The 72,089-nt window shown below is 37.8% G+C and overlaps 1 protein-coding gene across 1 annotated transcript; it reads right to left on the bottom strand.

The window, feature by feature from the left end:
* Positions 1 to 17,987: 17,987 nt before the first annotated feature.
* Positions 17,988 to 70,131, bottom strand: LOC132549958 (uncharacterized). The gene is made up of 25 exons (XM_060213943.1): positions 69,975 to 70,131; positions 61,035 to 61,108; positions 51,034 to 51,119; positions 50,273 to 50,412; positions 49,826 to 49,942; positions 49,250 to 49,372; positions 48,926 to 49,017; positions 47,518 to 47,590; positions 43,684 to 44,162; positions 43,504 to 43,562; positions 40,788 to 41,065; positions 38,842 to 39,452; positions 38,213 to 38,265; positions 37,573 to 37,835; positions 36,421 to 36,549; positions 35,715 to 35,915; positions 29,703 to 29,906; positions 29,321 to 29,490; positions 28,828 to 28,886; positions 25,693 to 25,958; positions 25,179 to 25,333; positions 24,462 to 24,520; positions 23,715 to 23,875; positions 22,225 to 22,388; positions 17,988 to 18,329 (listed from the first exon to the last, which is right to left on the bottom strand). The coding sequence occupies exons 1-25, from the start codon at positions 70,129 to 70,131 to the stop codon at positions 17,988 to 17,990; spliced, it is 4,515 nt and encodes a 1,504-aa protein (XP_060069926.1).
* Positions 70,132 to 72,089: the final 1,958 nt, after the last annotated feature.

Genomic DNA, 72,089 nt, shown 5'->3' with positions numbered 1-72,089 from the left:
CAGTGATACAGACATATGATCAGTGATACAGACATATGATCAGTGATACAGACATATGATCAGTGATACAGACATATGATCAGTGATACAGACATATGATCAGTGATACAGACATATGAAGCCCCTACTAATTCAGGGTATCTGACAAATCAAAGGATTTCATCAAAACACAATATGCATACAACACTTCATAATCTCGTTGACATTTTTTTTGAGATAAAAATGTTTGTGGAAAATGTGTGTAAACCTGTTAATATGCTAGCTGCAAAATACTGCTTGGAGAGAGAGAACTTCTCTTTAGGTTGATCGGTTGAGTGTCAGACAAGTAAGCCAGGAGTACTGGGTTCCATTCCTAGGCGAGGCATTGAAATTAGTAATGACCTCTGTTACATGTGGTTATGTGAAAATTCATCGTTAATTAACTTTGCCTCACAGGGTATAATGTTATAAGATAACCTTCAGCAGTAAAAAAGGTAGAAAATGTTGAATTTGCTTTATAGTTTTATAACAAAGCCTATGTGACATTGACATTATGACCTTGACGTTATGACCTTGACATATAGGCAGGGAACTTCTTATATGATTTTGATTAATTTGGGTGATTCATGTCATATCAATATATATAAAGTTACGCTTTCAACCACTATTTACTTTAACCATACCATGAACAATAACTTTCATAAGGCTATGAAAACTAATACATTTATGTGACATTAATCACAATATTTGTGTGTGTAATGATCTGGACTACCTTTTTAGGGCAATCACCAAAACCTCACCTGTATTTCGCATTGGTAAGAAATAACATAGAAATAAATAACACACAACAAATTGATATAAATGTTTAGAAAATGAAACAAATACAAATTACAGAGAATTAAAGAAACAATTTGTGTGTGTTTATTGCTTAAGAAATATCATCACTTCTGTCGTCCGTTGAATCACAACAAACTCCAAGCAGATAAGCCCTTTGCCAATTAACAAATACAGCACTTTCAGCAGCCGTCTCCTGTGTACGATGGTCAAGAATGGATTCAGTGAGTGAGGAGCAAATAAGATCAGATGATAAAATACTGTTTGACAATTTACACAAACTCTAGACTTATCACAAATAACATGTTTCATGAATGAAGCTCACATACGGAACAGTTCCAGTCAGCTGGACGTATCACATCACTGCTCGGCAAACATGACATTGAGAATGATATTGATGATCGGGATTTACCTGAGACATTTTTATCATGTATGTATCAATCTTCAATTGTTTCCAATGAGAAAGTATAAAATATTCAATAGAAACAATTCAAAAAGGCAAATAATTAAATTTCCTACATTGCACTATATTTCTTATTGTTGTGTGTTGTGTTGACAATCACAAATTGACAGCGAGCTTAGTCCTGCTAAAAGCTGTTCTTTTTATACTGAATTTCACCATGATGAGAATTGTGTCCTTGTGAACAATTCATCCTATTTTACTATAAAACAAAACATAAGTACAAATATCAATACATATAGATCGACTGAAAGTCAGTTTTTTAAATTTCATGCTTCTATGAAAGTTTAGAGGTTACATTGATTTGGCAGGAATTTCACAGCTTTCTCATATCTTACTACCACATCAGCTGACAGAACTTCCATGTATCTTACTACCACATCAGCTGACAGAACTTCCATGTATCTCGCTACCACATCAGCTAATAGAACTTCCATGTATCTCGCTACCACATCAGCTGACATAACTTCCATGTATCTCGCTACCACATCAGCTGACAGAACTTCCATGTATCTCGCTACCACATACCACACTACCACATCAGCTGACAGAACTTCCATGTATCTCGCTACCACATCAGCTGACAGAACTTCCATGTATCTCGCTACCACATCAGCTGACATAACTTCCATGTATCTCACTGCCACATCAGCTGACATAACTTCCATGTATCTCGCTGCCACATCAGCTGACAGAACTTCCATGTATCTCACTGCCACATCAGCTGACATAACTTCCATGTATCTCACTGCCACATCAGCTGACAGAACTTCCATGTATCTCACTACCACATCAGCTGACAGAACTTCCATGTATCTCGCTACCACATCAGCTGACATAACTTCCATGTATCTCAATACCACATCAGCTGACAGAACTTCCATGTATCTCACTACCACATCAGCTAATAGAACTTCAATGTATCTCACTACCACATCAGCTGACAGAACTTCCATGTATCTCGCTACCACATCAGCTGACATAACTTCCATGTATCTCGCTACCACATCAGCTGACAGAACTTCCATGTATCTCACTACCACATCAGCTGACAGAACTTCCATGTATCTCACTACCACATCAGCTGACAGAACTTCCATGTATCTCACTACCACATCAGCTGACTTAACTACCATGTATCTCACTACCACATCAGCTGACAGAACTTCCATGTATCTCAATACCACATCAGCTGACTTAACTACCATGTATCTCACTACCACATCAGCTGACAGACTTTAACTTCCATATATCTCCCTACCACATCAACTGACAGACATTAACTTCCATGTATCTCACTACCACATCAGCTGACTTAACTACCATGTATCTCACTACCACATCAGCTGACAGAACTTCCATGTATCTCAATACCACATCAGCTGACTTAACTACCATGTATCTCACTACCACATCAGCTGACAGACTTTAACTTCCATGTATCTCCCTACCACATCAACTGACAGACATTAACTTCCATGTATCTCACTACCACATCAGCTGACAGAACTTCCATGTACCCCACTACCACATCAGCTGACAGAACTTCCATGTACCCCACTACCATTGCTACTGATATTTTGGAGTATCTCACAACTCTTTGTATATAACATTAGTTACAATGGTCATTACAGACAATATGATGGGAACGTTTGAGATGACAATGAAATATACAAAGTCAGCCAGTGAAAGAGGAAGTTATATAACAGAGGACGATGATCACACCTGTACATTCAGCACCATAACAGCATTGTACAATCCCTCATAGGGGGCTTAATATTACTTACCTTGTAAGAAATCAATGTCAGCAGTTCAACAATGACCTTCTCCCTGTATTCTGTGTAAACTCTCTCCCTAATAACAGCAGTATGTAAATCACTAGACTTCACAAAACACTGTTGTCTATCATTGCTTCATTTACCTACATATTTACTGGAGCAGACGATAACAGTGCTCACCTAAGCATGAACATCAGGTAAAATCTGTGATCCTTCATTCAGATTCAACAGTGCTGATATATCATTTCAGAGGTTGAATGTATTGTATTATATATAAACCTGACTACAGATACCATGTACTTATAAATACTGAACCTTTTATAAACCTGACTACAGACACCATGTACTTATAAATACTGAACCCTTTATAAACCTGACTACAGACACCATGTACTTATAAATACTGAACCCTTTATAAAACTGACTACAGATACCATGTACTTATAAATACTGGACCCTTTATAAAACTGACTACAGACACCATGTACTTATAAATACTGGGCCCTTTATAAACCTGACTACAGACACCATGTACTTATAAATACTGAACCCTTTATAAACCTGACTACAGACACCATGTACTTATAAATACTGAACCTTTTATAAACCTGACTACAGACACCATGTACTTATAAATACTGAACCTTTTATAAACCTGACTACAGACACCATGTACTTATAAATACTGAACCTTTTATAAACCTGACTACAGACACCATGTACTTATAAATACTGAACCTTTTATAAACCTGACTACAGACACCATGTACTTATAAATACTGGGCCTTTTATAAACCTGACTACAGACACCATGTACTTATAAATACTGAACCTTTTATAAACCTGACTACAGACACCATGTACTTATAAATACTGGGCCTTTTATAAACCTGACTACAGACACCATGTACTTATAAATACTGAACCCTTTTATACCATTGCAAAAATCAAAATCAGTTGTTTTATTGTCTACAAATGGAGGTGTTTACCTATGTACAGTATCAGGTGTTTAACTGTCACTATTGTTGGTTGATTTTAATTGCCTACAGTAACAGGTGTTTAATTCTGTACCGTAGCAGGTATTTAATTATCTAAAGGATTTAACTGGTGTTTAACTATCTACAATATCAAGTGTTTAGTTGTCTACAGAATGTTTTGAAAATTTGAAAAAAAATATATTATATTTTTAAATAAATAATTAAATATCATATTTATTTCAACTATTGCTATATCATGTCTATTGGAAAAAATGAAATATACTTTTGAGTGTGCCATCATGAGGTACAATACTGATTTTATACACTATTCAATTTCCTTGTTCAAAGAATGATCAGAATCTCTTAACGGTGGCAGAACACTTCATGAATAATATTATTTATTTTCTTTATCATAATAGACTGGGAGATAAGCATTATCCAGGCAAGAGGAAGGTTTTTTTTACTTTTCTTTCCCTTTATCCTGGGGGTGTGTGTGGGAGATAAGCATTATCCAGGCAAGAGGAAGGTTTTTTACTTTTGTTTCCCTTTATCCTGGGAGGTGTTTTTTTATCTTTTGGAAGGTTTCCCCTTTATCCTGGGGGTGTGGGTGGGAGAGAAGCATTATCCAGTCTAGAGGATTTTTTTTTTTACTTTTGTTTCCCTTTATCCTGGGGGTGTGTGTGGGAGGTAAGCATTATCCAGGCAAGAGGAAGGTTTTTTTTTTTACTTTTGTTTCCCTTTATCCTGGGGGTGTGTTTGGGAGATAAGCATTATCCAGGCAAGAGGAAGGTTTTTTTTTTGTTTCCCTTTACTTTTGTTTCCCTTTATCCTGGGGTGTGTGTGTTTTTTTTTTACTTTTGGGAGGTAAGCATTATCCAGGCAAGAGGAAGGTTTTTTTTACTTTTGTTTCCCTTTATCCTGGGGGTGTGTGTGGGAGATAAGCATTATCCAGGCAAGAGGAAGGTTTTTTTTACTTTTGTTTCCCTTTATCCTGGGGGTGTGTTTGGGAGGTAAGCATTATCCAGGCAAGAGGAAGGTTTTTTTTACTTTTGTTTCCCTTTATCCTGGGGGTGTGTTTGGGAGGTAAGCATTATCCAGGCAAGAGGAAGGTTTTTTTTACTTTTGTTTCCCTTTATCCTGGGGGTGTGTGTGGGAGATAAGCATTATCCAGGCAAGAGGAAGGTTTTTTTTACTTTTGTTTCCCTTTATCCTGGGGGTGTGTGTGGGAGATAAGCATTATCCAGGCAAGAGGAAGGTTTTTTTTACTTTTGTTTCCCTTTATCCTGGGGGTGTGTGTGGGAGATAAGCATTATCCAGGCAAGAGGAAGGTTTTTTTTACTTTTGTTTCCCTTTATCCTGGGGGTGTGTGTGGGAGGTAAGCATTATCCAGGCAAGAGGAAGGTTTTTTTTACTTTTGTTTCCCTTTATCCTGGGTGTGTGTGTGGGAGATAAGCATTATCCAGGCAAGAGGAAGGTTTTTTTTACTTTTGTTTCCCTTTATCCTGGGGGTGTGTGTGGGAGATAAGCATTATCCAGGCAAGAGGAAGGTTTTTTTTACTTTTGTTTCCCTTTATCCTGGGGGTGTGTGTGGGAGATAAGCATTATCCAGGCAAGAGGAAGGTTTTTTTTACTTTTGTTTCCCTTTATCCTGGGGGTGTGTTTGGGAGGTAAGCATTATCCAGGCAAGAGGAAGGTTTTTTTTACTTTTGTTTCCCTTTATCCTGGGGGTGTGTTTGGGAGATAAGCATTATCCAGGCAAGAGGAAGGTTTTTTTTACTTTTGTTTCCCTTTATCCTGGGGGTGTGTGTGGGAGATAAGCATTATCCAGGCAAGAGGAAGGTTTTTTTTACTTTTGTTTCCCTTTATCCTGGGGGTGTGTGTGGGAGATAAGCATTATCCAGGCAAGAGGAAGGTTTTTTTTACTTTTGTTTCCCTTTATCCTGGGGGTGTGTGTGGGAGATAAGCATTATCCAGGCAAGAGGAAGGTTTTTTTTACTTTTGTTTCCCTTTATCCTGGGGGTGTGTGTGGGAGATAAGCATTATCCAGGCAAGAGGAAGGTTTTTTTTACTTTTGTTTCCCTTTATCCTGGGGGTGTGTGTGGGAGATAAGCATTATCCAGGCAAGAGGAAGGTTTTTTTTACTTTTGTTTCCCTTTATCCTGGGGGTGTGTGTGGGAGATAAGCATTATCCAGGCAAGAGGAAGGTTTTTTTTACTTTTGTTTCCCTTTATCCTGGGGGTGTGTGTGGGAGATAAGCATTATCCAGGCAAGAGGAAGGTTTTTTTTACTTTTGTTTCCCTTTATCCTGGGGGTGTGTGTGGGAGATAAGCATTATCCAGGCAAGAGGAAGGTTTTTTTTACTTTTGTTTCCCTTTATCCTGGGGGTGTGTGTGGGAGATAAGCATTATCCAGGCAAGAGGAAGGTTTTTTTTACTTTTGTTTCCCTTTATCCTGGGGGTGTGTGTGGGAGATAAGCATTATCCAGGCAAGAGGAAGGTTTTTTTTACTTTTGTTTCCCTTTATCCTGGGGGTGTGTGTGGGAGATAAGCATTATCCAGGCAAGAGGAAGGTTTTTTTTACTTTTGTTTCCCTTTATCCTGGGGGTGTGTGTGGGAGATAAGCATTATCCAGGCAAGAGGAAGGTTTTTTTTACTTTTGTTTCCCTTTATCCTGGGGGTGTGTGTGGGAGATAAGCATTATCCAGGCAAGAGGAAGGTTTTTTTTTACTTTTGTTTCCCTTTATCCTGGGGGTGTGTGTGGGAGATAAGCATTATCCAGGCAAGAGGAAGGTTTTTTTTACTTTTGTTTCCCTTTATCCTGGGGGTGTGTGTGGGAGATAAGCATTATCCAGGCAAGAGGAAGGTTTTTTTTACTTTTGTTTCCCTTTATCCTGGGGGTGTGTGTGGGAGATAAGCATTATCCAGGCAAGAGGAAGGTTTTTTTTACTTTTGTTTCCCTTTATCCTGGGGGTGTGTGTGGGAGATAAGCATTATCCAGGCAAGAGGAAGGTTTTTTTTACTTTTGTTTCCCTTTATCCTGGGTGTGTGTGGGAGATAAGCATTATCCAGGCAAGAGGAAGGTTTTTTTTACTTTTGTTTCCCTTTATCCTGGGGGTGTGTGTGGGAGATAAGCATTATCCAGGCAAGAGGAAGGTTTTTTTTACTTTTGTTTCCCTTTATCCTGGGGGTGGGGGTGGGAGATAAGCATTATCCAGGCAAGAGGAAGGTTTTTTTTACTTTTGTTTCCCTTTATCCTGGGGGTGGGGGTGGGAGATAAGCATTATCCAGGCAAGAGGAAGGTTTTTTTTACTTTTGTTTCCCTTTATCCTGGGGGTGTGTTTGGGAGGTAAGCATTATCCAGGCAAGAGGAAGGTTTTTTTTACTTTTGTTTCCCTTTATCCTGGGGGTGTGTGGGAGATAAGCATTATCCAGGCAAGAGGAAGGTTTTTTTTACTTTTGTTTCCCTTTATCCTGGGGGTGTGTTTGGGAGGTAAGCATTATCCAGGCAAGAGGAAGGTTTTTTTTACTTTTGTTTCCCTTTATCCTGTGTGTGGGAGATAAGCATTATCCAGGCAAGAGGAAGGTTTTTTTTACTTTTGTTTCCCTTTATCCTGGGGGTGTGTGTGGGAGATAAGCATTATCCAGGCAAGAGGAAGGTTTTTTTTACTTTTGTTTCCCTTTATCCTGGGTGTGTGTGGGAGATAAGCATTATCCAGGCAAGAGGAAGGTTTTTTTTACTTTTGTTTCCCTTTATCCTGGGTGTGTGTGGGAGATAAGCATTATCCAGGCAAGAGGAAGGTTTTTTTTACTTTTGTTTCCCTTTATCCTGGGGGTGTGTGTGGGAGATAAGCATTATCCAGGCAAGAGGAAGGTTTTTTTTACTTTTGTTTCCCTTTATCCTGGGGGTGTGTGTGGGAGATAAGCATTATCCAGGCAAGAGGAAGGTTTTTTTTACTTTTGTTTCCCTTTATCCTGGGTGTGTGTGGGAGATAAGCATTATCCAGGCAAGAGGAAGGTTTTTTTTTTTTTTACTTTTGTTTCCCTTTATCCTGGGGGTGTGTGTGGGAGATAAGCATTATCCAGGCAAGAGGAAGGTTTTTTTTACTTTTGTTTCCCTTTATCCTGGGGGTGTGTGTGGGAGATAAGCATTATCCAGGCAAGAGGAAGGTTTTTTTTACTTTTGTTTCCCTTTATCCTGGGGTGTGTGTGGGAGATAAGCATTATCCAGGCAAGAGGAAGGTTTTTTTTACTTTTGTTTCCCTTTATCCTGGGGGTGTGTGTGGGAGATAAGCATTATCCAGGCAAGAGGAAGGTTTTTTAGTTTTGTTTCACTTTATCCTGGGGGTGTGTGTGGGAGGTAAGCATTATCCAGGCAAGAGGAAGGTTTTGGGGGTGTGTTAAGCATTATCCAGGCAAGAGGAAGGTTTTGTTTCCCTTTATCCTGGGGGTGTGTGTGGGAGATAAGCATTATCCAGGTAAGAGGAAGGTTTTTTTTACTTTTGTTTCCCTTTATCCTGGAAAGAGGTGAGAGTAACTATGTCTTGTTTTTTTTCTCAAACATCACTTCCCCTTGTTCCTTTGGAGGGGAATGGGAGGGCAATTAATATCTTTTCTTGTCTTTTTTAGGTTACTTTAATCAAACATCACTTCCCCTTGTTCCTTTGGAGGGGAATGGAAGGGCAATTAATATCTTTTCTTGTCTTTTTTAGGTTACTTTAATCAAACATCACTTCCCCTTGTTCCTTTGGAGGGGAATGGAAGGGCAATTAATATCTTTTCTTGTCTTTTTTAGGTTACTTTAATCAAACATCACTTCCCCTTGTTCCTTTGGAGGGGAATGAGAGACAAGTATAATATCATTTCTTGTCTTTTTTAGGTTACTTTAATCAAACATCACTTCCCCTTTACCATTTGTTTTTTTATTTCCCCGAGCAATGTTACTTGTCTATCCTGGAAGGAGGAGCGGGATACTATTTCTTGTTTTATTTTGTGTTTATTTCTCTCATTTGATACATTAGATCAGTGTTATGTTACTTGTCTATCCTGGAAGGAGGGGGGATTTCTTGTTTTATTTTGTGTTTATTTCTCTCATTTGATACATTAGATCAGTGTTATGTTTACAACATGACAGCTTTAATTTCGAGACTTTTTTTCTATTGACCTAATTGTATCAGAATAATTTTCTGTTTCCAAAGAAAAAATAGTTTGTAAAGATAGATCTTATTGTAACTGACAGTGTTTTTTCTCTAATTTTTCATGTACATCAATACATATTATAAATTGCATAACCTCTGCCGTATTTGAAAAAAAATATCAGACTGCATTCCCTCTAAAAACCTAGTATCTATCTTTTTCTTTATTAATTTTTCTAAATATGTCAAAGAAAAGATTTTAACTTCGAAAAATTGCGAACCCATTTCCTCTAATTTCAAAACCAAACTTAAATGACGTGTTGTAATCTAGTATGAGAGGTGAGTTTGATAGACTTTGAACTCGATTTAGAAGTGACATTAAATCATACTATATACCTTTCTCCCAGAATCTCGTCTCTTACGCGTCTACAAGGATCTAACTATGCTACTTGTACCTCTCGTCCTGTACACAAAGGTGATGTAAAGATTTCTGTTGCGAAAATAGACTGATACGTGCCTCGTTTTAAACGAATTGTATGTACTTTTCCATCTCATGCCTCCAGTAAGCGTTCTCGAGATCAAGAGGCGTTATTTCCACGTGACTTATTAACGCAAATCATTACATTTGATGATGTTAGCTATTGAACATGTGTTTTACCAATGTCTGATTACAGGAATTTTAGATGTGAAATGTTGAATGAGTTGATACCGTGTCATCCGGAGACCATGGTATGTATACCAAGTCTCGATACGCGTTAAAGAAGAAGTCCGGACATATCACCAGCCTTGTAAAAAGATCACTAAATATACACCAGTCTTCACCTCCATGTTGAAACAGATATTATGACTTTCAATAAGTTGATGCATCATGGTTTGATGAAAATCCAGATTTTCTTTAAAAGCAGAAATGTGAGTTTTCAAATAAAATTATTTCAGAGTGTATTTGACCATTACCAGTTCAGAGACCTCTCCCGAATCTGAAGGGATTCATTCCCACTCGGTCAACATCTAAACAAATACTTATATGATTTTTCTGTACTTGGTTCATGATAGGTTACGATTTTCAGTAAGACTACGCGAACCATTGCTGATTGCTCGTGTCCACTGACCACATTGAATGACATTGCTGTGACATTCATGACCAATCATAATCGCCTTGGAGATACCACCTGCAGCTGCTGCTTTCGCCTTCCTTAATGTCAAGAAGCGACACAATGAAGATGATGAGCAACTTTGCTATATATGTAACAGAGACTTATGATGATGATGATAATTACAACCTTCAACAACGGCAAATTATCCTTATATAGAAGCCAGTGTGTTTGTCTGTCAAGTACATGTATGTACTACCATCCATTGATAATGCCAACTAATATGAACACACCTGCATATGTAAATAGCCCCCCCCCCCATCATACACACGCCCCTCCCTTACCCCCATACACACGCCCCTCCCTTACCCCCAAACACACGCAAAACCCCAATACACACGCAACCCCCTACATACGCACCCCCCATACACACGCAACCCCCCTACACACGCACCCTTCCCCTACACGTTCACCCCACCCAACCCCCACCTTACTCCTCCCCCTGCTATTTGAGAGGGTGGTTTTATTCGATTTAGTTCGCCCAAAAACGATAGAGTGCAGCCATTATCGATAGTATGCAAGTCTAAGGGAGATAACTCATATACAATCATACGAACCAAAGACTTCTTAAAAAATCGTGATTTGGGGTAAATAACACGTAAAACATGTTTTTATTAAATTAATCAATTTGACATATCTCCTTTTCCTGTTAACTCTGCCGACTATTTAAGATGTTTCATGTTTCAACATTGTTTCGAAATTCAAGAATTGGATTATCTATAGTGGTTACAACTAGAGTCTACTTTTTTTTATATCTTCCTGATTTATATAACTTCATTCGGTCACGTGATGTTTTAAGTGTCATGTGATATTGTTATCGTCTGTCTTCCAAAAAACCAGAAAGAATGGTTTGCAAGAGAGATATAAATATCTGTCTCTGTCAATGAAGATGTGCCATTTTATCAAGCCATTAAGAAACAAATCTTTTACTTGAATTGCAGAATTCAAATTATTGTCATCCTTGGTTTTCAGAGATGATGTTGCCTGCATTGAGAACGTTATGACAATATATATTAATGAGCAGGCCCTCGGTTAACTTTGTTTCATGTTACTAGATTTCTGATAGGGATTATATAAGTTAAAATTTACCTTCTTCTACCAATATTTTATTAACTGTATAACTACAATATTTTGTATCAAAATCTATATTTTACATTGAAATGTCAAAGGAACAAAAATCGAAGTAAACTTCATGAATTCTTTCTTATAATTTTGATTGATTGGACAACATGTTTCCAAATCATTTTGAAAATCGAAAACCGATTTTTTTTTCATGGAAAAAAGATTATATAGGGCCGCCATCACTGATTGCCGAGTTATCTGGTAAGCAAAACTGACAGGAAAAGGATTTGACGATTTATTTATTGACAACAATACTGAGATAACTACTGTATATATCAATACAGAGTATCCGAGTCAATATCATGCAGAATCGGGACGAAGTATTTGGAAACGTGATAACAACTTGACAGAAAATTAACAATCGGTAAAGACGGTGGTCTGTATTCTGTGGTGTACACGTCCACATCAGCATGAGCACACTAACCATTCTCCAAATACATCTTAATGCTTGACACTAGCGATCCCAGGTTTTCCAAAATGACGAGAGAAAAGATAATAATAGATAATTCAATTATTGTATAATAACGTAGAAAAACAAGTCTCTGTGCTGTATACATACATGTAATACTGACATTGATCCCTGACACGTCTCTCTCTATCCATAAAGAATATCTTAAAACAATACTGATTACTAGAACAATATTCACGTAGAGAGATTGTAAAAACACGGATGCTGTGTCGGCTGTGTGTCTGATTTTAGGATATTTACATAGAGGGATTGTGAAGAGACGGGTGCTGTGTCGGCTGTGTGTCTGATTTTAGGATATTTACATAGAGGGATTGTAAAGACACGGATGCTGTGTCGGCTGTGTGTCTGATATTAGGATATTTACATACAGAGATTGTAAAGACACGGATGCTGTGTCGGCTGTCTGTCTGATTTTAGGATATTTACATAGAGGGATTGTGAAGAGACGGATGCTGTGTCGGCTGTGTGTCTGATATTAGGATATTTACATACAGAGATTGTGAAGAGACGGGTGCTGTGTCGGCTGTGTGTCTGATATTAGGATATTTACATACAGAGATTGTAAAGACACGGATGCTGTGTCGGCTGTCTGTCTGATTTTAGGATATTTACATAGAGGGATTGTGAAGAGACGGATGCTGTGTCGGCTGTGTGTCTGATATTAGGATATTTACATACAGAGATTGTGAAGAGACGGGTGCTGTGTCGGCTGTGTGTCTGATATTAGGATATTTACATACAGAGATTGTGAAGAGACGGGTGCTGTGTCGGCTGTGTGTCTGATATTAGGATATTTACATAGAGGGATTGTAAAGACACGGATGCTGTGTCGGCTGTGTGTCTGATATTAGGATATTTACATACAGAGATTGTAAAGACACGGATGCTGTGTCGGCTGTCTGTCTGATATTAGGATATTTACATAGAGGGATTGTGAAGAGACGGGTGCTGTGTCGGCTGTGTGTCTGATATTAGGATATTTACATAGAGGGATTGTAAAGACACGGATGCTGTGTCGGCTGTCTGTCTGATATTAGGATATTTACATAGAGGGATTGTGAAGAGACGGGTGCTGTGTCGGCTGTGTGTCTGATATTAGGATATTTACATAGAGGGATTGTAAAAACACGGATGCTGTGTCGGCTGTGTGTCTGATATTAGGATATTTACATAGAGGGATTGTGAAGAGACGGGTGCTGTGTCGGCTGTCTGTCTGATATTAGGATATTTATACAGAGGGATTGTGAAGAGACGGATGCTGTGTCGGCTGTGTGTCTGATATTAGGATATTTATACAGAGGGATTGTGAAGAGACGGATGCTGTGTCGGCTGTCTGTCTGATATTAGGATATTTACATAGAGGGATTGTAAAGACACGGATGCTGTGTCGGCTGTCTGTCTGATATTAGGATATTTATACAGAGGAATTGTAAAGACACGGATGCTGTGTCGACTGTGTGTCCGATATTAGGATATTTATACAGAGGGATTGTAAAGAGACGGATGCTGTGTCGGCTGTGTGTCCGATGTTAGGATATCGATACAGAGGGATTGTGAAGAGACGGATGCTGTGTCGGCTGTCTGTCTGATATTAGGATATTTACATACAGAGATTGTAAAGAGACGGGTGCTGTGTCGGCTGTGTGTCTGATATTAGGATATTTATACAGAGGGATTGTAAAGAGACGGATGCTGTGTCGACTGTGTGCCTGATATTAGGATATCGATACAGAGAGATTGTAAAGACACGGATGCTGTGTCGGCTGTGTGTCTGATATTAGGATATTTATACAGAGGAATTGTAAAGACACGGATGCTGTGTCGGCTGTCTGTCTGATATTAGGATATTTACATACTGAGATTGTGAAGAGACGGGTGCTGTGTCGGCTGTGTGTCTGATATTAGGATATTTATACAGAGGGATTGTAAAGAGACGGGTGCTGTGTCGGCTGTGTGTCTGATATTTATACAGAGGGATTGTGAAGAGACGGATGCTGTGTCGGCTGTGTGGTAACTATTAGCCAAGAGACTCTAAATAGGCAGATTCATTACCATTGAAGGAATATCTGGCTTGCAATCCGACAGAAAGATTCTGTTAAAATTGTCTGATAAAGATTTCTATCCGGAGGTATTGCAGTTAAGAAGTTATTTAAAAAGCTTGATTGTCCCAGAAATCGTTAAATGTTATTGTGCTGTTATTTTAGGCCTGTTTCTCTGATTTAAAAATCTTTTCCAATATGTTCATTGGAATAAGAAAATAATTGAAAATAACAACGATTTATATAGTTTGGTATGAGTTATAAGCCTTTCAAACATTTGTGAATGGAGTGTTGTTTCAATACGTATAGTACAGAATTAAGAAAATACGTGTACATGTAAAGCAATTTTATTCTACTAACAAACAAAATCTGAATATACATTCATCACTAACATTGTAGTTCATTAAATTGATAATTAGTCTGCTCAGTTTTGCTGTTTGTAGTGATACATTTAATTCACCACTAATGATATTCTACATTGTTAATGTTGCTGAAAGTAAAGGATGTACTCCAGGATTGGTTACTTATATCTTACCTTACAGTTAATTTTGTTCATGTACATTACGATTTGTACAAAAGACATAGACGTGATGATTGATAATATACATGTATCTCGATACAAAGATACAGTAGAGTCAAATAATGAATTACAGACATGGTCAGTTCATCCTTCTACAAGTTGTTAGTCTTACGCTACACCATGTAAACATATGTAGGAATCAAAAAGTAAGGAATAACGTGATATTTAGTAATGATAATAGTAAAAAATAAAAACGAACACCTTTTTCTAATGTTGACGCTATCACAATGATAATTAGATTATAAAAATATAAGGTGTATAAGGCACAAGGATCTGTTCTTAAGATTTTTATCCGAGAAACAAATGTTCTACATTGAAACGGGAAAGTAACGTGAACCTGATGCACTATATACTGAAATATATCTCTATAGATATATTTCACAGCTTATCACTACAGTGACCACTGTACCACAAGGCAAGCAATTTATTGAAAAAAATGGATGGTAAGGTACCTTTTGAAGATTCTATTCTCATTACTCGCAAACTATGCTATTTGGATTTAAGGAGAACGTTTAAGTAATTTTCCTAGAATTCCAAATGAGCTGCATGATGATGTTTAAAATGTCAATAACGTATCTATTCGGAATTACTCAAACATGATAAACAAATACAGGACAAACATAGTAAAATTATTATAGCGTTCATTACCTGCATGAACTTTAATACAAAACAGGCTTCCAGCACAGCATTATAGAAATACCGCTGATCAATGGTGTGTATAAGTGGTTTATGAGAGAAGTACTAACTCAAGTCAAGAAATATTATTTACAAATCAGGAATATCATCATAGGTACCATCGGAAATATCATAGATACCATCGGAAATATCATAGGTACCATCGGAAATATCATAGGTATCATAGGAAATATCATAGATACCATCGGAAATATCATAGGTACCATCGGAAATATCATAGGTTCACCATCGGAAATATCATAGGTTCACCATCGGAAATATCATAGGTACCATCGGAAATATCATAGGTACCATCGGAAATATCATAGGTACCATAGGAAATATCATAGGTACCATCGGAAATATCATAGGTACCATCGGAAATATCATAGGCTTACCATCGGAAATATCATAGGTACCATCGGAAATATCATAGGCTTACCATCGGAAATATCATAGGTTCACCATCGGAAATATCATAGGTACCATCGGAAATATCATAGGTTCACCATCGGAAATATTATAGGTACCATCGGAAATATCATAGGTACCATCGGAAATATCATAGGTACCATCGGAAATATCATAGGCTTACCATCGGAAATATCATAGGTACCATCGGAAATATCATAGGTTCACCATCGGAAATATCATAGGTTCACCATCGGAAATATCATAGGTACCCCCGGAAATATCATAGGCTTACCATCGGAAATATCATAGGTACCATCGGAAATATCATAGGTACCATCGGAAATATCATAGGTACCCCCGGAAATATCATAGGCTTACCATCGGAAATATCATAGGTACCATCGGAAATATCATAGGTACCATCGGAAATATCATAGGTACCATCGGAAATATCATAGGTACCATAGGAAATATCATAGGTACCCCCGGAAATATCATAGGTACCATCGGAAATATCATAGGTACCATCGGAAATATCATAGGCTTACCATCGGAAATATCATAGGTACCATCGGAAATATCATATAATCTTAGCCTGACTAAAAATTAAACTAGAACAAAACAAAATCTTCTAAATCTCAAATAAAGTTTGTTGTCATGGCTTTACTGTGTATGTTTCATATATCCATTAGATTCCAATGTCAGATGTGCTCCTACGGGTTTATATACATTAACAATAACTCATTGTATGTAACAAAATTGAAAAATAAACATTTGATTTCGTGGCTATACAAACACGTAAGTAAATCACGTATCTAAAATATGATTTTATTTCTGTATTTGTCTGTGTGACAACCACACAACGTTACACACAATCTACAAATAAATATCACGGCCATGGAAAAATGTCTCATCTCTTGTATTTAATCGGACATCCAAATATTTATCACTTTGTAGATAAGTCATTTCTGAATATTATGCAAGATTAAATAATATGAAAATAACTGTACACATTTCTATATTAATTAAAGCAAGAAGACTTTGACAAACCTTGGATAATTTTACACATAACCTCATTATACAGGACAGAATTAAAAAATAAAACAAGTTTATTGGTTAATCCGTTATTTATCCCGACGAAGACAGCTGTACAGAATGTCTAGACACACATTTCTAACAAAACGTTATTTATCCCGAAGAAGACAGCTGTACAAGGTGTACAGACACATATTACTCACAAACCGTTATTGATCTCGACAAAGACAGCTGTACAAGGTGTACAGACACTCATTACTCACAAACCGTTATTTATCCCGAAGACATCCTCAAAAGATTAAATCTTTTACACCAACAACTTTAGTCTTTTATTCACGCTTGGAGAAGGAAGTCCTACTTATTTCTGCCATAGAGTTTCTTTTTGTTAACGTAAAGTATATAAGTGGTACACTGAACATAAAGGGAGACAACTCCCCAAGTTTCTGACACGTTACATGTTTGTACATGAACACAATGTTTTCGGAGATCAAGAGAAAAGTTGTACACTAAGAAGAAAACAATACATTTAACAATTACATAACACAGGATTCTAGTAATTACATAACACAGGATTCTAGTAATTACATAACACAGGATTCTAGTAATTACATAACACAGGATTCTAGTAATTACATAACACAGGATTAATTACATAACACAGTAATTACATAACACAGGATTACATAACACAGTAATTATATTTCATAACACAGGAAAACATATCTTATCTGAGGCTTTAAACATTGAATAAAACAATTTTCATATCTTATAACATAGCACATAAAAAATAAAAATCCGATTGATACGTGTTAAGTATATATGACTGAACAAGTAAGCCGGTATAGTGGCTGTAATGACAACACAAAAACATCTAACACCCACAATAATGTTCATCCCATAAAGTAGGTAGTTTTCAAGCACCATCCTTCATGTACGTGAGGACCAGTTTGTCCTTTGTGTTTGTTTCTAATTAAAATGAAATCTTACACCTAGAAAAGGATTAAAACATCGGTAAAATGTTTAGACCCTGAATTAGATAACAAAATAAGTGTTTCTCATTGTGAAACATTTCACGAAAGCTGGGCTACTATTGACCTCAATGAAGCTAGAATTTGATACCACATGATTCTTCAACTAGACAAGATGTTTGAAAATAGGAAACATAATCCTTGATGTTTTCGAAAGATATACTAAAATATAAAATGTCTGCTTTCCATGGTTATGTAGCAATTTTCATAACAATGTTTTACTTTCTATTTTGTACGGTTTACAGGAACACATATGACGATATCCGAACAAAGGTCGGTTGAACCCGCAGTTTGGAGAAGCCTGAATGTAGAAACCTAATCAGTGACGTATGTTTCGATACGAAACTCCGGCTCCTTTCTGGGGCCAACATTGGTGCGCTGATGGTGCTGCTGTTTATACTGCGGCGGTTGGGTAGGATTGCTGGCTGGCACCCGCTGGGGAACCACGGCGGTATTTGGAGTAACAGACTGCTGGTAATAAGTCTGTTGAGGAGCATATGCTGGTTGCAACTGCATGTTGTCATAGGTTCGGCTGTCGTATGCAGGATTCACGTTGGGTTTACCTGTACTTTTCACCCATTTATGATAGCGTTGTTCACCATTGGTCCCAATGCTTCCACCGTCGCCGTTCAGATGTTTCGGTAAGTACTTAAGATCCTGTGAAGTTAGAACGAAAGTGTTTAAACAAGTTTACTTATTTTGAAATCTAAAAACAACTTGCTTATTTTCATCCGAATAAGTTCTGGCGATATCTATCCAACATTATGTGTCTTTTACTTCCTTCTCCTGCAACGAAGTTGGGATTATACTGGTATCATATTGTCTGTCTGACTGTTTGTAGGTAGAAAATATAAATTCAGTATGCAGATCTTTGCACAGAATGTAGTATATCTTATATCTTAATTAAGCAGTTATAAAACTGGATTACTGTGACCTACATTTTGACCAGCGGCTGATTTTTTCAGTTGGTTTATTTTCTAAACTTTTGGAAATTGCAGAAGGAATAAGAAATATAGGGGAAAATGAAAAAATATCATATGGCTTTGTCACCTCTATATCTCGAAATTACAACATCAGACATACAACAATGACAAAGTTAGGACGACATCTGACGTACAACAATGACCAAGTTATGACGACATCAGACATACAACAATGACAAAGTTATGACGACATCTGACGTACAACAATGACTTCGTTATGACAATATCTGACAAACAACAATGACCAAGTTATCACGATATCTGACATACAACAATGACCAAGTTATGACGATATCTGACCTACAACAATGACCAAGTTATCACGATATCTGACCTACAACAATGACCAAGTTATCACGATATCTGACATACAACAATGACCAAGTTATGACGATATCTGACATACAACAATGACCAAGTTATGACGATATCTGACATACAACAATGACCAAGTTATGACGATATCTGACCTACAACAATGACCAAGTTATGACGATATCTGACCTACAACAATGACCAAGTTATCACGACATCTGACATACAACAATGACCAAGTTATGACGATATCTGACATACAACAATGACCAAGTTATCACGATATCTGACATACAACAATGACCAAGTTATGACGATATCTGACATACAACAATGACCAAGTTATGACGATATCTGACCTACAACAATGACCAAGTTATGACGATATCTGACATACAACAATAACCAAGTTATCACGATATCTGACCTACAACAATGACCAAGTTATGACGATATCTGACATACAACAATGATCAAGTTATCACGATATCTGACCTACAACAATGACCAAGTTATGACGATATCTGACCTACAACAATGACCAAGTTATGACGATATCTGACCTACAACAATGACCAAGTTATCACGATATCTGACCTACAACAATGACCAAGTTATGACGATATCTGACCTACAACAATGACCAAGTTATCACGATATCTGACATACAACAATGACCAAGTTATCACGATATCTGACCTACAACAATGACCAAGTTATGACGATATCTGACATACAACAATGACCAAGTTATGACGATATCTGACATACAACAATGACCAAGTTATGACGATATCTGACATACAACAATGACCAAGTTATGACGATATCTGACATACAACAATAACCAAGTTATCACGATATCTGACCTACAACAATGACCAAGTTATGACGATATCTGACATACAACAATGATCAAGTTATCACGATATCTGACCTACAACAATGACCAAGTTATCACGATATCTGACATACAACAATAACCAAGTTATCACGATATCTGACCTACAACAATGACCAAGTTATGACGATATCTGACCTACAACAATGACCAAGTTATCACGATATCTGACCTACAACAATGACCAAGTTATGACGATATCTGACATACAACAATGACCAAGTTATGACGATATCTGACATACAACAATGACCAAGTGATGACGATATCTGACCTACAACAATGACCAAGTTATGACGATATCTGACCTACAACAATGACCAAGTTATGACGATATCTGACATACAACAATAACCAAGTTATCACGATATCTGACCTACAACAATGACCAAGTTATGACGATATCTGACCTACAACAATGACCAAGTTATGACGATATCTGACATACAACAATGACCAAGTTATGACGATATCTGACCTACAACAATGACCAAGTTATCACGATATCTGACCTACAACAATGACCAAGTTATGACGATATCTGACCTACAACAATGACCAAGTTATGACGATATCTGACCTACAACAATGACCAAGTTATGACAATGACCAAGTTATGACGATATCTGACCTACAACAATGACCAAGTTATGACGATATCTGACCTACAACAATGACCAAGTTATGACGATATCTGACCTACAACAATGACCAAGTTATCACGATATCTGACCTACAACAATGACCAAGTTATGACGATATCTGACATACAACAATGACCAAGTTATGACGATATCTGACCTACAACAATGACCAAGTTATGACGATATCTGACATTATAATACAACATTAGTTAATGTTTGCTCTCTTTTCTTAATTGTTTGTATTGTAGACGCATCAATTAAAGCTATATTTTTAATGATTCACATATGGTAATGTTACTAGGAATGATTTTGTATTTTTCCTTTTAGTACATGTTAGTTATCCCTGGATGATGGCAATGTATATTTATGTACCTTGTAGTTAATTAGTGTTAATAGGATACAGGACCAACCCAAAATTAAGAAAATAGTAAAATAAATAGGCCAGCTACAAAAACCTTCCTTTACATTAAGGTTTTTGTTGAGTTTAGATATAATATGGAAACTGTGCACCAAAGCAATCTTTATAATAATCAAACAAGCATGAAACATTGGTAGTTCTACAATAAAGGACGAATAACAGTGAAATATCATGTTGTGAATGGAAAAGGATTGCCGTTTCCACATGCTCTAAGAAACAGTTCAAATTTAATACACCAAATAAGACATTTCAAACCCACTTTCCGCATGTTGTTTGGATAACAGTTAAAATTGATGTTTTCTGTGAGAACGATACTTTTAGAAGGTTTATGTGAGAACAAATTGAATAAATTCTTAGAGGATGAAATGTCATTTGGGGAAATATGCATATTTTGCAGGTCAAATGATATATTGAACTATACGCTTACTTAGGCCATAACTCAATGGGGTATAAACTTGTTCAAACTTAAAGGGCCGTAACTCTGGTCAAGATTTACTACGGGACATAACTCTGTTTAGATTGAACAAAAGGGTTAGGCTTTACTGTTAAAACTGAACGAAATGGACATAATATTAATCATGAAAACTCATTTTCATTAAATGACGTCTAGCTGTCCTTGTTAGTAATTAAGAAATTACACGTATAAAAATATCATCAGAAGGTACCATTGAAATGATACTTGCAGAAGGGATATAACAAAAGGTGCAATAAGATAATAAAACTGGACAGTGCGTTTGTTACAGCATTGATTCTGTCGATCAACCAGTCATTCAGACTCACCAGTACGTTTTATAATATAAGCGGTTTGAACCCAAAAGAAAAAGAATAAATAAGTACATTGTATGGCGACAGATATTACTGTTAACGCTATATGAGGAATGACTCTAAAATATGTTAAATAGATGTCCTCTAAATGGTTGATAAATAAGCTGAGATTGATTATAAATCAGTTTATTTCTATAACTATAACAACAATCTTGAAAAATGGTTACTATGGTTCTACACACAGATCTCTTTTCTCGTTTTCTAGAATTTTTATGAACCATCTACATACATCGTATACTTTTGTCAGGTGACTGTAAAATTACACCAGCCCAAGAGACTTTACATCTTGTTAAAGTATACAAATGTAACATTAAAAGTAAAAACTTGTTTGACTATAAAAAAGCTGGTTTCAAATTACTCCACATAAAAGCCAAGCGATTACCAGGTTAGAAGACGAAAGCAGAAGACACCATCTACACTACTATAGGTGTGAAATAATCGCCATTCCAGCAGTGCCGTTCACTACCTCCTTGGTTTGGTGTTTCTTGTTGTGGTTACGGACACAGTTGCACATTCCCAGTAGTAGGACAAGCAAGACAGAGGCACCGACGAATGCCAGAATGATGATGAGGGGAAGAGGAATATCGTCCAAAGTCTCCACTTCAGCGGGTTTCATGGTTGTCGCAACCACTGAAATAAATCAACAGTGGTTTTACTTAATGTTAGCAGCTGTAAACACACTGCAAGTGTGTATTAAAGTGTATCAAAGGAATCGTATCTCATGATGGTATCCTTTCCTTAACACGTTTCGATAACCTTGAATTTAACACGAATTCTACATTGGGAATGTTCATAGTACATAGACTTAATATTCCAAACAGGAAGAAATATGACTACCTGATTTATTTAAGAAAACCAGATATAGTTTAAACACCAGGAGTGTTCCGTGTTATACCACACAACGAAACAATTAACATAAGAAATGCTCAATATGTGGATATACCTGGTCATATGTACTGGATGTTCTTTTGAAATCTCCCGACATTTGGAAAATAAAATTCATCACTTTTTTTTTTTACTTATATGCCTCCCTATCAAGAGTTTGAAATTTCTTTTGACAATTCTGATTTTCCTCCGTCGCGTCAAAGGTTTCATTACCTAAAGCACTACAGCATCACTTTTTTTATAATACAATTCTGATTTTCCTCCGTCGCGTCAAAGGTTTCATTACCTAAAGCACTACAGCATCACTGACCTTAGGGACGAAACGTTTCTATAATACAATTCTGATTTTCCTCCGTCGCGTCAAAGGTTTCATTACCTAAAGCACTACAGCATCACTGACCTTAGGGACGAAACGTTTCTATAATACAATTCTGATTTTCCTCCGTCGCGTCAAAGGTTTCATTACCTAAGGCACTACAGCATCACTGACCTTAGGGACGAAACGTTTCTATAATACAATTCTATTTTCTTATTTGGATATACCTATCTAGTTCTAAATGTGTACTGGTAGGCGCACAACTCTAAAGATGTCATTTCGACAGTTTAGAGGGACTTTCGTATTCTTAATGTGCAGGAAGGATATCTTCCTTTTTATCAGATCGTCCACGTTAAAAACATTCAATTTGAAATGGTACTACTTGGTTTCCCTCCTCATTATGCATACTGTTCTCTCACAATGTACCAGAGAATTTCATGTAACGAAAAAAAGATATAAAACGGAATAAACAGTGGAAAAATATATTGAAAATTACCGAGGTAAAGCACTTTCGTGAAAATAGATTTAAAGTGTATATTTTACCAAAAATAAAAATAATACTGTGAAAGTAGACTTAAAGCAAGTATGTAAATGAAAATACAAGTTCCATGATAAAAGACTCAATGTAAACATTTTAAAAAAAATAGCAAAACTTTGACGAAACTTTTTGAAAAATATACATGTATCAAGCTGAGCTTTATGGACATGAAAACATATGACATCACACTGAAGTACCAAAGTCAAGTAACTCTCACCTGCTTCAGACTCGCTAATCATCAAAGACGTCCTGTCAACAGTATATTCTCCTAAAGTGCCAGAGCTCAAGGCTTGTTGCATTGTTGTATTGACAGCAGAGTTGACCTCTTGGGCCGATCCGACCACCTCCACCTCCGAGGCCACAATTACACTTCCTCGTCTGTACAACAGCAAAACTTAATATCAATAGCCAATATTTGCTTCCATTGCCTGGGTCAGCAATGCGAACAAAAATGTAGAAACTTTACGATGAAATAAAACATTCAGGCAGAAATGAATTAACAGTTTTCTATATCATGGCTAAATGTAGCTGTTACTCATGGAGTCAATGCACCTCCCCATCTAAATAATGACTTTTCTTTCGATCAATTTTCGTTAACATCCTCCACCTCTTAGGCTTCAAAATAACGGACCGTTACATCACGGACAAGTATTAGATGGACAAAACAGCTGTATGATGCAGCAGTATCGATAGTTTTGGCTTTACTGTATATTTGTTTAAAAGGTGCAATTCACTTGTTTGTCTTTTGTACGAGCATGAACTCTTAATGGAAGACATCGGCAAGTGACTAGTTTTAAGAGATTGTAGTCAGCCAATTTGCCTGAATATTAAATTTAGGAACTCAGGAAGGACTGAAGACATTCCATTTCGTTAGAGAACATTTGGAAAGATGTTAATAAGAGTTTTGTTTCTTTATGAATGAAAGCAAGTAGAAGAAAAGAAAAGAAATGAAAAGTGTACTTACGTAAATTTGGTGACTGAGTAAATCACGTATCCTGACATCCTTGAAAGAATAGGTATCAACTGAAACACATATAAATACCATAGTAAGGGATTAACGGTGAGAAAAATCATTGAAACGGAATATTGAAAAAAAAAGACAAAAAACCTGTAAAGATATAGGCAAACATGTGAAGTTTGTTTAAGGACTGATGTTTGCGTGTTTATAACAGCTCTAAAAAACTTGAAGGGAAACAACTGGATAAATAAAAAAATAAGAAATAACATTGTCCAAGATAGTAGATTTCACTGATATGAACAAAAACAACAGGATTTCCATGTAATAAGATATGTATAGGAAAAGGAAATGTCTTGTAAAAATCATGTATTTTCCAATCAAGTGCAACAACTAACAAAAACGGATTAAGTATAAGGAGAAAATAAATATATATATTACAAGTGTGTGTGGGAAGGGGGTATTTCATCAAACATTGTCTCTGTTGTCAAAATAATCACTTTCACAGAAAATATTTTACATAATATTTGTTAAGTAAATACCTCAGTAACGCAGGTGCTTGTCACCTTCATAAAACTGTTATCCTTTCAATTACACAAACATGTAACACAAACAATACAAAATAGACATTGTGCTGATATTTACCTACATGCAATGCATATGTCTCTTATTTGGGTAAATCGGCCCAACTATGAAGGAGTGATTAGAAAGATTTAATAGGCTTACACTAGCTTCAACTCGAGACTTGAGTGACCTGAAAGCATTAGAGCTGGTGTCGGCTAATTCTTCCTGCCAAACGATATCCTGAAGTCGGAACTGCATGGTCACTTTGCGTGTTGGTCCAATGGGAACAGTTGGAGGGGATGGAGAAGTAGTGGGGGCTGTAATTACACAAAACACAATATTTACTCTCCGCCATCTCCTCTTGGTTGTTCGTAAAACATCAAGGTCCATTGGCCTAATGTTTGATTTCACTCGGGTTATTGAATTATTGGTATTTAATTTAGAACTAAGAAAAGGTGGTTTGATACTTTAATTTGGCACCATTTTCCCATTATTTCTCAAATTCTGCACAACGAGACAGAGTTTAGTATTTTAATTTTGCTCCATACCAAAGTACTTTTAGTAATATAATTTGGCATCATGAAAAAAAATGTTTGTGGTATTTTAATTTAGTTCAGGATAAACTTATTTATAGTTTCATATTTGTATGTTGGAGGTTTCAATGTAGGAAACTGACCACTGCCTCCACACTGCACACAATACTGCTCAGCAATAGGAGTGCTGTCATGGTAAGCAATGGTTCTGGTCACAGGATCAAACGTTCCTCCCAGGCCGAAGAAAAAGTAAAGGCAGGAATCTGGTGTCAATTGCATGTCTAATGTGGAATCTGAGGTTGTCAGTGGGCGTGTAAAGTTAAGGACGGTAATTCCATTTGCTCGAGATCCAGATACATCAATCAAGGAATTCGTATCTTCAGCTGGCATAAATCTACCTGCAGCCCACCTGTACAAATTAGGGAAAATTACAAGACAAAATAACAAAACATAATACCGATGTCATATCATATTTGTACCCCATCATACAAGATACCAATGTATCCTAGTATACAGGTTCAACATTTAGATACCAAGGTATCCTAGTATAAAGGTTCAACATTTAGATACCAATGTATCCTAGTATACAGGTTCAACAGTTAGATACCAAGGTATCCTAGTATACAGGTTCAACATTTAGATACCAAGGTATCCTAGTATACATGCTCACAGTTAGATACCAAGGTATCCTAGTATAAAGGTTCAACATTTAGATACCAATGTATCCTAGTATACAGGTTCAACAGTTAGATACCAAGGTATCCTAGTATACAGGTTCAACATTTAGATACTAAGGTATCCTAGTATACAGGTTCAACATTTAGATACCAAGGTATCCTAGTATAAAGGTTCAACAGTTAGATACCAAGGTATCCTAGTATAAAGGTTCAACATTTAGATACCAATGTATCCTAGTATACAGGTTCAATATTTAGATACCAATGTATCCTAGTATACAGGTTCAATATTTAGATACCAAGGTATCCTAGTATAAAGGTTCCACATTTAGATATCAAGGTATCCTTAGTATACAGGTTCAACATTTAGATACCAAGGTATCCTAGTATACATGCTCACAGTTAGATACCAAGGTATCCTAGTATACAGGTTCAACATTTAAATACCAAGGTATCCTAGTATACAGGTTCAACATTGAGATACCAAGGTATCCTAATATAAAGGTTCAACATTTAGATACCAAGGTATCCTAGTATACAGGTTCAACATTTAGATACCAAGGTATCCTAGTATAAAGGTTCAACATTTAGATACCAAGGTATCCTAGTATACAGGTTCAACATTTAGATACCAAGGTATCCTTAGTATACAGGTTCAACAGTTAGATACCAATGTATCCTAGTATAAAGGTTCAACATTTAGATACCAAGGTATCCTAGTATACAGGTTCAACAGTTAGATACCAAGGTGTCCTAGTATAAAGGTTCAACATTTAGACACCAAGGTATCCTAGTATACAGGTTCAACATTTAGATACCAAGGTATCCTAGTATACAGGTTCACTGTTAGATACCAAGGTATCCTAGTATAAAGGTTCAACATTTAGATACCAATGTATCCTAGTATACAGGTTCACTGTTAGATACCAAGGTACCCTAGTATACAGGTTCAACATTTAGATACCAAGGTATCCTAGTATACAGGTTCAACAGTTAGATACCAAGGTATCTTAGTATAAAGGTTCAACATTTAGATACCAAGGTATCCCAGTATACAGGTTCAACAGTTAGATACCAAGGTATCCTAGTATAAAGGTTCAACATTTAGATACCAAGGTATCCTAGTATACAGGTTCAACAGTTAGATACCAAGGTATCCTAGTATAAAGGTTCAACATTTAGATACCAAGGTATCCTAGTATACAGGTTCAACATTTAGATACCAAGGTATCCTAGTATAAAGGTTCACTGTTAGATACCAAGGTATCCTAGTATAAAGGTTCAACATTTAGATACCAATGTATCCTAGTATACAGGTTCACTGTTAGATACAAGGTACCCTAGTATTAGGTTCAACAGTTAGATACCAAGGTATCCTAGTATACAGGTTCAACAGTTAGATACCAAGGTATCCTAGTATAAAGGTTCAACATTTAGATACCAAGGTATCCTAGTATACAGGTTCAACATTTAGATACCATGGTATCCTTAGTATACAGGTTCAACATTTAGATACCATGGTATCCTAGTATACAGGTTCAACAGTTAGATACCAAGGTGTCCTAGTATAAAGGTTCAACATTTAGACACCAAGGTATCCTAGTATACAGGTTCAACATTTAGATACCAAGGTATCCTAGTATACAGGTTCACTGTTAGATACCAAGGTATCCTAGTATAAAGGTTCAACATTTAGATACCAATGTATCCTAGTATACAGGTTCACTGTTAGATACCAAGGTACCCTAGTATACAAGTTCAACATTTAGATACCAAGGTATCCTAATACAGGTTCAACAGTTAGATACCAAGGTATCTTAGTATAAAGGTTCAACATTTAGATACCAAGGTATCCCAGTATACAGGTTCAACAGTTAGATACCAAGGTATCCTAGTATAAAGGTTCAACATTTAGATACCAAGGTATCCTAGTATACAGGTTCAACAGTTAGATACCAAGGTATCCTAATATAAAGGTTCAACATTTAGATACCAAGGTATCCTAGTATACAGGTTCAACATTTAGATACCAAGGTATCCTAGTATAAAGGTTCACTGTTAGATACCAAGGTATCCTAGTATAAAGGTTCAACATTTAGATACCAATGTATCCTAGTATACAGGTTCACTGTTAGATACCAAGGTACCCTAGTATACAGGTTCAACATTTAGATACCAAGGTATCCTAGTATACAGGTTCAACAGTTAGATACCAAGGTATCCTAGTATAAAGGTTCAACATTTAGATACCAAGGTATCCTAGTATACAGGTTCAACATTTAGATACCATGGTATCCTTAGTATACAGGTTCAACATTTAGATACCATGGTATCCTAGTATAAAGGTTCAACATTTAGATACCAATGTATCCTAGTATACAGGTTCAACAGTTAGATACCAAGGTATCCTAGTATACAGGTTCAACAGTTTGATATCCAGGTGTAGTAGTCAAATTGCCTTAAAAGATACACTGTTATCGTTGTTTGACGGTCCAACATTTAGAAACACAAATGTCCTAGTAAAGTTCTGCCATACTTTTATAAACATTATAAATTATGTGTAATTAATGGCAAGAGTTTAAATTAAATGTATTTAATCACCTGTCTGTCATGACTGCGACCCCGTCAAAAACCCAGCCTGCGAGGACATCCGTGTTGGCCTAAAATAGGATAAAAATTCTTGAGAAATTGAGAAAAAACAATTATGCACATTACGTATACATCATCAACAAAAAAATGACCAGATGGAACATAGTTATATTCAAAACTCAAATTCAATCAGACTTTGGTAAAATATGAACAAAAATAAATTTACACGGAGACTCCTGAAAAGGACATGGACAATCAGACAAGGTATTTTGGAAGAGTATTTTTTTTCTACTTCATCCTCAATGTAATTCTTGGTCAATGCAGGTAAGCAATGTCGCCTTCTCAAATGAGAAGAAAGTATTCAGAAACGTAACCAACACGCAAACTATAACACACAATTAACACATATTTGCAGATTTACACATATTATAGAATAGAACTTCACGTGATTAGTAAACCAATCTATTGAAGGACGAGTAGCAGTTCATCAGTTTTCCTCACTTACCATTTGGTTGTTAGAGGACAAACCCAGAGCAATATACTGGTTATCGGCAACACGAGCCGTCATGCTGAATCTAATGGCGGACTCATCTGGCATATACACCCAGGTGACCATGTGATCACCGTTTGCCCACATACAGGTATCTGATTGGCTGGCGTTTGTTACAGGTTTTTCTGTAAGCAAATATCATTCCATTTATATGGTATCTAACAAGAATCCATTGAGTGATTTTCCATACAGCCTTGACGTTTATTATCAAGTTTTTTTTTTAAATATTCTGACCCTTTCGATAATATTATCTTTAACACATGTAGGTTGTCTCTTTCTTCTGTTTCACTTGAATTTATAGGTTATGCTTATCCACCTATTACTCTATATAACTTACTCAGAAAGTTGACTCGGCTTGTTCCCCGTTTGATGTTTCCATGGTATTTCAGCTCATCCTCTTTGTAGAAGAGTTTATCAGAGACTGTGGTCACAGCTTCCAGACCAGAATTTGGGCTGTGATTGTAACCCGAATTTTCCTGTCCATGTGCCCAAATTACATGCATAAAATCATTGGTGATCTCATAATCCGTCCTTTCAGTGACTGTAAGAGAAAAATTTAGTCCGATTTTTAAAAAACTGAAACAAATCCTAGAAATCCGTAAAGGCAAATCTGAATAAAGTAAAACTACCAACCAAATATAAATACAGAGAAAATATCAAACGAATCTAAATACATCTGAAGTCAACTGACTGAAACATAATCAGCCTTCAGGAACAACAATATCTGACCGTTACTGACTGAAACATACTCAGCCTTCAGGAACAACAATATCTGACCGTTACTGACTGAAACATACTCAGCCTTCAGGAACAACAATATCTGACCGTTACTGACTGAAACATACTCAGCCTTCAGGAACAACAATATCTGACCGTTACTGACTGAAACATACTCAGCCTTCAGGAACAACAATATCTGACCGTTACTGACTGAAACATACTCAGCCTTCAGGAACAACAATATCTGACCGTTACTGACTGAAACATACTCAGCCTTCAGAGACAACAATATCTGACCGTTACTGACTGAAACATACTCAGCCTTCAGGAACAACAATATCTGACCGTTACTGACTGAAACATACTCAGCCTTCAGGAACAACAATATCTGACCGTTACTGACTGAAACATACTCAGCCTTCAGGAACAACAATATCTGACCGTTACTGACTGAAACATACTCAGCCTTCAGGAACAACAATATCTGACCGTTACTGACTGAAACATACTCAGCCTTCAGGAACAACAATATCTGACCGTTACTGACTGAAACATACTCAGCCTTCAGGAACAACAATATCTGATCGTTACTGACTGAAACATACTCAGCCTTCAGGAACAACAATATCTGACCGTTACTGACTGAAACATACTCAGCCTTCAGGAACAACAATATCTGACCGTTACTGACTGAAACATACTCAGCCTTCAGAGACAACAATATCTGAACTTTACTGACTGAAACATACTCAGCCTTCAGAGACAACAATATCTGACCGTTACTGACTGAAACATACTCAGCCTTCAGAGACAACAATATCTGACCGTTACTGACTGAAACATACTCAGCCTTCAGGAACAACAATATCTGACCGTTACTGACTGAAACATACTCGGCCTTTAGAGACAACAATATCTGAACTTTACTGACTGAAACATACTCAGCCTTCAGAGACAACAATATCTGACCGTTACTGACTGAAACATACTCAGCCTTCAGAGACAACAATATCTGACCGTTACTGACTGAAACATACTCAGCCTTCAGAGACAACAATATCTGACCGTTACTGACTGAAACATACTCAGCCTTCAGAGACAACAATATCTGAACTTTACTGACGGAAACATACTCAGCCTTCAGAGACAACAATATCTGACCGTTACTGACTGAAACATACTCAGCCTTCAGAGACAACAATATCTGACCGTTACTGACTGAAACATACTCAGCCTTCAGAGACAACAATATCTGATCGTTACTGACTGAAACATACTCAGCCTTCAGAGACAACAATATCTGACCGTTACTGACTGAAACATACTCAGCCTTCAGAGACAACAATATCTGACCGTTACTGACTGAAACATACTCAGCCTTCAGAGACAACAATATCTGAACTTTACTGACGGAAACATACCCAGCCTTCAGAGACAACAATATATCTGACTGAAACATACTCAGCCTTCAGAGACAACAATATCTGACTGAAACATACTCAGCCTTCAGAGACAACAATATCTGACCGTTACTGACTGAAACATACTCAGCCTTCAGAGACAACAATATCTGACCGTTACTGACTGAAACATACTCAGCCTTCAGAGACAACAATATCTGAACTTTACTGACGGAAACATACTCAGCCTTCAGAGACAACAATATCTGACCGTTACTGACTGAAACATACTCAGCCTTCAGAGACAACAATATCTGAACTTTACTGACGGAAACATACTCAGCCTTCAGAGACAACAATATCTGAACGTTACTGACTGAAACATACTCAGCCTTCAGAGACAACAATATCTGAACTTTACTGACGGAAACATACTCAGCCTTCAGAGACAACAATATCCTAACTTTACTGACTGAAACATACTCAGCCTTCAGGGACAACGATATCTGAACTTTACTGACGGAAACATACTCAGCCTTCAGAGACAACAATATCTGATCGTTACTGACTGAAACATACTCAGCCTTCAGAGACAACAATATCTCTAACTTTACACCTGACGAAACTGTTTACAGCCTTCAGAGACAACAATATCTGAACTTTACACCTGACATACTGTTTATTAGAGACAGAAGATCTTGAACTTTACACCTGACGACTGTTTCTAAGGGTAGAAGATCTCGAACTTTACACCTGACAACTGTTTCTAAGGGTAGAAGATCTCGAACTTTACACCTGACAACTGTTTATTAGAGTAGGAGATTATCTAACGTTACACCTGATCTCTCGAACTTTACACCTGACGACTGTTTCTAAGGGTAGAAGATCTCGAACTTTACATCTGACAACTTTACACCTGACGACTGGTTCTAAGAGTAGAAGATCTCGAACTTTACACCTGACAACTGTTTATTAGAGTAGAAGATCTTGAACTTTACACCTGACAACTGTTTCTAAGGGTAGAAGATCTCGAACTTTACACCTGACAACTGTTTATTAGAGTAGAAGATCTCGAACTTTACACCTGACGACTGTTTATTAGAGTAGAAGATCTCGAACTTTACACCTGACGACTGTTTATTAGAGTAGAAGATAACTTTACACCTGACAACTGTTTATTATCTCGAACTTTACACCTGACAACTGTTTATTAGAGTAGAAGATCTCGAACTTTACACCTGACGACTGTTTATTAGAGTAGAAGATCTTGAACTTTACACCTGACGACTGTTTCTAAGGGTAGAAGATCTCGAACTTTACACCTGACAACTGTTTCTAAGGGTAGAAGATCTCGAACTTTACACCTGACGACTGTTTCTAAGGGTAGAAGATCTCGAACTTTACACCTGACAACTGTTTATTAGAGTAGGAGATCTGTTTATTAGAGTAGGAGATTATCTAACTTTACACCTGACAACTGTTTCTAAGGGTAGAAGATCTCGAACTTTACACCTGACGACTGTTTATTAGAGTAGAAGATCTCGAACTTTACACCTGACGACTGTTTATTAGAGTAGGTTTATTAGAGTAGGAGATTATCTAACGTTACACCTGACGACTGTTTATTAGAGTAGAAGATCTCGAACTTTACACCTGACAACTGTTTATTAGAGTAGAAGATCTCGAACTTTACACCTGACGACTGTTTAGAGTAGGAGATTATCTAACGTTACACCTGACGACTGTTTATTAGTTTATTAGAGTAGAAGATCTCGAACTTTACACCTGACGACTGTTTATTAGAGTAGAAGATCTCGAACTTTACACCTGACGACTGTTTATTGTTTATTAGAGTAGAAGATCTCTAACTTTACACCTGACGACTGTTTACGAACTTTACACCTGACTGTTTATTAGAGTAGAAGATTATCTAACTTTACACCTGACGACTGTTTATTAGAGTAGGAGATCTCGAACTTTACACCTGACGACTGTTTATTAGAGTAGAAGATCTCGAACTTTACACCTGACGACTGTTTATTAGAGTAGGAGATTATCTAACGTTACACCTGACGACTGTTTATTAGAGTAGGAGATTATCTAACGTTACACCAGACGACTGTTTATTAGAGTTTCTCTCGAACTTTACACCTGACGACTGTTTATTAGAGTAGGAGATTATCTAACGTTACACCTGACAACTGTTTATTAGAGTAGGAGATGTTTATTAGAGTATCGAACTTTACACCTGACGACTGTTTATTAGAGTAGAAGATCTCGAACTTTACACCTGACGACTGTTTATTAGAGTAGAAGATCTCGAACTTTACACCTGACGACTGTTTATTAGAGTAGAAGATCTCGAACTTTACACCTGACGACTGTTTCCTAGAGTAGAAGATCTCGAACTTTACACCTGACGACTGTTTCTTAGAGTAGGAGATTATCTAACGTTACACCTGACGACTGTTTATTAGAGTAGAAGATCTCGAACTTTACACCTGACGACTGTTTATTAGAGTAGAAGATCTCGAACTTTACACCTGACGACTGTTTATTAGAGTAGGAGATTATCTAACGTTACACCTGACAACTGTTTATTAGAGTAGGAGATTATCTAACGTTACACCTGACAACTGTTTATTAGAGTAGGAGATTATCTAACGTTACACCTGACAACTGTTTATTAGAGTAGGAGATTATCTAACGTTACACCTGACGACTGTTTATTAGAGTAGAAGATCTCGAACTTTACACCTGACGACTGTTTATTAGAGTAGGAGATTATCTAACGTTACACCTGACAACTGTTTCTAAGGGTAGAAGATCTCGAACTTTACACCTGACGACTGTTTCTAAGGGTAGGAGATCTCGAACTTTACACCTGACAACTGTTTATTAGAGTAGGAGATTATCTAACGTTACACCTGACAACTGTTTATTAGAGTAGGAGATTATCTAACGTTACACCTGACAACTGTTTATTAGAGTAGGAGATTATCTAACGTTACACCTGACAACTGTTTCTAAGGGTAGAAGATCTCGAACTTTACACCTGACGACTGTTTCTAAGGGTAGGAGATCTCGAACTTTACACCTGACAACTGTTTATTAGAGTAGGAGATTATCTTATGTTACACCTGACGATTGTTTATTAGAGTAGAAGATTATCTAACGTTACACCTGACGACTGTTTATTAGAGTAGGAGATTATCTAACGTTACACCTGACAACTGTTTATTAGAGTAGAAGATCTCGAACTTTACACCTGACGACTGTTTATTAGAGTAGGAGATTATCTAACGTTACACCTGACAACTGTTTATTAGAGTAGAAGAGATTTACACCTCTGTTTATTAACGTTACAACACCTGACAACTGTTTATTAGAGTAGGAGATTATCTAACGTTACACCTGACGACTGTTTATTAGAGTAGAAGATCTCGAACTTTACACCTGACGACTGTTTATTAGAGTAGGAGATTATCTAACGTTACACCTGACAACTGTTTATTAGAGTAGAAGATCTCGAACTTTACACCTGACGACTGTTTATTAGAGTAGGAGATCTCGAACTTTACACCTGACGACTGTTTATTAGAGTAGAAGATCTCGAACTTTACACCTGACGACTGGTTCTAAGAGTAGAAGATTATCTAACGTTACTAACGTTACACCTGACGACTGTTTATTAGAGTAGAAGATCTCGAACTTTACACCTGACAACTGTTTCTAAGAGTAGAAGATCTCGAACTTTACACCTGACGACTGTTTATTAGAGTAGGAGATCTCGAACTTTACACCTGACGACTGTTTATTAGAGTAGGAGATTATCTAACGTTACACCTGACAACTGTTTATTAGAGTAGGAGATTATCTAATGTTACACCTGACGATTGTTTATTAGAGTAGAAGATTATCTAACGTTACACCTGACGATTGTTTCCTAGAGTAGGACATTCTTTAACTTTACTCCTGTTTCATAGAGGTTGCTATGGTAGCTTCATGTATTGCATGGCATATGAAATATCAATACAAATAGAGTTTAATAGTATTCCTTCACACTGAATAATGTTTATCTTAGTTTCAGTTTTATTCTGTTTTTTTTTTTTTTTTTTTTTTTGAAAATTAGTCTGTTTTTGCTATCTGCGTATTTCCCTTTGTTGCCATTTTTAATATGACTGAAATCACTTGCTTTCCATAATTCAAACTTTTTTTTATATATTAACCTTTGATTTTTCTCCTGTACAAGATTTTAGTGACACCGCCCTCTTCATTGCCAACAGCAGCCGTCAGACTTTCTGACCCTCCGTAAAACACGTCCCTGTGGGGAGTAGAGCGATCCCTGGAGTAATAATCACCAATGCGGCTCCGGAATCCTCTAGCGGAGCCGATGACCATGTCCGTACAGTCCATAGGATGGACAGTACCTAAACATAACATTACAAGAATGTCACATTATATCCAGCACACAATGCAACTAAAACTAAACATAATCAGCAGGTTTTACGTTACTATAAGCAATGAAGAAATAATTTTCTCCAGTATGTGCCATTTTCAAAAATACGTCTGTTTGCATGTGCGCAAGATACAAAAATATAATCAAAATCAGGATTGTTTAACCACAAAATCAAATTGTATGTAGTCTATGAATATTATCTATATTTTACATTGATAAATTCTTTACAAAGTTTTATACTTCTTTTAACTGTAAACTTACTCATTATATTGGCTGTTTATATATATTAACTATTTAACAAGTTCATATTAACAATTAACCATGTTCACCATATAAATCAGTTAGTGTTTATTACTGTTGAACTGTTACAGTTTTCTGTGTGAAATTAACAGTAACATGTTTATTATTTTTCATGAAAGTAATTATAGTAATAAGTATAAACAAGTAACTTTAAGTAACTATACTAGTTATCGTACTTCCGGTTGTGTCAGAAGTGCCACTTGGTCCAGGCGACCCATCACATGATCCCTCTGGTTCCCCTTCTGGTTCCCCAGTTGGTTCCCCTTCTGGTTCCCCTGTTGGCTCTCCCTCAGGCTCTGGTTTCGCTGTGTAGCAGATTAAAAAATATCATATTTTTCACTCGTATATCAACAATATTAAAATAATATGTTATTTTGTAAACTGAATTGTAAGTGTTCTCAACTAACTGAACAAACCTACCTCTACATACAGGTCGTGCTTAGTAGACGATAAACAGCATACAATCTTCATATCATTGGTAGTAGTTAAAACTCTCTTACTGAACAACCTACCTCTACATACAGGTCGTGCTTAGTAGACGATAAACAGCATACAATCTTCATATCATTAGTGGTAGTTAAAACTATAAATGTTTCGTATGAAGTTTGTTTCGGTTAATGAACAGACTGACATGTAATGTTTGACCAGCTTTAATAGTCAAATTTACAAATACCTGTCCTTCTGAATGACAATTTTGTTAATGATTGTTCAGTATACTTGAGTCTCTTTCTTGATGAGAAATGCTTCTATCGCATCTGTCTAACTTTAGGAACATTTAATAATCTACAATAGTCTATTTATTTTATCAACTTATCACTGGAGTCCATTTAAAGTAACAAAATATCACTGGAGTCTATTTATAGTATTAATTTTATCTTAGGAGTCAATTTATAGTATCAACTTATCACTGGAGTCTATTTATAGTATCAACTTATCACTGGAGTCTATTTATAGTATCAACTTATCACTGGAGCCTATTTATAGTATCAACTTATCACTGGATTCTAATTACAGATATTATACAAAGTAACCACTCATCATGTGAATCTATTTAATGTGATAACTTACCACGGAAATCCATTCATAGCTATAACTGATCAATTATTCTATTTTTAGATATACCTTACATCGGGAATACGTTGATCATTTTAAATTACGATGGGTTCTATTTATAGCTTTTACCTAACACATGTTTTGTGTATCCATATAGACCAACAATGGCGTCTATCTTTACTTATATCACGGTTGTGTATTTACAATTATACAATGTAATTTGTCTTTTCGTTGTTGTGTCTTATCACAGAATTCCACCTTTAGTTAAAACTTACCACAGGTATCAATCTTGAAGGCAGACGGAGAAATGTAACGTTCTGTGTGATAGGAAGCTGTATGTGGAACAGTAAACATTCCCCTGGCAAACAGAATGTAGAACTGCGTGGTGTCTGTAAACTGCCAGTCCGTTTTCAGATCATTTGTAGTTCGACTCCTGGCAAAAGTAACGCTTGTCCTTGTTCCAGTTCGAGATGAATCTAAAGTCCTTACATCATCTTGTACCATATCTGCTAAAGGCTGTGCGCGCCCACTGGCCCACCTTTAACATCAAACAGAAGACATTAAAATTGATGAAGATGCTTATTGTCAAAGACTGAAAAAGTAACAGTGAAGGAAGAACTAAAAAATCAAAAATAATTACTGTTCAGATTTCTATACGAGGCCTTCAATGAGGGGTCTGGGGAACTTTCCATTATCGCTATCCGAAAGTCTTATTCATAGATCTACACGGCAATTGTATAAGCAGAATGAAGCGTACAAACCGGTAAATGTATATATAATGTCAATCCTTTATATCCTCTAATGTATCACACAACTGTTAAACTCATTCCTGACAGCAATAGTTAACTTTTCACATATCACATGAATCTGAAGTAAAGTTATCCTGAATTGCACAAAGAAAATACTTGAGAGTACCTGTCAGAGACTGTCATAGTGCTGGGTTCCACCAGGAAAATGTCGCTGGCTGCCTACAGTCAAAAACACTCAATGTTATTGTGTCCAGGTGGAAAATATTTCCAGGTTTGTTTATTACTTGCAGGTTGGTTTAAACTACAACATTTTTAAACAGTTTTCTACATGAAAGATAATATAAATATACTTGAAGTAGCGATATCAACAACACAGCATATCGTACACCTCCTCCGACCCTTACCTTTAAAATTTGGGAAAGAAAACAACATGCTGTCAAGTCATTAGTTTTGGTACAGGACTTTCGTTTAATTCATGGGAAGTCTTAACCCACCAATCTGTTTATCAATAAAATCAGAGAAATGTTGGACATGGATTACAGTAATAAATGAGGGAGGTGTATCCAGTGTAAAAGGAAATGTATGCTTTTCGAAAACCACGAAATTTCAGCTTTTGAGACGATATAACAATATAATGTTGAAAACATTACAACATTATGTTTACTGCAATAATCTTGTTGTCAGATGTCAATACCGGAATTTCCGAGATATAATTTTGATAAACACTAGACCTGTAAGTGGACATACCGCTGACATGCTCACAGACTAATTATAACGTGGATAGTAATGAATTACCATCATCTGATCGGCAGATATTCCAGCAGCAAAATAATATCCCGTCTGAATGTCAGCACTCATAGTGAAGATGATTTCGTCAGTGTCAACATTGAAACGCCAAGAAATGTTTTGTCGGCAGGCATCACAGTTCCATTGACCAGTACAAATGTGTGGCTCCGGAGCTGGAGGTTCAGGTGTTACCTCCGGTTCAGAAGTCGCCCCGGGTTCAGAGGTCACTCCAGGTTCCGAAGTCGCACCAGGTTCAGGGGTTACTTCAGGTTCCGAAGTCGCACCAGGCTCAGGGGTAACTTCAGGTTCAGAAGTCGCCCCGGGTTCAGGGGTCACTCCAGGTTCCGAAGTCGCACCAGGTTCAGGGGTTACTTCAGGTTCCGAAGTCGCACCAGGCTCTGGGGTAACTTCAGGTTCAGAAGTCGCCCCGGGTTCAGGGGTCACTCCAGGCTCAGAAGTTGCACCAGGTTCAGGGGTAACTTCAGGTTCAGAAGTCGCCCCGGGTTCAGGGGTTACTCCAGGTTCAGAAGTCGCCCCGGGTTCAGGGGTCACTCCAGGCTCAGAAGTTGCACCAGGTTCAGAGGTCACCTCAGGCGCAGGCTCAGGGGTTGTTGGTGAAACTTAAAATTTAAATAAGCCACGGTAGATAAGGTGAAAAACAGAATGTATAAATGAATTCGTTTTTTCTTGAAAATTACAAGAGAACAATCTTATTACATCCAGTTCATTGCTTGTCATTATGGTGAAGGCTTCTGGAGGTGATGTTGGTGTCACACTATTATATTGAAAATTGTATAGAAGACACATGTGAGTTTAGCTCATATCAATATGAATTTTAGAATTAAATAAGGCTATTTTGTCTTTACATGAATCATTAGTGATGTACTGAAGAAAACATTTTATCGAAATAAATATAAAAAACCCGACAATAAAGTGCAGACTAACCTCAACATAAAATGCATAATTCCAAATAAGGAATGATTTCACAACAAGGTTGTGTATACTCTTTGTATACCTTAAACTCCGACACTATACCAATGGATTAAAATGTGGTAAGTTACGACAAACTTCGGATGATGGTTAGTTGAATTATTGAATGTATGACTATTTTGACTCAATATATGTGTGATGACATGATAAGTAATGTGACCCTGTATTGTTGTAATTTAACATGGTATGGTTGTTAGAATTGTCGTACCTAGTGCATGCTGCTGTGTTTTAGTTAGGGTTCACTGAGAATCAGTGCCTAGTAAGCATTAATACCCATTCCATGTTCAGCAATTACAACGGAGTAAACAATGGCTCGATGTAACAGCCATTCTGTCGTATTTCTAGTCTGTTTAGGTGATTTTATATGAAATATAGTAGCAAGGGACTTTCCGTGACATCATAATACCCTTCTAGGTGGATATAACAATCTAGCAACCCATATATAGTAACAAGGGACTTTCCGTGACATCATTATACCCTTCTAGGTGGATATAACAATCCAGTAATCCATATATAGTAACAAGGGACTTTCCGTGACATCATAATACCCTTCTAGGTGGATATAACAATCCAGTAACCCATATATAGTAGCAAGGGACTTTCCGTAACATCATAATACCCTTCTAGGTGGATATAACAATCCAGCAACACAAGTTCGTTCTTTATATAGTAACAAAGGACACTATTTTTTTTATTATGATAGAGACTTTGACATAGAATGTTTTATACGTCCTGCTCTCAAAGGAAGTATCTCGGGCGAATAGCCTACATCATCGCATTTACCTAAAGTGGTCGACAATTGTATAAAGTAAACAATGACTCGATATGATAGACACTCCGTCGTATATTTAGTCTGTTCGGGTGGGTGTATAAAATTTGATGACTGTTAAATGTAGAACTTCAACAAACCAAAATATTGCATAAAATAAGAATTAATGATTCTTTGTTTATCATCGATCACTCACCACATCTTCCGATGACAAAGGTCTCTGAGGTGACCACTCTGAAAGAATGGTATTCGTACAGTATCAGACCACTAATATTTCTGAAGTTAGGGCCATTCGCAAACAGCACGTGAAATGTGGCCGTTTCCGATAGTAGAAAATCCTTGTTATCTGAAGTATCTCTCTTTCTATAGAACGTGGCTACTTTATTGCCGCCATTTTGTTCTGCTGTTTTATTCATGACATTAGAGACGGCGTCAACTGAAGGCATCATCGGGTAAACGGCACCCATTGTATTACTGCAAAAGATAAAAACTTTATCATACAATTCCAGCATTAGTCGAAGTTAAACAGACGAGAAATTTCCCCCGAGAGAAATATAGAAGTATGGCAACATTGTATTTATACCCCGAAAGATGGTTTCTATAAAAGTACGACAACATTAAATATATACCCCGAGAGATGGTTTCTATAGAAGTATGACAACATTGTATTTACACCCCGAAAGATTGTTTTTATAAAAGTACGACAACATTAATTATATACACCGAGAGATTGTTTCTATAAAAGTATGACAACATTGTATTTACACCCCGAAAGATTGTTTCTATAAAAGTACGACAACATTAATTATATACACCGAGAGATTGTTTCTATAGAAGTATGACAACATTGTATTTACACTCCGAGAGATGGTTTCTATAAAAGTACGACAACATTAAATATATACCCCGAGAGATGGTTTCTATAGAAGTACGACAACATTAAATATATACCCCGAGAGATGGTTTCTATAGAAGTACGACAACATTAAATATATACCCCGAGAGATGGTTTCTATAGAAGTACGACAACATTAAATATATACCCCGAGAGATTGTTTCTATAAAAGTATGACAACATTGTATTTACACCCCGAGAGATTGTTTCTATAGAAGTATGGCAACATTGTATTTACACCCCGAGAGATTGTTTCTATAGAAGTATGGCAACATTGTATTTACACCCCGAGAGATTGTTTCTATAGAAGTATGACAACATTGTATTTACACTCCGAGAGATGGTTTCTATAAAAGTACGACAACATTAAATATATACCCCGAGAGATGGTTTCTATAGAAGTACGACAACATTAAATATATACCCCGAGAGATGGTTTCTATAGAAGTACGACAACATTAAATATATACCCCGAGAGATGGTTTCTATAAAAGTACGACAACATTAATTATATACCCCGAGAGATTGTTTCTATAGAAGTATGGCAACATTGTATTTACACCCCGAGAGATTGTTTCTATAGAAGTATGGCAACATTGTATTTACACCCCGAAAGATTGTTTCTATAAAAGTACGACAACATTAATTATATACCCCGAGAGATTGTTTCTATAGAAGTATGGCAACATTGTATTTACACCCCGAGAGATTGTTTCTATAGAAGTATGACAACATTGTATTTACACTCCGAGAGATGGTTTCTATAGAAGTACGACAACATTAAATATATACCCCGAGAGATTGTTTCTATAAAAGTACGACAACATTAATTATATACCCCGAGAGATTGTTTCTATAAAAGTATGACAACATTGTATTTACACTCCGAGAGATTGTTTCTATAAAAGTATGACAACATTAAATATATACCCCGAGAGATTGTTTCTATAAAAGTACGACAACATTAATTATATACCCCGAGAGATTGTTTCTATAGAAGTATGACAACATTGTATTTACACCCCGAGAGATGGTTTCTATAGAAGTATGACAACATTGTATTTACACCCCGAGAGATTGTTTCTATAAAAGTATGACAACATTGTATTTACACTCCGAGAGATTGTTTCTATAAAAGTACGACAACATTGTATTTACACTCCGAGAGATTGTTTCTATAAAAGTATGACAACATTAAATATATACCCCGAGAGATTGTTTCTATAAAAGTACGACAACATTAATTATATACCCCGAGAGATTGTTTCTATAAAAGTATGACAACATTGTATTTACACTCCGAGAGATTGTTTCTATAAAAGTATGACAACATTAAATATATACCCCGAGAGATTGTTTCTATAAAAGTACGACAACATTAATTATATACCCCGAGAGATTGTTTCTATAGAAGTATGACAACATTGTATTTACACCCCGAGAGATGGTTTCTATAGAAGTATGACAACATTGTATTTACACCCCGAGAGATGGTTTCTATAGAAGTATGACAACATTGTATTTACACTCCGAGAGATTGTTTCTATAAAAGTATGGCAACATTGTATTTACACCCCGAGAGATGGTTTCTATAAAAGTATGGCAACATTGTATTTACACCCCGAGAGATGGTTTCTATAAAAGTATGGCAACATTGTATTTACACCCCGAGAGATGGTTTCTATAGAAGTATGGCAACATTGTATTTACACTCCGAGAGATTGTTTCTATAAAAGTACGACAACATTAAATATATACCCCGAGAGATGGTTTCTATAGAAGTATGACAACATTGTATTTACACCCCGAGAGATGGTTTCTATAGAAGTATGACAACATTGTATTTACACCCCGAGAGATGGTTTCTATAGAAGTATGACAACATTGTATTTACACCCCGAGAGATGGTTTCTATAGAAGTATGACAACATTGTATTTACACCCCGAGAGATTGTTTCTATAGAAGTATGACAACATTGTATTCGATGTATTTAATTGTGATACCATCCTTACTTACCTGTCTATTAGATAGACCTCTCCATTATCAATGTAAGTCGTATAGATATCGGCGTCAAGCTAAAACAAAGAATGGAAGCTGAAGCAAGAACATAGTTTTGAGGTTTCAGATGGTTGAAAATTTTTCATGACTCCATTCATCTATGTTAAAGAACACTTGAACTTGAGAACATGGCTTTACCATTGAAGTATTTGAAGCAAAACCAACTGCCATCCATTGGTCGTTGGGTACCGATGCAGTGTGTGTAAACTTTACATAATCTGTGCCTGCCATCACTTCCCAGTTCAAGGTGTGATTGCCACTTGCAACGCTGCCACTACAAATATGTGGGGCAGGTGTCCATTCATTTTGTGGTTCCGATGTTCCCTCTGGTTGTGGTTCCGATGTTCCCTCGGGTTGTGGTTCCGATGTTCCCTCGGGTTGTGGTTCTGATGTTCCTTCTGGTTGTGGTTCCGATGTTCCCTCGGGGTGTGGTTCCGATGTTCCCTCGGGTTGTGGTTCCGCTGTCCCCTCGGGGTGTGGTTCCGATGTCCCCTCGGGGTGTGGTTCCGATGTTCCCTCGGGGTGTGGTTCCGATGTTCCCTCGGGTTCTGGTTCACTTGTACCTGACCCAGAAGAGCTGTATCGAAATGGAAAATTCTGACACCCACTTCGGTAACCTGTTAACAACATATCATGAAAAAGGTATTAATCAATATACTTTATTTTTGGATGAAATCTACTCTCTTTTTAAGAAAACGACTTTTTTCTAAGAGTAGAAAGCTGAATGTTTTTTAGAGTAGATAACTCTCTCTCACACCCGAAACAACTGACTACCATGTAATAACATGATATCAGCACAGCTTAAGATACAGCTAAGGGAGATTGACTATTACTTACAGAACCAATATTTCAGTGGGAGGGTAGATAACTAAGGGAAACAACTAGTTCTCAATATCAGGGCAGACAACTCAACATCAGGTGAGGTCACAAACATTTGGGGAGACACTTAACGTCAGGACAGACAACTCAACATCAGGTGAGGTCACAAACATCTGGGGAGACACTTAACGTCAGGGGTCACAACCTAACGTCAGACAATCAGAGGTCAGAGGAGATCACCGCATGTCGGGCAGACAATTTAACGTTAGGGTAGATAATGTCATATCAGGGGACACAACTTGATATCTGGACAGACAACTTAACGTCAGGGTAGACAATGTCATATCAGGGGACACAACTTGATATCTGGACAGACAACTTAACGTCAGGGTAGACAATGTCATGTTAGGGGACACAACTTGATATCTGGGCAGACAATTTAACTTCATGATACACAATGTCATGTCGGGGGGAGCGGGGACACAACTATATATCTTGGCAGACAAGTTAACGTCATGATACACAACGTCATATTAGGGGACACAACTTGATATCTGGGCAGAAAAATCAACATCAGGATACACAATGTCATGTCAGGGGACACAACTAGATATCTGGGCAGAAAAATCAACGTCAGGATATACAATGTCATGTCAGGGGACACAACAAGTATTTGGGCAGACAACTTAACGTCAGGATACACAATGTCATGTCAGGGGACACAACTTGATATCTGGGCAGACAACTTAACGTCAGGATACACAATGTCATGTCAGGGGACACAACTTGATATCTGGGCAGAAAAATCAACGTCAGGATACACAATGTCATGTCAGGGGACACAACTAGATATCTGGGCAGACAACTTAACGTCAGGATACACAATGTCATGTCATGGGACACGACTAGATATCTGGGCAGACAAGGTAACGTATCATATCAGGGGACACAACTTGATATCTGGGCAGAAAAATCAACGTCAGGATACATAATGTCATGTCAGGGGACACAACTAGATATCTGGACAGAAAAATCAACGTCAGGATATACAATGTCATGTCAGGGGACACAACTAGATATCTGGGCAGACAACTTAACGTCAGGATACACAATGTCATGTCAGGGGACACAACTTGATATCTGGGCAGAAAAATCAACGTCAGGGTACATAATGTCATGTTAGGGGACACAACTAGATATCTGGTCAGAACAATTAACGTCAGGATATACAATGTCATGTCAGGGGACACAACTTGATATCTGGGCAGAAAAATCAACGTCAGAATACACAATGTCATGTCAGGGGACACAACTAGATATCTGGTCAGAACAATTAACGTCAGGATATACAATGTCATGTCAGGGGACACAACTAGATATCTGGTCAGAAAAATCAACGTCAGAATACACAATGTCATGTCAGGGGACACAACTAGATATCTGGGCAGACAACTTAACGTCAGGATACACAATGTCATGTCATGGGACACGACTAGATATCTGGGCAGACAAGGTAACGTCAGGATACACAACGTCATATCAGGGGACACAACTTGATATCTGGGCAGAAAAATCAACGTCAGGATACATAATGTCATGTCAGGGGACACAACTAGATATCTGGACAGAAAAATCAACGTCAGGATATACAATGTCATGTCAGGGGACACAACTAGATATCTGGGCAGACAACTTAACGTCAGGATACACAATGTCATGTCAGGGGACACAACTTGATATCTGGGCAGAAAAATCAACGTCAGGGTACATAATGTCATGTTAGGGGACACAACTAGATATCTGGTCAGAACAATTAACGTCAGGATATACAATGTCATGTCAGGGGACACAACTTGATATCTGGGCAGACAACGTAACGTCAGGATACACAATGTCATGTCAGGGGACACAACTTGATATCTGGGCAGAAAAATCAACGTCAGGATACACAATGTCATGTTAGGGGACACAACTAGATATCTGGGCAACAACGTATTGTCAGGATACACAATGTCATGTCAGGGGACACGACTTGATACCAGGGCAGACAACGTAACGTCAGGATATACAATGTCATGTTAGGGGAAACAATTAGATATCTGGGCAACAACGTATTGTCAGGATACACAATGTCATGTCAGGGGACACAACTAGATATCTGGGCAAGAACGTATTGTCAGGATACACAATGTCATGTCAGGGGACACAACTTGATACCAGGGCAGACAACGTAACGTCAGGATATACAATGTCATGTTAGGGGACACAACTAGATATCTGGGCAAAAACGTATTGTCAGGATACACAATGTCATGTCAGGGGACACAACTTGATACCAGGGCAGACAACTTGACGTCAGGATACACAATGTCATGTTAGGGGACACAACTTGATACCAGGGCAGACAACGTAACGTCAGGGTAGACAATGTCATGTCAGGGGACACAACTTGATACCAGGGCAGACAACGTGACGTCAGGGGAGACAACTTGATACCAGGGCAGACAAGTAACGTCAGGATACACAATGTCATGTTAGGGGACACAACTTGATACCAGGGCAGACAACGTAACGTCAGGGTAGACAATGTCATGTCAGGGGACACAACTTGATACCAGGGCAGACAACGTGACGTCAGGGGAGACAACTTGATACCAGGGCAGACAACGTGACGTCAGGATACACAATGTCATGTTAGGGGACACAACTTGATACCAGGGCAGACAACGTAACGTCAGGGTAGACAATGTCATGTCAGGGGACACAACTTGATAACAGGGCAGACAACGTGACGTCAGGGGAGACAACTTGATACCAGGGCAGACAACGTGACGTCAGGGTAGACAACGTAACGTCAGGGGAGACAACTTGATACCAGGGCAGACAACGTGACGTCAGGGGAGACAAAATTATGTTAGTCAATTGTTATGATAGATATTTCATTGTAAAGTTAAAAACTAAGGACAAGGGTATAAAAACACGCTGGGTGAATACCATTCAGTATCATGGTAGACAACTGTCAGGGGAAAGAATTCACGGTCAGGGAAGAAAATTCAATATCCAAGGGATACGAGTCAACATTGGTAATGTAAGTAATTTGGTGAAAGTTTTATTGACGGAATCGAAACTTCAATAGCAGGGTAGAAAACTCACCATCAGGGCGTAGCCCAAGTCCAACCCAAGTGGTTGTTCGGACCTCCAGAAGTACCTCTAATTCTTGTTCAGTCTGGAAAAACATCATACGCACGATTTATACATACATATATAGTAAACTTTATATTATAGAAACATCAGATGAAATTATCAGTCCTAAAACAATCATTTCAACAAATCTAAAAGTATTGAATGTTAAGGACACTTTGCACTGTTACCAGGTATCACTGTTGAAAATCAATTGTTTACAATGTACCTGGCTATTAATAGCATTATATGATATATCAACGTCTTGAAAACAAAATTTGTAATTATGACAGACAACTACAGACAGGGACGTAGATCTACAGTATTTATCACTACAGTGTAACTAAGTACAGACAGGGACGTAGATATATAGTATTTATCACTAGAGTGTAACTAAGTACAAACAGGGACGTAGATCTACAGTATTTATCACTACAGTGTACCTAAGTACAGACAGGGACGTAGATATATAGTATTTATCACTACAGTGTAACTAAGTACAAACAGGGACGTAGATCTACAGTATTTATCACTACAGGGTAACTAAGTACAGACAGGGACGTAGATATATAGTATTTATCACTACAGTGTAACTAAGTACAGACAGGGACGTAGATCTACAGTATTTATCACTACAGTGTAACTAACTACAGACAGAGACGTAGATCTACAGTATTTATCACTACAGTGTAACTAACTACAGACAGGGACGTAGATCTACAGTATTTATCACTACAGGGTAACTAACTACAGACAGGGACGTAGATCTACAGTATTTATCACTACAGTGTAACTAACTACAGACAGGGACGTAGATCTACAGTATTTATCACTACAGTGTAACTAAGTACAAACAGGGACGTAGATCTACAGTATTTATCACTACAGTGTAACTAACTACAGACAGGGACGTAGATCTACAGTATTTATCACTACAGTGTAACTAACTACAGACAGGGACGTAGATCTATAGTATTTATCACTACAGGGTAACTAACTACAGACAGGGACGTAGATATATAGTATTTATCACTACAGTGTAACTTATTCTACACGTTATTCCAAACCGTAAGAAACATGTACACATGTAGATGTTTGAAAAGTGAATCTACTTTCTATTTAAGTATTTTTTTACTTATAGTATAAGATACGTGTTAAAATGATGATAGTCAGAGAAGTTAGTTAAAGAACTTGACTTGAAAATGTTTGATATTGAAAATAGATTATGAAGCAATCATGGTGAAGCTTCTTTCTCTTTCCTTCTCTTTTCATTAATTGAAATGCGTTCGTGTTACAGTACACCATGTGAAAGTCGTCATGAGCTTAGCGACTTGAAGTACACGATATTATTTCGGGATTTAAGCTTGTGGTTCAGACTTACCTCCAGTACTCTGTGGTACATCTGAAACTGGGACGAAAAGTTGGTGTGGACAAACATGGACTTGTCCACCGATGTAGTCCGGACCACAGACTCTGTAATATAGATTCTTGTCAAACCATGTATATATTCGATACCAATGTATTGCTTCTATTCATTTTAAGTATGTCTGATGGCAGTTTCAACACTTATTTTTGTTTAGTTTAACTTAAAATCTTTCACTCATCTACTTTACGCCTGCAATGGTTTTCAGATGATTGACATAGAGACGGCAGCGACCAGTATTTACTATATGGGAGAACAAACGACTTGGGGTATTACACTGACCGTGTTGGCAGTACTGTCCAAACCATCCGGGGTCACAGTAACACTGACGCTTAGGGTATGACGTAGCTTCTACATAGGCACAAAGACCGTGGTTATTACAATCACTGTTATATTCACAATCATCTGTAAAACAAAACAAAGATTTACATGACACAAGAATTATAATAGCAAGTATGTCGGTTTGCTATCATATCCTTCTGCTTAAACTTGTGCTGTTTTACAACAGGTGAAAACAAGCATGGCTTACTTAGAGGCAAAATGTAGACTGTCAGATGGAACATGTCTTAAGCAAGACAATGGATGTGAATTTGTTTGTTTTCAAAACGTTTACATATATGTTATCACTCACGAAATGAGCCAAATAATCAGGGATGTTTTGAATTCACTTTGGAAATTTCTTCATTCTGAATTTAATGAGAGACAGCAAACTATTTCCGTTCGGAGTTGTGTCAATATTTCACAGCAAGGTGTAATTATAAGTGAGGGGTTTCTAATTAAGTCATCCAATGCAATACCTGATGTGCAAAACTAGGTTATGATATCACAATGAACTTAGTAATTCATATCATGACTTACTCATAAATTGACAATGATCTCCATGGTAACGACTGATACACTGACAGGTATATCCGCCCCCAGCGTTATTGATAACCGGCTGTCCATTGCATTTTTCAAACGTCTCCACAGATGAACCTGTTCAAAATGCCGTTATGAAATGGCAATAATTATTTAAGATTCAAATTTCACAAACGGTATGACAATGTGGAACGGGGAGTGGTGATATTCACGTGTTTCTCAAATCTGGGAAGAAATGGGTTAAATATTCTTTTCTGAATAGCTTTCTAGTTTGATAAACAAAAATAAGATCACTTTCACAGTATTTCACAAACAGGTACAAAACAATATTACATTGAAATATGAAATTTTGAAAATATAAAATATATTTTTTTATTTAACACAAGGATCTTTCTTTTAATTTTTCGAACACGTCAATTTTTAGGTACCAAAATAGCAGATACCCACTTGGAATAATATTGATGTCTGCGCATGACCAAAATATGTAATCGCACGTTTGCAGTCGCCATTCCCCTGCTACCCTGGTCAGCTGCAGGGAACAATTGTTACACGCAATGTCGGGTATCGTGACTTCATGTTGAATCGTCCTGGAAATCAATCATTAGTTATACAGTGGTCCCTGGGCGAGAATATTAGCAGGACTCCGCTCTCTAAACTGTAGCTGGGGTAATATTTAACAAATAAATCTTGAATCCGTGCTGCTATACTTTAGAAAATCATTTATCAAGATTTATAAACAAAAAAAAAAACAAAAAAACTCAGCATACATTATTTTCAACAAAAAGATTATCTCACATTTTCGTCTGATACATTGGAGTACTTTTGTAATCCTGGTCACGAAAAAATGAGGACGAATTCCATTTAACAGGGTGTGCCCAGCTTATCGCGATATTTGAGTGAAAAATATTAAAACGTATCATAACTGATAAAAACTGTATTTGAATTCATTAAACTTTTCAGGACTACAAATATTACAGAGTAAAATTTATATATATCTTGTAAGTTTGTGTAAGAAGCTAATAATTCGAGGAAGTCGAATAATTTTCTCTAATGTATGAATTAGTGTCTGGTATACTATGTGGGAATAGCTGTATGTGTATATAAACAAATAAACTCAAAGTAATTAATTAAAAAATTTGAATTTGAACACATCACGACAAGAATCGCTACTTAACAGAAATAACAGAAATAGAAATTTTCAAACGTACGTTGGATCTTGTTGACCGATAAAATTGTTGAAAAAGTTGTACACAACATCGTCATTATGGTCCAGTATGGCCAGGTGGAACCCGCCCTGTAAAACAACATGGCGTCACTATATTAGTGGTCAAACATAAATACATTTATCATTTATTGGGTCGAATGTACACCCGGTTATACAGTGTAGAGCGATGAACCAAACGAGAGATGGACATCATATGTAAACACGGTAATACAGTGTAGAGCGATGGACAACATATGTACACACGGTCATACAGTGTAGAGCGATGGACATCATATGTACACACGGTAATACAGTGTAGAGCGATGGACATCATATGTACACACGGTTATACAGTGTAGAGCGATGGACATCATATGTACACACGGTAATACAGTGTAGAGCGATGAACCAAACGAGAGATGGACATCATATGTACACACGGTAATACAGTGTAGAGTGATGGACCTCATATGTACACACGGTAATAAAGTGTTGAGTGATGGACAACATATGTACACACGGTAATACAGTGTAGAGCGATGAACCAAACGAGAGATGGACATCATATGTACACACGGTAATACAGTGTAGAGCGATGGACATCATATATACACACGGTAATACAGTGTAGAGCGATGGACATCATATGTACACACGGTAATACAGTGTAGAGCGATGGACATCATATGTACACACGGTTATACAGTGTAGAGGGATGGACATCATATGTACACACGGTTATACAGTGTAGAGCGATGGACATCATATGTACACACGGTAATACAGTGTAGAGCGATGGACATCATATGTACACACGGTTATACAGTGTAGAGGGATGGACATCATATGTACACACGGTTATACAGTGTAGAGCGATGGACATCATATGTTAACACGGTAAAACAGTGTAGAGCGATGGACATCATATGTACACACGGTAATACAGTGTAGAGCGATGGACATCATATGTACACACGGTAATACAGTGTAGAGCGATGGACAACATATGTAAACACGGTAATACAGTGTAGAGCGATGGACAACATATGTAAACACGGTAATACAGTGTAGAGCGATGGACATCATATCTACACATGGTTATACAGTGTAGAGCGATGGGCAACATATGTACACACGGTTATACAGTGTAGAGCGATGGACATCATATGTAAACACGGTTATACAGTGTAGAGGGATGGACATCATATGTACACACGGTTATACAGTGTAGAGCGATGGACAACATATGTAAACACGGTAATACAGTGTAGAGCGATGGACGTCATATGTACACACGTAATACAGTGTAGAGCGATGGACGTCATATGTACACACGTAATACAGTGTAGAGCGATGGACAGCATATGTAAACACGGTCATACAGTGTAGAGGGATGGACATCATATGTATACACGTTAATATACTAAAAAAAACGCACAAAGTTCTACCCTGCAGTACACCTTAGCTGTAAAGAAATAATGGAATATTTGGTCAGGTATTGCAACAAGAATGATTTCCCACCTCAACAATCTACCCTAAATCAGCCAAGCGTGACGACTTTATTGTCTGACTTTGTGAGCCCAAAACACGCGGCGTGCTCAAGTCGATTTGTTCAAACGAATAATTTCAACGAATACTCTCACTTCAGCCACATTAACTTTCCACGCTGGCATTTTGATTTCGCCATTGACCGAGATGCCACGCCTAACGTAACTTCAGATTGGTAGGGCAATTGCGTCGAATAGTTTCACCGACGCATGCGTGGTTGAACGCTATAGATTCGGTGGGGCGTCTGTAATGGCTTGGGGAGGCATCTCCCATGGAGTAAAATCCCACTCAGTGGTCCTGGATCCAAACCTCAATGCCGTTCGATACAGAGACCAGATCCTCCAACGACATGTCCTTCCACTTCTCAGACGTTATAACCTAATTTTCCAGCAAGACAATGCTCGACTGCATGTTGCCAGAGTCTGTCGTGATTTTATCACAGCAACGTTCAACCTCTGGAATGATCCCCATATAGCCCCGACATGTCTCCCACTGAGTATCTCTGTGGGATGAACTGGACAGGTGTATTAGGAAACGTCCCCTAACTAACCGCGCCCAGTAAATCGCAGAATTAACACTAACACTAGAATGGAACGACATTTCCTTTTGGCAAATTAATGTTCTCATGAATTCAATGTATAGGAGAATCCTTGCAGGGATTCGTGCAGGGGCTCCCATACCAGGTAGTGAAGCGTTATTATGTTTCTCGCGGGTATCCCACTTTGAGTAATTACTCACAATACCAGTGACGTCACACAGACCGTTCTTCTACAGTATTATAATGAATAAAGTTGTCCCATCACATCGATATAAAATTTTGTACCAATTTTTCAACAATTTTTCAAAAAAAGAAAAAAAAATCGAACTTTTTTCAAACATTCGTGGGTTCACTGTCTTGTTATGCGGTCTGTGTGGTTTCACTGTCTTGTTAGGCGGTCTGTGTGGTTTCACTGTCTTGTTAGGCGGTCTGTGTAGTTTCACTGTCTTGTTAGGCGGTCTGTGTGGTTTCACTGTCTTGTTAGGCGGTCTGTGTGGTTTCACTGTCTTGTTAGGCGGTCTGTGTGGTTTCACTGTCTTGTTAGGCGGTCTGTGTGGTTTCACTGTCTTGTTAGGCGGTCTGTGTGGTTTCAATGTCTTGTTAGGCGGTCTGTGTGGTTTCACTGTCTTGTTAGGCGGTCAGGTGTGGGTTTATTGTCCGGTTTGGCGGTCAGGTGTGGGTTCTTTGTCCGGTTTGGCGGTCAGGTGTGGGTTTATTGTCCGGTTTGGCGGTCAGGTGTGGGTTTATTGTCCGGTTTGGCGGTCAGGTGTGGGTTTATTGTCCGGTTTGGCGGTCAGGTGTGGTCAGGTGTGGGTTCTTTGTCTTGTTAGACGGTCAGGTGTGGGTTCTTAGTCCGGTTTGGCGGTCAGGTGTGGGTTTATTGTCTGGTTTGGCGGTCAGGTGTGGGTTTATTTTCCGGTTTTGCGGTCAGGTGTTGGTTTATTTTCCGGTTTGGCGGTCAAGTGTGGGTTTATTTTCCGGTTTGGCGGTCAGGTGTTGGTTTATTTTCCGGTTTGGCGGTCAAGTGTGGGTTTATTTTCCGGTTTGGCGGTCAGGTGAGGGTTTATTGTCCGGTTTGGCGGTCAGGTGTGGGTTTATTTTCCGGTTTGGCGGTCAAGTGTGGGTTTATTTTCCGGTTTGGCGGTCAGGTGAGGGTTTATTGTCCGGTTTGGCGGTCAGGTGTGGGTTTATTGTCCGGTTAGGCGGTCAGGTGTGGGTTTATTGTCCGGTTAAGCGGTCAGGTGTGGGTTTATTATCCGGTTTTGATCATAGACGTACAACTTATGACTAAATATATGTTTTATACATATAACTTGTGTGAACCCATATGCTACTTTTCATGTGTCAGGAACCAGTTATTTAAATATGTCAGCTGAATCGATTTAAAAGTTGTATTAAACGCACCGTGGATGTGTTTGAGAACCCGGCCTATAATGTATCACCAGTTACAACAGTCATTATTGGCTGAAGCGAAGACTCAGTGAACACATAAGTCGAATATATATTTAAATCCAGGCTCTGATAGAATCTATGCTAGAGTGAGTATGTTCTCATTTGTTGTCAAGTGACAAAAATCGTGACTTTTCCGACGCGGTCCAAGTCCTACTTGGAAATGTTACGAAGCTTGTTTACTGTGTTAACACGCTTCAATAGAATTATCTAAATTACCAAAATAGATATGATGTGAACAATCCCAATATACCGCTTGGAAAGTGGGCGTTTTGGATGGAACAATACCACTATCTACTTGATATACAATGTTAAATCCCATAGTCATGCAAGACAGGAATCGACGAAACTTGCGGGCGATTCAGATTCCTAAATTTATTAAAACTTCACGTTATATTTAGTGCAAATGAAGTCCAAGAATGCATGTTATCATTGGTAGATTTCTGAAATAAAATAAACACTAAGTCCAAATAAATGTTACCATAAGTAGATTTCTGAAAAGAACTTTTAACTTGATCTTTTATCGATAATCAATGGAAATAATGACTTTCTCATATTATAGAACAATTATCTAGGAAATCTTATTAAAATGCTCTATAAGATCGCAAAATGTATTCTTCTAGTATTAAACTCCTGAGAAATAGTCTTCAATAATACCAATATCCAGTGTACGTTAACGCGTAACAGCGGTGACGATTTAGAACATGATTAAGCGAAATCGGACAATACCAGTAAAATAATCTGTAAGTGTAATATGTCCTTAACAAAGACACGCGTATATGGGGACAAGAATAAGGGGATAAAACCTAGGTCAGACTTGTCTATCAAATCAAAACATTACCGTTGTCCATGGTTGTTAAATAAGCATTCACATGAAAGCTAGGAACAATTCACTGACTTCAGTAAATATTTAAGATTGTCTTTCCTAAACACGTAACGAAATTTGATTAAGTAACAATGCTACCAAACCACAGCTGTTGGTCTGATGAACAGATTACAACTAAGACATGTACTGTTTCTGACGTTGTAGAAAGACGATAGTTTTAAAGTGGTAAACACTTTGACTATGTCATTACGTATGAAGAAAGCACAGACAATAAGTACATACATACATAACTAAAGCCAAATGCCCTTAACCGTGAATTGAAACTATTTCAGTTTGTTTAACGAAGAATGCGCACTTGAATCTATTTCAATCTATATGAGCTTAACATGGAAAGAAGGAAAAGATATATTTCAGCAAATACACGCAATGTTGACGCGCTAGCGTAGACTAGACAGAAAAATAAGTTATTTCAGAGGTAATATTACTGTAGTGAATTGACCTTTGAAGATAATTGGAAAATAATATCCTTGTACATGCTTTCGTTCGGGGTAAAAAGGCGTTCCTTTCTGTCTGTGTATTAAACATGAGCCAAAAGATATAGAGGACTCCCCCCTCTCTATCAAGGACCCACCGCGCCAACTCTCTATCAAGGACCCACCGCGCCACCTCTGTATAGAGTACCCCCGCGCCACCTCTCTATCAAGGACCCACCGCGCCACCTCTGTATAGAGTACCCCCGCGCCACCTCTCTATCAAGGACCTACCACGCCAACTCTCTATCAAGGACCCACCGCGCCACATCTGTATAGAGTACCCCCGCGCCACCTCTCTATCAAGGACCCACCGCGCCACCTTTCTATCAAGGACCCCCCGCACCACCTCTGTATAGAGTACCCCCGCACCACCTATGTATAGAGTATCCCCGCACCACCTCTCAATCAAGGACCCCCCGCGCCACCTCTGTATAGAGTACCCCCCGCGCCACCTCTGTATAGAGTACCCCCGCACCACCTATGTATAGAGTATCCCCGCACCACCTATCTATCAAGGACCCCCCTCCCCTCCGGCGTCACCTCTCTATCAAGGACCCACCGCGCCACCTCCCTATCAAGGACCTACCGCGCCACCTCTCTATTAAGGACCCCCTCCCCCATAGCAACCTCTCTATCAAAGACCCACCGCGCCACCTCTGTATAGAGTACCCCCGCACCACCTATGTATAAAAGACACCCCGCGCCACCTCTCTATCAAGGACCCCCCCCCCCCCGCGCCACCTCTCTATTAAGGACCCCCCTCCCCGCGCCACCTCTCTATCAAGGACCCACCGCGCCACCTCTGTATAGAGTACCCCCGCACCATCTATGTATAAAAGACCCCCCGCGCCACCCCTCCATAGAGGACAATCCGCGCCACCTCTCTATAAAGGACCCACCGCGCCATCTCTCTATCAAGGACCCACCACGCCACCTCTCTATTAAGGACCCCCCGCGTTACCTCTCTATCAAAGACCCCCACCCCCCGCGCCACCTCTCTATCAAGGAACCACCCACCACCACCCGCCACCTCTCTATAGAGGACACCCCACGCCATCTCTCTCCTCTCAATACTTTATTTGATCGGTATTAAGAAGGAATTACATGTACAATATATAAAATAACCGACCGCTGCTCTCGCTTGAATAGGCAGAAGTCACCGCAGTGTGTCATAATATAGAACAACGACTCATCAATGGTAAATGGACCGCCATTATACTATTTTAAATGGCGGATATACGAAACCGTGCAATAGTACTACACAACACAGGAATCGCGACCCTAACTATTTTACCAAGTAATGGGTGAAGACGGCAGTATGTTGAACATATAGCCGAAATCAAAATGCAATTCAGCACGTGACAATTTTGTCATCAGTTCTGTTCTATTTTTCATCAGTATAGTCGGCATGGAAACGGCAATGCTGCGCCGTCAAAATGGCCTTTATGATAAAATCGACAAATCACAGTAACACGGGTGGGCAATATAAATATTGACACAAGATAGTAATGGTATTAAAAGTCGTTATAAACGCACTTTAAGTGTACAGTCAGGTTTATGTATGTTAGAGTATAAACACAACAGAGGACGTACAGTCAGGTTTATGTATGTAAGAGTATAAACACAACAGAGGACGTACAGTCAGGTTTATGTATGTTAGAGTATAAAGACAACAAAGGACGTACAGTCAGGTTTATGTATGTTAGAGTTTAAACACAACAGAGGACGTACAGTCAGGTTTATGTATGTTAGAGTATAAAGACAACAGAGGACGTACAGTCAGGTTTATGTATGTTAGAGTTTAAACACAACAGAGGACGTACAGTCAGGTTTATGTATGTTAGAGTCTAAAGACAACAGAGGACGTACAGTCAGGTTTATGTATGTTAGAGTTTAAACACAACAGAGGACGTACAGTCAGGTTTATATATGTTAGAGTATAAAGACAACAGAGGACGTACAGTCAGGTTTATGTATGTTAGAGTTTAAACACAACAGAGGACGTACATTCTGGTTTATATATGTTAGAGTATAAAGACAACAGAGGACGTACAGTCAGGTTTATGTATGTTAGAGTTTAAACACAACAGAAGAGCTACAGTCAGGTTTATTTCTGTTGATTTTCTGTCTGAAGGTATATTTCGACGGTATATAGCTTTCGTGATCACCAAACTACAATATGAATATTTCATTAAGATGAGCAATGCCCTTGGATTTTGAAGTTTTTTGTAGTGACTACAGAACCTTGGATTTTGAAGATGCGGGTTGATGAGTAACGCTAACTGGGTGATTTTTTTGTCAGCATCTACTTAAAATAACACGGTTTATTAAAACCACACGAGTACGCGTGACTAAATCCGCATGAATTTGAATGGATGAGTGGGTGTAACGGAGTGGTCTATATAACTTTGTTGACGTCGTGACGAGAAGAGTTAATGCCAAACAAAAAACCAAAATCTCCTTTCAACTGTTCTTGTAGGCAATCCTGTTTTCTGCATCCATCCTAGATTGAATACATCAGTTGGTCTTCCACTCGTCAGAGGCTGTTTTAATTTACCTATATCCGAGTTTTCGCTCGATTAAGCAGAATTTGGTTATTAAAGGGTTTTACAGTGAAACGTAAGAAGCACCTGTATATACTTCAAATAAGGCCACACAAAAGTAATAAGGACCATCTTAGAATACCGAGGATAGATAATGACTCCGTAAGGCATGTCTAAAGCTACCACAGTATCACATACAATGTAGCTCTATACTTGTATGTAACGGTAATACCAGGAGACATAGTTCTATACTTGTATGTAACGGTAATACTAGGAGACATAGTTCTATACTTGTATGTAACGGTAATACTAGGAGATATAATCCAATACTTGTATGTAACGATAATACTAGGAGACATAGTTCTATACTTGTATGTAACGGTAATACTAGGAGATTTAGGCCAATACTTGTATGTAACGGTAATACTAGGAGATCTAGGCCAATACTTGTATGTAACGGTAATACTAGGAGATATAATCCTATATTTGTATGCAACGGTAATACTAGGAGATATAATCCTATATTTGTATGTAACGGTAATACTAGGAGATTTAGGCAAATATTTGTATGTAACGGTAATACTAGGAGATCTAGGCCAATACTTGTATGTAACGGTAATACTAGGAGATATAATCCTATATTTGTATGCAACGGTAATACTAGGAGATATAATCCTATATTTGTATGTAACGGTAATACTAGGAGACATAGTTCTATACTTGTATGCAACGGTAATACTAGGAGATATAATCCTATATTTGTATGTAACGGTAATACTAGGAGACATAGTTCTATACTTGTATGCAACGGTAATACTAGGAGATATAATCCTATATTTGTATGTAACGGTAATACTAGGAGATTTAGGCAAATATTTGTATGTAACGGTAATACTAGGAGATCTAGGCCAATACTTGTATGTAACGGTAATACTAGGAGACATAGTTCTATACTAGTATGCAACGGTAATACTAGGAGATATAATCCTATATTTGTATGTAACGGTAATACTAGGAGACATAGTTCTATACTTGTATGCAACGGTAATACTAGGAGATATAATCCTATATTTGTATGTAACGGTAATACTAGGAGATTTAGGCCAATACTTGTATGTAACGGTAATACTAGGAGACATAGTTCTATACTTGTATGTAACGGTAATACTAGGAGATATAGGCCAATACTAGTATGCAACGGTAATACTAGGAGATATAGGCCAATACTAGTATGCAACGGTAATACTAGGAGATTAAGGCCAATACTTGTATGTAACGGTAATACTAGGAGACATAGTTCTATACTTGTATGTAACGATAATACTAGGAGATATAATCCTATATTTGTATGTAACGGTAATACTAGGAGATTTAGGCCAATACTTGTATGTAACGGTAATACTAGGAGATTTAGGCCAATACTTGTATGTAACGGTAATACTAGGAGATTTAGGCCAATACTTGTATGTAATGGTAATACTAGGAGACATAGTTCTATACTTGTATGTAACGGTAATACTAGGAGACATAGTTCTATACTTGTATGTAACGGTAATACTAGGAGATTTAGGCCAATACTTGTATGTAACGGTAATACTAGGAGACATAGTTCTATACTTGTATGTAACGATAATACTAGGAGATTTAGGCCAATACTTGTATGTAACGGTAATACTAGGAGACATAGTTCTATACTTGTATGTAACGGTAATACTAGGAGATTTAGGCCAATACTTGTATGTAACGGTAATACTAGGAGACATAGTTCTATACTTGTATGTAACGATAATACTAGGAGATATAATCCTATATTTGTATGTAACGGTAATACTAGGAGATTTAGGCCAATACTTGTATGTAACGGTAATACTAGGAGATTTAGGCCAATACTTGTATGTAACGATAATACTAGGAGACATAGTTCTATACTTGTATGTAACGGTAATACTAGGAGATCTAGGCCAATACTTGTATGTAACGGTAATACTCGGAAGAAGGTCCACTATCGGGTCATATAGGTTATATACTTATATATATATCACAGTAGATACCATGGACTGTTTTCGTCTATTGGGCAGTGGATTGGTCTAGTCGTCCGGTAACGTGCGAATGGCTTTGTGTACCGATACATAGACTTGAGGACGGATAAAAGCTAACACAGTAGTAGTGAACGTAACAGATATCAGAGAACAATAAATAATTCGTTTGTCAATCAGACAGACAAGTACGCCTTACGGGGTCTTTTTACATTCCTGTCCAGCTTAATTGTCGAATTAGTGGACAATCATGGACATCGCCAGGGGTTATAATGTGTACCGTGCTGGTCAAGTTATCACAACTTGGTGTCACTGTTGATGAGCTTATCAAATTGTGATTATCGAACGCGTGGCTAGGCCCTATGCTAAACTCAGAGATGTGACCGTTGTTTTGAAATCTCAATTTAAAAAAAAATCCTGTGTAGACCTGCGAGAAGACCTTAACAGACCGTGATCAGTCCAAACGTATTAAGAATATATTCTTTGTAAAAACCTACAACAATCAACACGAACAACAAATAAGGAAACTTACTTGATGAGGATAAGCCAGATGCCACGTGACATTGATTTTCGAGCCAGCCTTGAAAGTAGTTAAGGGGCCCAAACCTGCAACAAATATAGTATAACAATGGCTTAATATATCATAGTAACAGTATAACAATGGCTTAATGTATCATAGTAACAGTATAACAATGTCTTAATGTATCATAGTAACAGTATAACAATGTCTTAATGCATCATAGTATAACAATGTCTTAATGTATCATAGTAACAGTATAACAATGGCTTAATGTATCATAGTAACAGTATAACAATGTCTTACTGTATCATATTAACAGTATAACAATGTCTCAATGTATCATAGTAACAGTATAACAATGTCTCAATGTATCATAGTAACAGTATAACAATGTCTTACTGTATCATAGTAACAGTATAACAATGTCTTAATGTATCATAGTAACAGTATAACAATGTCTTAATGTGTGATATTAACTAATTAAGGGTGGTATAGTGTACGATAAAATGTCGGACATTAACAGTTTCAGGTCATCCTGTCAAACGATGACAGTAAAATAAGGATTTTTTCATCTATCAAAATAATAGTCATAATAATAACAGAAAGAAAATCTGTCATTCTTCCTCGATCGAAAAGTGAGTAACAAAAGACTATATACACTCATACATATATCTTTATGTAATTAGCAATTACAATTAGGCCATATATAGCTGTTTTTAATGATAAATGTCAGGTTTGCATTAGTGCCTCATTCTAAACATTTGTGCTATCTGTGACGTGTGTGATATTTAACAGCATGCTTTTCATCACCTGTCACGCGGAAATTTTTTCAAGTATTTATCTAGGAATAAGGACAAGCAAAAACCTGTTTTATAAATTATTCGTGGATTGCTCTACTGATGATGAGCGTCCAGATAAATATGGCGTCATTGACAATAAATACCAACAGTACAGTATGATTGACAGCCGATCTATAACAGTACATGTTTCATGTAGTGCTACAGGAAATGCCACTCTTCTCTATCTGTCCTTGCTGCTATAAGTATGTAAATAATCTAAACTGAAGTTTATTGGTTTATTTTTGAAGTTATGTCAAAATCTCCCTTGGTAGGTTTACACTTGTGAATGCTAAAAGGTCTATCTTTTTTCTGTGCCAATCTCACCGGCTGATCATCGACAGAAATACCCCTGTTAAACCAGTTTTATCAAAAAGATACATCACACTGCCATTATCGTGTTCTGTACTCGGCAGTGAATGCCTGACACGACGCCAACAGGGATATGTCGGGTAGGTTGCTCTTCAATACTGGTAGATTTAAACAAACAGGCAATAATACCTTTTATGATGTTCATCAACCGCTGGTTGTGCGATTATCTGTGTTGTAACAAGAGATAACAAAGCTACAAGGATGGTACTTTTAATGTCACATAAAGAGTGAGTTACCAAGGCAACAAAATACGGGTCTGCATCCTGGGTAATATACATATATCCTTATTTCATCGTGTCAATTTCGTGTCAGTAGAAAAAAACAATAAAGAATATACATGTCGTCGGCGGCGTCAGTTAAAGGAAATGAAAAAAGGAGTTCAAACTTTACACGAAATGCTATTTCTTCTTCATAGTCATTGTACCCTTGACATATCTGTAATACGGAACAACTCTCAATAACACTGTTTCGTGAGAGGTTCATACTCCCTATCTAGGATTGTCTGTGTTTCGCGGGGAGCTGGGAAACTGATCGGTTTATTCTGTCTTGGTTGTGCCCTTGGACGTGAAAATTGACCCTTACTGATGTGGTTGGTTGTGTCCTTGGACGTGAAAATTGACCCTAACTGATGTGGATGGTTGTGCCCTTGGACGTGAAAATTGACCCTTACTGATGTGGTTGGTTGTGCCCTTGGACGTGAAAATTCACCCTAACTGATGTGGTTGGTTGTGTCCTTGGACGTGAAAATTGACCCTTTCTGATGTGGTTGGTTGTGTCCTTGGACGTGAAAATTCACCCTAATTGAAGTGGATGGCATGTGGCAGGTCTTCCGTATGTTGTTCAATGAGGTAGCCACCAGCTACAAAAAGGAGCCATCTCCTCAAAATGACCCTGGCTTATCACAAGGCGATTAAACCAAAACACAAACAATAATATGACGTGTTTGAAGAACTAATAATGAGACAAAGTACTGTTTAAAGTCGATATTATAGAAAACATGTCTTGGTTGGATTATTTTTAGACAATAATGTTTTGAACTGTAGCATTTTGTCGTCTTGATATCAAACCATTTATTCGGAATTTTTAGTAAAGTTTGATGTTAAGACCGGACAGGAAACTTGTTAATGTATGTGAGTCGGGCGGGGGAGGGAGGGGTCATAAAATGGAAGAGCGGCAGGTTGTGCATTCAAGCACAAGCCGCGGGGGAGGGGATTCATCAAAAGGAAGAGCGGCAGGTTGTGCAATTCAAGCACAAGCCGCGGAGGAGGGGGTTCATCAAAAGGAAGAGCGACAGGTTGTGCATTCAAGCACAAGCCGCGGGGGAGGGGGTTCATCAAAAGGAAGAGCGGCAGGTTGTGCATTCAAGCACAAGCCGTGGGGGAGGGGGTTCATCAAAAGGAAGAGTGGCAGGTTGTGCATTCAAGCGCAAGCCGTGGGGGAGGGGGTTCATCAAAAGGAAGAGCGGCAGGTTGTGCAATCAAGCACAAGCCCATTGACAACCATGGAGGGTCGAGAATGGCCCAAACACTTTACAGAATAAAGATCATGCATTGCAATAATGTATATAACTGTCACGGTGTCTAAATTTTTAAAAAAAGTTGAAATTTCAGATTGAAAGGTTGAGATTTTGTAAACCCATTGAAGGAAGACAATTTCTAGTCACAACACCAACTCATGGTAATAGTACATATTACAGTAACTTAAATGCAAATACGCAGGCAACAGACGACAGAAACATTTAATCACCAAAAAATGAAACGAAGTCATGTGAAACTGCTTGACGAATAATATCTGATAATACAGAAATGAAAAATCATCAGGTATACATTTTGAATAAACACATCGTAAAATCATTAATGGCAGTCATGACGGAAAGTGCTAATTTTATCACGATCGTGTTTGTACTTTACGACAGGAGGGAGTCACTTAGCATATTGCTAAAGGAATGAACGAAAACAAATCAACCGTGGTTTACAAAAAGGGAATTACTTTGTGCTCATTCAACCGTTCTACGCCATCAAATCTATGGAAGTATGATGACGTCACACAATCTTACCAGTCATGTTTTTGGCACTTGGGCGGGGTCGATGGCACAAAAAAGGACAGGAGAGGCTGGTGGTATCCGGGGGAGCAGGGGAGGGGAAGGAAGGTAGAGATGGGTTTTCAATATTGAGTGGTGGATATTCTGAGTTATGTATATATGTCAGGACAGAAGGACATCGGACGGGAGAAGGTCACCGCAGGCAGAAGTCTTCGAGTTTAATATGGTATTCCGCATTCATCAAGTAACACAAAGTTATCTTGATTGTAATATAAACTTACTTAAACACAGTTTCAGTGTCAACTGCTTGTAGGCACTACGAACTACGAATATATTAACCTAAACTTTGTTTATATAACAAGAGGTCTATTGGCTTATACGGTCATCTAAATATTCACAACCCAAATTATATACCATGTAACAGGTATTATATAATACGTAACATAAATTATATACTATGTAACAGGTATCATATAATATGTAACATAAATTATATACTATGTAACAGGTATTATATATAATACGTAACATAAATTATATACTATGTAACAGGTATTATATAATATGTAACATAAATTATATACTATGTAACAGGTATTATATATAATACGTAACATAAATTATATACTATGTAACAGGTATTATATAATATGTAACAAAAATCATATACTATGTAACAGGTTATATATAATACGTAACATAAATTATATACTATGTAACATGTATTATATAATACGTAACATAAATTATATACTATGTAACAGGTATTATATAATATGTAACATAAATTATATGATATGTAACATAAATTATATACTATGTAACATGTATTATATAATACGTAACATAAATTATATACTATGTAACAGGTATTATATATTATGTAACATAAATTATATAATATGTAACATAAATTATATACTATGTAACAGGTATTATATAATATGTAACATAAATTATATAATATGTAACAGGTATTATATAATATGTAACATAGATTATATACTATATAACAGGTATTATATGCCATTTAGCATAAATTATATATCATATGTAACATGTATTATAGTATATATACTATTTAATATATATATGCTATGTGGAACATGTATCATATCAGATACAATCTAATTTATATATATTATATAACATGTAATATGTTAAATACTATATATTTTTTATATTTAATAATACGTAACATATATACTATATAACATGTTTTATACATTTGAATTTTGTTTAAAGTCTCCTCACACACGCCCTGTGTTTAGTTACCCTGAGATCACACCACTATGTGACACATTGTCATTATCGAAAACTACACCTTGTTTCACCTTTCTGTGCTTCACGATTTAACCTCAATATTCACTCAGCCATTCACAGAGGTCAAAGTGCTGTAAACGTTAACAAAACCTGTTGGGAATCGGTTGGTGTAGTTTTAGACATAACTTGATAAAGAAAGAGCGTAAAGAACATTTCAACATCAGCCCGGGGGGTAAAGGGGTTGGGACTAACAACCCCCTATTTTAGCATCAGCCCGGGGGGTAAAGGGGTTGGGACTAACAACCCCCTATTTTAGCATCAGCCCGGGGGGTAAAGGGGTTGGGACTAACAGCCCCCCCTATTTTAGCATCAGCCCGGGGGGTAAAGGGGTTGGGACTAACAGCCCCCCCCCCTATTTTAGCATCAGCCCGGGGGGTAAAGGGGTTGGGACTAACAGCCCCCCCTATTTTAGCATCAGCCCGGGGGTAAAGGGGTTGGGACTAACAGCCCCCTCCCTATTTCAGCATCAGCCCGGGGGTAAAGGGGTTGGGACTAACAGCCCCCCCTATTTTAGCATCAGCCCGGGGGGTAAAGGGGTTGGGACTAACAGCCCCCCCCCAATTTTAGCATCAGCCCGGGAGTAAAGGGGTTGGGACTAACAGCCCCCCCCCCCCTATTTAAGCATCAGCCCGGGGGTAAAGGGGTTGGGACTAACAGCCCCCCCCCCTATTTTAGCATCAGCCCGGGGGGTAAAGGGGTTGGGACTAACAGCCCCCCCCCTATTTTAGCATCAGCCCGGGGGTAAAGGGGTTGGGACTAATGCCCCCCTATTTTAGCATCAGCCCGGGGGTAAAGGGGTTGGGACTAACAGCCCCCTCCCTATTTCAGCATCAGCCCGGGGGTAAAGGGGTTGGGACTAACAGCCCCCCCTATTTTAGCATCAGCCCGGGGGGTAAAGGGGTTGGGACTAACAGCCCCCCCCCCCTATTTTAGCATCAGCCCGGGGGGTAAAGGGGTTGGGACTAACAGCCCCCCCCCCTATTTAAGCATCAGCCCGGGGGTAAAGGGGTTGGGACTAACAGCCCCCCCCCCTATTTTAGCATCAGCCCGGGGGGTAAAGGGGTTGGGACTAACAGCCCCCCCTATTTTAGCATCAGCCCGGGGGTAAAGGGGTTGGGACTAATGCCCCCCCCCCTATTTTAGCATCAGCCCGGGGGTAAAGGGGTTGGGACTAACAGCCCCCTCCCTATTTCAGCATCAGCCCGGGGTTTAAGGGGGTGGGACTAACAGCCCCCCCCCCTATTTAAGCATCAGCCCGGGGGTAAAGGGATTGGGGTAACAGGGTCCCCCTCTATTTCAGCATTAGCCCCTATCTGACCATGAAGTTTCAACGAAGATTAACAATGTTACTTGGACCAGGTAGTAGGTGAGGGGTTCGTTATGGTATGGACTGGAGATACTAGGTGAGGGGTTCGTTATGGTATGGACTGGACATACTAGGTGAGGGGTTCGTTATGGTATGGACTGGAGATACTAGGTGAGGGGTTCGTTATGGTATGGACAGACATACTAGGTGAGGGGTTCGTAATGGTATGGACTGACATACTAGGTGAGGGGTTCGTAATGGTATGGACTGACATACTAGGTGAGGGGTACGGAATGGTATGGACTGACATACTAGGTGAGGGGTTCGTTATGGTATGGACAGACATACTAGGTGAGGGGTTCGTAATGGTATGGACTGACATACTAGGTGAGGGGTACGGAATGGTATGGACTGACATACTAGGTGAGGGGTTCGTTATGGTATGGAGAGACATACTAGGTGAGGGGTTCGTAATGGTATGGACTGACATACTAGGTGAGGGGTACGTTATGGTATGGACTGACATACTAGGTGAGGGGTACGGAATGGTATGGACTGACATACTAGGTGAGGGGTTCGTTATGGTATGGACTGGAGATACTAGGTGAGGGGTTAGTTATGGTATGGACAGAAGATTGTAAGTGAGAGGTTCAATCCACTGACTTTCGTCGTATTTAATATTGCTTAGATAAATTATAGCGCTGACATCAACACAAACTCTATAGAATTCTAACGCTGACATCAACACAAACTCTATAGAATTCTACGTGAAGATTATTTGATTTCCTATTTATTATGGGAGGCGTATATTAGATGCTGCAGTGTTATTACCTCGGAGGAGTGACATGATATTTACGGCTATACTGTCAATGTGAGCTATCAATTCGAGAGGAGTATTTTATATGCCTGAGAGACAACCTTCATCAGTTTCATGTCATTATCTGGATATTTTAATCCCCACTTAAGTCTGCATGCGTACGCATGTGATATGAAAGTCATTTTCTTTGTAACATAGAATTGATCCAGTGAGCAATACAATATCAAAGTTAGTTACTGACGAACAGTAAATGAACCGTCTGTTGTAGAGGCTGAAAAGATTGGGAGCTTGTAAGCACCAGAAAATCAGTGGGACATTTGTAGTTTAAATCTTGTTTTAACATTTCTACCTTAAATCTCGAGGTAACATTTCTACCTTGAATCATGTGGCAACATTTCTACCTTGAATCATGTTGCAACATTTCTGCCTTGAATCATGTGGCAACATTTCTGTCTTGAATCATGTAGCAACATCTCTGCCTTGAATCATGTGGCAACATTTCTGTCTTGAATCATGTGGCAACATTTCCATCCCCGCTCCTTTTTCAAATTACAACCCTTTTTACGTACAATGTGAACAGTTCAATAGAGCATGGTTAAAATACATTACTGTGACAGTGATAGATAAAGTACATATAACACAGTAAATCTTTATGTACGTTTTCCCCTAAAGTGTAATTGAAGAAAACGCAGTTTGTAATAAGTTTACCGTCGATGTCTTTGTGAATACAGTGTATCTAAAATTGGTTATTTATTTGTAACTAACATCAGTCGTCTTACTCACTAATCGACATAACGATAACAACAAACATATACTGTACATGTCCTTACTTTTAACGAGTTTCTTCTTTTCGAGATTTTTGTTGACGGAATAATAATCTAGGAATTTCTGGAGATAGATTTTGGTTTCCAAATTCTATTCGACTGCTTCTAGCATGCTTACTATAATGTGAATGTGTTTTATGTAACAATGAAATAAAGTGTGCAAATCTCCGAAAATTAAATTAGTTACATTGAAAATTGAATTATTAATTAATTAATTATTAAACGGAATGTTCGATGTTCTATCATTAGATAAATAAATCAATAACGCTTGCCTTTCGAAACGCATCTTTACATTCGCGTGGCCTGATTGAGATACATGAGTCGTTACGTAATGTCGCCAACGGAAAGACTCGTCGTCGGGTCATTACATACCATCTATTGACAGGTTACAAGAGTGGACATGATGGACACTGAGGTTTATACAGACAACAGACATGTGTAGGACTGTGATCTTTTAAGACAAGATTTGATTTTCAAACAATTTTCTCATGTCTTCGTGACGTACAATCCTTTAAAGGAATTAATGTCATTTCTGTTTTCTTTTTCATTGTGTGAAAGCAAATTTCTGTTCTCATCAGTGATATTTAGGTCGTCGGTCTCCGTTGAGGTAATTACACATTGTAGATATCTCGGCACAGATAACGACATTATCCCAGAGTAACTTTAAAACGTGAAACAAAATATAGAAATAAAAAAAAAATCATTTTAGATACTTTATCGATTTTTCCCAAACGTGGAACTCTATTTAAGAAAAGACATATATGTCATTATGATAACATCACCTGATTTCTGTCAAGGCGATCTCGGCATGTAATGAAGATATCACGAAACCTCAATATCTCGATATTCTATCAGGTAAAAATACCCGTGATTTGAATCGAAAAACGGAAAGTGGTAAAAGTAGGGTAGGGAATCGGGTAATTAAGAAATGGAGAGAGGGAGAGACTGAGAAAGTGAAGATCTAGAATCGGGAAAAGTGAGAGATTGGGAAAAGTCGTAGATTGGGAATATCTTAATTATACCCAGAAATGAGAGATGATGGCTGCAGCACGGAGTCAGGGTGGGGCGTTGAGGGGTAGGCTGAAGGGACCACACTTTGTTGTATTTAAATATCTATAGACTCTTTACGTTAATTAATACACACTATATATGTCACAAATGTAGTTAAACTGTACATAGAGAAACTTCAGTAACTTAGTCAAACGTCAACTACCAGTGGTTCTATATATATCTTCTTTGTTTCAAATTGTGTATGTGCGAGGGTTCTAGATTTACAATTACAAGTAAACAAGCCTCATGTATTTGTGACAATAGGAAAATACTTATCTATAAGCAACAGAACACTGACATTTATCTTTACCGATCCATCAAAACAAAGCATTCATATCGAATGACAACAGTACATCATAATGGTAGGAATCATGTCAACAAACCTTTGGGCATTCCACAGGGTCCCGGCGTCCGGAGATTATCCAGGAAATCAAGGGCATATCTCCTAGCAGGAGGAAATGTTAAGGATACGTGACAGTTTCCCGTGTGGAAAAGCAGCGTCTGTAGTAGAAACGCCACAAGTACAGCGAAACCTGCCATTCTGCGAGCAGGCCTTCTCAACACTTCGTACACAAGTACAATGGCGAATTAAATTTTATCCAACCCAGTCCACAGGTATGATCAATGAAATGTGTTGTCAGTTGTTGCAGGTACGAAGATATACCATATATAGTTTGTAACTGCCAAAATGTTTCTCAACTACATCAGATGAGGAGTAGCAGCCATACAGGTGCGCCGTACACCTCTCTCTCGGGGACAGGTAAACACCGTGTTTGATGTATATATATATATACCTGGAGATTCGCAGAGCGCAATCGATTCTACACAAAGTCGCCGAAGCGTGGAATACGACTGATATGTAACGAATGAACCGATTGGGTCACTAAAAAGTATATGGATATACGTAGATATACCCAATGATACTAACGAGGTCATGAACCTCGTTACAGACTGTTCACCCTTGGGTATGCGGGTATGCTACCTGTTTGGGTTATCTTGGGTATGCGGGTATGCTACCTGTTTGGGTTATCTTGGGTATGCGGGTATGCTACCTGTTTGGGTTATCTTGGGTATGCGGGTATGCTACCTGTTTGGGTTATCTTGGGTATGCGGGTATGCTAACTGTTTGGGTTATCTCGGGTATGCGGGTATGCTTTGTTGGTTTTCCCTGGGTACTCCGGCTTCTTCCACACTAAACCCCCTCACGCGCCTTACATCCATGCCAACACGAGCGATTAGTGTAAATCGCAATTGTATACAATGTACATAGTGGGTTACAGAAAAAACTAATATAGTAGTATTTTAAAATGCTGGAACTCTGAAAAACAATGAGAGATGGACCTAAGATAACCAGCAGCTCCGAGTCGTCGATGAATTTAAATATTTAGGTATTCTTCTGAAATATAACGGTAAATTCGCAAATACTCAGAAACATATAGCAGAACAATGTAGAAAAGCATTGTATTCATTAATGTCCTCATTACGAGATTACTCTTTAAATCCAGAAACGTTATCTTCTGTTTTTGATACATATATTAGTAGTATTCTTTGTTACGGAGCAGAAATATGGGGTTTCCATAAGGCTTATGATATAGAAAAAGTACATTTGACATTCTGTAAGAAAATTCTAGGAGTAAGAAAAAGTACAAACAATGATTTAGTTTATAATGAACTAGGGAGATTACCTTTATTAGTAACTAGAAAATTAAGAATTTTTAAATATTGCTTGAAAATAAAGAGTTCCGATAATTGCAACTTGAAAGCATGTTATGACGAATGTGTGAGTGAAAATGATGTATGAATGAGTAATATAAAACAAGAGTTGTCAATATTAGATCTTGAGTATTTATTTGAAAATGATCTTCCTGCTAGTGCTGCGTATAATAGAATAAAACAGAGGTTATTAGATGTAAATAAACAAGAAATTTTAAGCAGAATTAAAGACTCTTCTAAAGGATATTTGTACCAATATCTTACTGATAACTTTAATTTGCAATATTATTTATGTAAGCCAATTGAAACGAAATACACACGTTTAATTACAAAGTTTAGACTATCTGCACCTAATCTTAATATAGAAACTCGGCGTCGTAGAAATATTGGAAGAAGAAATAGAGTGTGCATCAGATGTTATGGAGAAGATATTGAAGATGAATTTCATTTTATTTTAAAATGCCCATTTTATGAGGAATAAAGGAGAAAATATATAAAAAGGTTTTACCACAGACGTCCAAGTGTTTTCAAATTAATCAAACTTTTGAGTGTAAACAATGTAAAGGAACTTTGTAATTTGGGAAAATATTTGTTTTATGCTACCAAAAAACGTGAAAATCTCTAATAATGCCAACTCTTTTTGCTAGGATCATGTATACAGCTATATACATATAGGGTTCGAAAGGAGTTAGGGCTGACGGGAGATCACGGTCTAAATGGACCTAGTGCTTAATCAATAAATTGGTGAATATTTATGATTTTTTTTCTTTCTTTCTTTCTTTTTT

This window comes from Ylistrum balloti, unplaced genomic scaffold, assembly GCF_031769215.1.
Source record: "Ylistrum balloti isolate Yb309-2 unplaced genomic scaffold, AGI_CSIRO_Ybal_v1 Utg370092, whole genome shotgun sequence".
NCBI classification, from domain to species: domain Eukaryota; kingdom Metazoa; phylum Mollusca; class Bivalvia; order Pectinida; family Pectinidae; genus Ylistrum; species Ylistrum balloti.
Note: the sequence above shows the minus strand (reverse complement) of the source record. Positions and strands in the feature narration are given on the sequence as shown.

Coding starts and splice junctions, on each gene's coding strand:
- LOC132549958 (XM_060213943.1), bottom strand. CDS start 70,131: ATGGCAGGTTTCGCTGTACTTGTGGCGTTTCTACTACAGACGCTGCTT. Junction 47,591..48,925: donor TGTACCACAGAGTACTGGAG/GTAAGTCTGAAC, acceptor ATGTTTTTCCAG/ACTGAACAAGAATTAGAGGT. Junction 29,907..35,714: donor GTACAGGAGAAAAATCAAAG/GTTAATATATAA, acceptor TTTCTCTTACAG/TCACTGAAAGGACGGATTAT.